At 42.4% G+C, this 72089-nt stretch overlaps 2 protein-coding genes across 4 annotated transcripts; one reads left to right on the top strand and one right to left on the bottom strand.

Moving 5' to 3' along the window:
- Nucleotides 1-1064: 1064 nt before the first annotated feature.
- Nucleotides 1065-9846, bottom strand: LOC118358889 (prostaglandin G/H synthase 2-like). Its single transcript, XM_035736874.2, has 10 exons — nt 9714-9846; nt 9257-9373; nt 9015-9158; nt 8616-8759; nt 8003-8184; nt 5910-5993; nt 5555-5801; nt 3270-3556; nt 2840-2987; nt 1065-1993 (listed from the first exon to the last, which is right to left on the bottom strand). The coding sequence occupies exons 1-10, from the start codon at nt 9775-9777 to the stop codon at nt 1581-1583; spliced, it is 1830 nt and encodes a 609-aa protein (XP_035592767.2). The 5' UTR covers nt 9778-9846; the 3' UTR covers nt 1065-1580.
- A 10438-nt stretch (nt 9847-20284) lies between these two features.
- LOC118358888 (cytosolic phospholipase A2-like) lies at nt 20285-68134 on the top strand. 3 transcript variants are annotated; one of them, XM_035736872.2, is made up of 18 exons: nt 20285-20503; nt 39340-39468; nt 40385-40466; nt 40748-40896; nt 41031-41147; nt 41630-41667; nt 42876-43020; nt 43935-44071; nt 44278-44500; nt 44640-44754; nt 47667-47804; nt 47974-48063; nt 48845-48910; nt 53048-53293; nt 63071-63255; nt 65550-65739; nt 67044-67201; nt 67767-68134. In XM_035736872.2, exons 2-18 carry the CDS (start codon nt 39436-39438, stop codon nt 67893-67895), a joined length of 2241 nt encoding a protein of 746 aa, XP_035592765.1. In that variant the 5' UTR covers nt 20285-20503; nt 39340-39435; the 3' UTR covers nt 67896-68134. The 3 variants fall into 3 exon arrangements, with proteins under 3 accessions (XP_035592765.1, XP_035592764.1, XP_035592766.1); XM_035736871.2 differs by having other exon boundaries at nt 20286-20622; XM_035736873.2 differs by lacking the exon at nt 20285-20503 and adding an exon at nt 32944-33125.
- Nucleotides 68135-72089: the final 3955 nt, after the last annotated feature.

Raw genomic sequence — 72089 nt, 5'->3', positions numbered from 1 at the left:
AAAATATATATATATATTGCTTTATAGAACTGCATAAGTGTTGCTCACCACTTTCTGGAGGACCGAGTTTTGAAATCAGTGGAATTAGAGTATGATAGCTAAGGAGCTAAGGAGAAAATGCCTGTCTCCGGATTCCATTTTCAAACCAAGGGCAACCATGACAGGGAGAGTGTCCAACCATGATGTATATGGACTAGCTACATTTTCAGATGTTACTTGTTTCTAATTTTGACAAAGTCGTTTTCATTTCAAGTTAAAGTGTACTGTTAGCTAGCAAGCGAGCGTGCGCTGGCTGGCTCACTAGACAACAGTACGTGTATGATCTTATTATTCATTTCTCAGAGCCATTTGCTAGGCTAGTTATAACCTAATGTTAGCTAGCTAACATTGAACCTGGTTGGTTAGGTACCTGCAGGTTTATGCAGGGGAGTAATGTCATGAGTTGGGGTTCATTGTTTAGCTAGCTAGCTACATGCCTTAACAAAAGACTCCACGATGCAAGTGTCCTTTAGAATAGAATGTCACTGCGACAACTGTAAGCCAGTTAGATTGGGTGCTTAACTGTGCTTGTTAGGACAGAATACTTTGATCAACCCTTAAAGAGATTGGTGGAGCTAAAGCTTAAGAGAGTGAAAGATGCTGAATGGGTGTAGATAAGAGCTCTCCAGTAGGTACCAAAGCAGTCAAGGCCATTTTCTCAAAAGTGAGGTTATAAGTTTATCAACTTTGATAGCAGAATTAATTTCCCAATGTTCCTCAAATGTAGTGCATGATATACCATTTTGTCTCTGCTTTTATTCAATGTAAAAAACAAATTTAGCTACATAAGACCGAGTCAAGGCGGTCGGTCACATATGGAGGACAGAAAAGGGGAGAGAGGGAGAGGGAGGTTTGGCAGCACTGAGACAAGAACCTCTTTAACTACATTTTTTATTTTTGCACAAAGTGCCCTCTTAAACAAAAAGACATGAATGAGGATATCACAGTGATGGAGTAAGACGACTGAATAGCAACCTCTGCTGCAGTGTCATTTAGCAAATGTGAAAAGATAATGGAGTCATGTATTTCATTATAGACAGTGTTTTATTAGAACAATAAGGAGTCAGCTCAAGATTAAAAATACACAAAGAAAATACTTTAAGGGTTAGAGTATCAAAGTACAATGGACTTTACATACCTAACTAGCTTTTCCCTTGTACAATAAGTGGAGAAGCAGCTCTAAGTTAGGTGGAATGTAACATTGTAACATGCAGTTAAGACGGAATGTTAGTCATGTTGTCAACTAAACGTGTTGAATTCAAGTATCAGTTGTTAAACAAAGTAAAATGACAAACATAAACAATATTGCTTGTGCTATTTCTGAGGTCAATAAAATAACAGAATACATTAAATTAGCTCTTAGAATAAATATAACCCAAACGTAAGGATTGGTTTTATTTAAACTTACAAAAGTCATGTCAAAACAATGAGACATTACAAAAAATGTTCTCAACAACCCTTCCAGCATACAATAAATTAAATAAATATTAACATAAATAAATACATTAAATGCTTATACATTTAAATGCTGAATTGTCTTATCAGAGCTCAGTGGTCCTTTCTCTTAGAAGTACTGTGGGGTTGCGATCGTTACTTCTCGAATGTGCCGTACTGGAATTATTGACATTGGATCCATTGTCTTTTACGTCGGGCACATGAAAGGATGCCAAAGGGCAGGGGCCCTTGATGTTGTTGCACACCAGCCTCTGTAAGGACGCTGTGTTGATGATGTTAAAGCCAATGCTCCCACCGAAGGTGCTGGGCTTCCAGTACTCTGGCGAACAAATGGGGTTTCCCATCAGGCCTTTCAGGGAGTAGGGGGCACCCATCTCCACCATGGTCTCCCCAAAGATGGCATTGGTTCTTGGCTTCTCCACCAGCAGGCCTGGGTAGAGCTCCACAGCATCCACATGCCCATACATCTCCTCCAGCTCTGCAGCCATCTCCTTCTCCCCTGAAAAACAGAGAGAGAGAGGGGGAAATGTTATATTACTTTGTCTGGCTTCTGAGAGAAAGGGTTATGTTAGGTACTCTACTCAACCTGGATTATCTCAGTCTGACTAAGCTGATGTGGACATTATGATGACGACACACTGATGTAATGTATCTACATCTGACCTCGTGTCTCGTGTCTTGTTTTGTCTACAGAACAAGTGTTAGTGAAAACGATACCAGTTTGAGAGCTGTTTCATAAGCATTTAGAGATTGAGTTTGCATACTTGATGCAATACAATACACATAGAAAGTCATTCAAACTCATTCAACATTTCTCCCTCACTCTTACTCCCTCTGTGTGAAAAAGAGCGAGAGACACAACACTTTGTTTATTCTCACACTGTCATTAAAGAAAAGCTTCTTCTTTCTGAGAGGAATGCAGCAGGCCTGTGTGAGGCAGTGCAGTTTGTCAACCTCCCAGACGCCCCTCTGCCTCTGCCTGTTTACACCCGGCTCTCTGACATCACTAACTGCTTACACTATCTTTAACTAAAGTACACATCTGTTTGCCTTTGCTCCCTTAAAAGGAGATCAGTATTGCTCCAATATAACTTACAGCAGCAGGCTCAAATCTGCCCAGGCTAGTTTTATTACCATTTTAATGACCTTCCATCCATTCCCTTTACAGGCCTTAATTGGAAGCAGTATACCACAGGATGTCACACCTTCTACTGTTAATTCTACTCTAAAAAGTGAATTACACTAAATGATCACTGTATTACAATCGTATCACTATATACTTAATCCCAATGCTTAGGATGATAAGTGTTTATGTAATAGCTGTGATGCTAATGGTGGTTCTCACCTGTGAGGTCTTCGAAGGAGATGTATGGCTTCATGGAGAAACGTTTCCTGTAGGCATTAAGGGACTGGTAGCGCATCTGTCTGCTGTTCTCTATGGACTTCAGAGCCACCATTAGCACTGCAGGGGGGACATTACGACCTCCAGCAACCTAAGGTGGAACGAGATGTAAGTCGACCGGCCTTCAATAACGAGTTTCTCTTTATTTTGAATGACTGACAGTCCCTCAGGGTAAGCAATACAGTAAAATATCTAATAATAAGTCTCTTTAAAACTAACATAATAACATGCAACAATACCATTATCATTCACCCACATTTCAACCTTGGTTCACCAGGCCCCATTTACATTCCTAATTCTGAACCACACCTTAAGCAGCCACCCAGAGCCCACAGTGTACAACCTAAATCCCACACAGAAAGTGCCTCTTTACCCGTCCAGCAATCTGCTTGGTGAAGGACTCCACCAGGTTGGTGATTCCATGTGTGGTGACCACAGAGGTGTTGAAGACAAACTGTGGGTAGGAGTAGACCTGCTCCTGGATGTGGAAGGCGTCGGGCATCAGTGGGTGCCAGTGGTACAGGGTGTTAAACTCTGATGCGATGCGGTTCTGATACTGGAAACGCTCTTTGAAGAGAAGCTCTGGGTCGAACTTCAGCTTGAAGTGGTAGCCGCTCAGGTGCTGCACGTAGTCCTCGATCACAATTTTGATGGTCTCACCTACAGCAAGGAGCAAGGAGAGGGGCAATTAGTTATCACCTTTGTTGTTTCTTTATATATGGATGCATCTACTCTTTACTTCAGGTTGTCCCACTGGAACAAAATCCCTTTTTTCAAGAGAGGGAAGTTATTAAAAATCTCCATAAAGTCAATTTTGACATAATATCACAGAGTGATATCAACTCTCAAGTGTTGTTTTGGCGCCATTAAACTGCTGTCATGTTAGGCTTATTTACACAGTGACCGATCGACAACTTTTGTTAACTGACATTAACACATTTTACAGTTTCATTTTAGTCATTTAGCAGAGCTCTTATCCAGAGCGACTTACAGGAGCAATTAGGGTTAAGTGCCTTGCTCACTCAATCTCAATCACACTCCAATGCTGTTCATTGACTACAGCTCAGCGTTCAACACCTTAGTACCCACGAAGATCATCACTAAGCTAATAACTTTGGGGCTAAACACCTCCCTCTGCAACTGGATCCTGGACTTCCTGATGGGCCGCCCCCAGGTGGTAAGAGTAGGCAACAACACATCTGCCACGCTAATCCTTAACACTGGGGCCCATCAGGGGTGTGTACTTAGTCCCCTCCTGTATTCCCTGAACACCCACGACTGCGTGGCCAAACACAACTCCAACGTCATCATTAAGTTTGCTGACGACACAACAATGGTAGGCCTGATCACCGACAAAGATGAGACAGCCTATAGGGAGGTCAGAGAACTGGCAGTGTGGTGCCAGGACAACAACCTCTCACTCAATGTGAGCAAGACTAAGGAGCTGATCGTGGACTACAGGAAAAGGCGAGCCATACAGGCCCCCATTAACATTGATAGGGCTGTAGTGGAGTGGGTCGAGAGATTCAAGTTCCTTGGTGTCCACATCATTGTCCAAACATACCGAGACAGCCGTGAAGAGGGCACGACAAAACCTTTTCCCCCTCAGGAGACTGAAAAGATTTGGCATGGGTCCTCAGATCCTCAAAAGGTTCTACAGCTGCACCATCGAGAGCATCCTGACCGGTTGCATCACTGCCTGGTATGGCAACTGCTCGGCATCTGACCGTAAGGCGCTACAGAGGGTAGTGCGAACGGTCCAGCACATCACTGGGGCCAAGCTTCCAGCCATCCAGGACTTATATAATAGGCTGTGTCAGAGAAAAGCCCATAAAATTGTCAGAGACTCCAGTAACCCAAGTTAGACTGTTTTCTCTGTTACCGCACTGTTTTCTCTGGTACCGGAGCGCCATGTCTAGGACCAAAAGGCTCAACAGCTTCTACCCCCAAGCCATAAGACTGCTGAACAATTCATAAAATCGACAATAATATCAACAATTTATGTTGACACCCCTCCCTTTGGTACACTGCTGCTACTCGCTGTTTGTTTGTTACTTATGCATAGTCACTTCGCCCCCACCTACATGTACAGATTACCTCAACTAGCCTGTACCCCCACACATTGACTCGGTACCGGTGCCCCCTGTATATAGCCTCGTTATTGTGTTACTTTTTATTATTACTTTCTATTTTAGTGTACTTGGTAAATATTTTCTTTTTCTTGAACTGCACTGTTGGTTAAGGGCTTGTAAAGTAAGCATTTCACGGTAAAGTCTACATTTCTTGTATTTGGCGCATGTGACAAATAAAGTTTGATTTGATTTATTATCAAGGACTTCATGTAAAAGGAGAAGGCCACTTCCAGGGGTCAGACCTATAGAGAGGAAGTGAAAACAATGAGCACTGCTGTAAATATGGGTCCACACTTTGGTTCATTAAGTCGAAATACAATAGAATTTTGGGTCTGGATAGAATTTTGTAGAATATTGGGTCTGCATACAATATAATAGCTGATTGCAAATAAATGCAATATTTGATGGGCACAAGCTACAATAGACAATGTAAGATCTGCAGGATCTGACCACATGGCTTCCTTGTGATAATAAGCAGCAAGTCCTATACATCTCTCTTCACATACTGCTCGATTAGACTGCTTACCAATGAGAATGAGGCGAGATGTCTGGAAGAGCCTATCATCATCCCAGTCCGGATGTACCTCCTTCAGGACATCACAGACTCGGTTGTGTTCTCTCAGCCAGATGGTAGCATACATCATAAGACCAGGCACCAGGCCGAATGCCTCATGGCCCACAGCGAAGCGGTGAGACTCAGGGACATGGGGAGGGTAGTGCATATCCACCCCTACCTCCTTCACTGTAGGTGGGTACACCTCTCCCTCCAAGACCTATAGAGAGTAAAGGTAAGAGAAGAGACAGTCAGCTGGGAATATGACAAACAGAATCTGTTCAGTGATGTTCAAAGTTATTTATAGTTGACAAGATCTGTCCAGTACCTGAAACTTCAGCTTGCCATCCTTGAAGAGCCGCAGATTGTGTTGCCTCTCAAGGTTATCACCGTAAATGTGACCCAGGTCCACCTGGAAATCAAGCATATACAGACGTAGGATCTTAAATTTGAGTAAGTTTGCTACAGCAGGAAAATAATCCTGCAGCAACAGGAAAAGTGAATTATTATGTGGATTATAATTAATGGATATTTTTGTAAGGGTTGATACATTTTTAGTAAGGGAAAATAAAGTCTGAGTTTTCAAAATGGAAATTAAACTTCAGAAGCTTTTTTAAACCTCAAATATACTAAAGTTTACATTTCCTACATTGCAGGAAAGCTCTCCTGCAACAGGGTGATCAATTTAAGATCCGACACACAGTGTATTCTGAAAGTATTCAGACCCCTTGACTTTTTCCACATTTTGTTATGTTACAGCCTTCTAAAATTGATTTTAAAATAATTATTCCCTCAATCTACCCACGATACACCATAAAGACAAAGCAAAAACGGGTTTTTAGAAATGTTTGCAAATGAATTACAAAATTAAATATCAGTACTCAGTACTTTGGTGAAGCACCTTTGGCAGCAATTATAGCCTTCGAGTCTTGTGTGTAACGCTACAAACTTGGCACGCCAGTATTTAGGGAGTTTCTCCCATTCTTCTCTACAGATCCTCTCAAGCTCTGTCAGGTTGGATGGGGACTGTCGCTGCACAGCTATTTCCAGGTCTCTCCAGAGATTTTCGATTGGATTCAAGTCCTGGCTTTAGCTGGACCACTCAAGGACATTCAGAGACTTGCTCCGAAGCCACTCCTGCATTGTCTTGACTGTGTGCTTAGGGTCATTGTCCTGTTGGAAGGTGAACCTTCACCCCAGTCTGAGGTCCTGAGCACTCTGGAGCAGGTTTTCATCAAGGTTCTCTCTGTACTTAACTCCATTCATCTTTCCCCTCTGCTGACTAGTCTCACAGTCCCTGCTGTTGAAAAACCTCCCGACGGCATGAAGCTGCCACAACAATGCTTCACCATATGGATGATGCTAGGTTTCCTCCAGGTCAAAGAGTTCCATCTTGCTTTCATCAGACCAGGGAATCTTGTTTCTCATGGTCTGAGTCCTTTAGGTGCCTTTTGGCCATCTCCAAACGGGCTGTCATATGCCTTTTACTGAGGAGTGGCTTCCGTCTGGCCATTTTACCATAAAGGCCTGATTTGTGGAGTGCTGCAGAGATTGTTGTCCTTCTGGAAGGTTCTCCCATCTCCACAGAGGAACTCTGGAGCTCTGTCAGAGTGATCATCAGGTTCTTGGTCACTTCCTTGACCAATGCCCTTCTCTCACGATTGCTCAGTTTGGTTGGGTGACCAGCTCTAGGAAGAGTCTTGGTGGTTCCAAACTTTTTCAATTTAAGAATGATGGAGGCCATTGTGTTCTTGGAGACCTTCAATGCTGCAGAAATGGTACCCTTCCCTCGATCTTTGCCATGACAAAATCCTGACTCGGAGCTCTACGGACAATTCCTTTGACCTCATGGCTTGGTTTTTAATCTGACATTTACTGTCAACTGTTGGACCTTATATTCACAGGTGTGTGCCTTTCCAAATCATGTCCAATCAATTTAAATTTACCACAGGTGGACTCCAAGTTGTAGTAACATCTCAAAGATGATCAATGGAAGCAGGACGCACCTGAGCTCAATTTCGAGTCTCCTAGAATGTCTCCTATCTGAATACTTACGTAAATAAGGTATTTCTGTTTTGTTGATATACATTTTCAAACATTTCATTTCATTTTGCTTTGTCATTATGGGGTATTGTGTGTAGATTGATGATAAAAATAAATAATGTAATCAATTTTATAATAACGCTGTAATGTAACAAAAAGTCAAGGGGTCTGAATACTTTCCAAATGCACAGTACGTAGACCTACATACATAAGAGATGTCTTCTTTCAGTTAACTCAATCTCTATGGTGAGACCAGGGTTGCCAAGACCCCACTAGCCCCCCTGTCATTTGATCCCTGGGCAAAACCATGTAGTAATGTTCAGTGCTGGTCTATTATGTGCTGTTATTGTGCTGGTGCTGTCCAGCATTGGTACTCACGCCGTGGCCCTTGGCTTTAGTGAAGGCCGGCCCCATCTTCTGGTCGGATTTGAAGAACTGGTGGGTGAAGTGTTGGGCAAAGAAGGCAAACATCAGACTGGAGCCCTGAGGGTCTGGGATAAACTTCCTCCTGATCAGGAGCTTCTTTGCCAGCATCTCCGCATTAGGCAGCTCCTTCTTACCTGGATGGAGGAAAGCAGAGAGATTGGTTTAATTTAGAGGTTTGCTTTTTTAAATGTTGTAGTTTTATCAGATACACAGGAGATTGTGCTTGTTTTTATCATTAAATGAAATATATTGCCAATACAATAGAAAAACCTGATCCTATATCCACCAAACCAAAAGCATGCATGGGAATGCCACACGGATTTTAGTGTGGCTCAGTGAGTATGACTTTCCTTCACAGTAAACCTCAGGCAAGCAGCCAGCTCTACTCTACAGGGACTGTCAGGCATGTGCATGACGTAATGAAGCTATGGAGGTGAGGTATCGTTCAAAATCTGAGAGAACAGGTTCGGATAGAGAGAGAGAGAGAGAGAGAGAGAGAGAGAGAGAGAGAGAGAGAGAGAGAGAGAGAGAGAGAGAGAGAGAGAGAGAGAGAGAGTTTGATTACCTACGACTCCCATAGGAGTTGGGCAATCCTTGGGCAGAGGAGGGAGCGTGCGTGTGTAGTAGGAGAGATTTGAGTAGGCTTCCCAGCTTTTATAATCATAGTCTGTATTGAAAGTCGGGGGGCTGTCAATCAGATGAGAGCGAGCTGGAGACAGAGAGAGCTCAAGTCATGAACATGAATTCAAAATAAACTGTTATTGAATGGCCTAGTTTTGACTGAGCAAAATCATCATGTCAAAACATCACTAGTTTTGACTAAGCAAAATCATCATGTCAAAACATCACTCGTTTTGACTAAGCAAAATCATCATGTCAAAACATCACTAGTTTTGACATGATCAAATGGCAGGAGAGAAAACCTCATCAAGACCACTGTAAGATGCTATTGAACTCAACTCACATGTCAGAACATATCTCATGATAGCATCCCTGAGGAATGCTATGCTGTTGATGATGGTCCAGAGCCCCTTGTAGTGGGTGAGGAGGTAATGCACTGTGTTCGGGGTTGGCTTCAGAGACACTTTAATCCACGTGAATAACGTAGCTATTAACAAGAAAAAACATATTAATAAGGTGTCTAGGGAGAACAAACATAAAGGATTTTTTTTAAATGTTGATTAGTTTATATAGGATATAACTTACGTTGTGTGCAGTTGTGGCCATAAAATCCCGTGCGTGTGCAATCGCACTCATAATCGTCGGCGCCCATGGCCGTACAAACGGCACGGTTCTGGCATGGCTGTGAGCAGCAAGGGTTGCCTGCATACAAATATTTTTGGTTAAATTAGACTAAGTGTAATAAATTATGATCACATAAACATGGAATTATCTGATTGTTTCGATGTACATATAGGCCTACAAATCAAATAATTCACATAGATTGGATATATAAACAAATATAGCAAAGGCTATCAATTTATATAGCCCTAAAGAAAACGCTCATAATGTTCGATAGCTGATAGAAAAGTAATTAGATGAACTGAAATAAAATATAAAAAGAGTGAAACATTTTGTTAACACATTGCAAATACGATGATAGAAAACAAACACATTTAGACAGCACCAAAGCTTCATAATTACTCTCCCATCATGTTTTTACCTCCTTCGCAGACAAATATTATGCCTAGAGACAGAAATAAAAGCGACGATATGATTCTGTTCATTCCAATGCCTTTTGCCAATAGCGCGCCTCTGTTTTTCTTTCCAGTTTAAGGCTGTGAATGAAGCTTGTCTGCAGCGAGGACACGTTTTATAGTAGGCCTACTGGGTGTGGGCTTGAGCGTGAGAACCTAAATTATTCGCTCACCAAGTGGTGTCGTCGACCCATCGAAGCGTTATGCTTATCGATAAGATTAAAATGGATTGACCAGTGGAAATACTTGTGATGATGACTTTGATCACAATGAGCCATCTCAATCTAGCGAATATTAATTAAGATATAGGAAACACACTATTTTTTAAATGTTATCCAGGTTTCAAGAAGATATAGGATAGGCTATAGATATTGCAGTAATGTGACTGCTGAATTTGCTATTAATTCATTTAACAAATCTATATTATGTTGCTAATGTTAATCTTACTTGATAATGACTGAATCTCAATCAATTTAATAGTACTGGTCAACGAATAATGTCCACATTGAACGTGTATTATATTACATTGCCAGACTTTTCAAATCCTATTTGGTATGGTTGCTTGGTGGAAATGTAATTCATAGCTTGTATTATAGGCCACAAATAAGGGAGTTTTTTAAATGTTTTAAAAAATCCACCTCAGTTTTTTCAAACCACCAGCCACAAAATCTCGCAAATGTCCAGTCTGAGAATCAACAAACAACCTAGTCTCTGCGCGCCCTCGAGTGGAGACATTTTACACACACCAATCACAGAGCATAATGGGAAATGGATTAAAGATTACACAAATACTGGTACTTGGAAAGCTATTGTGTATTTAACATAATACACTTTTAATAACATATAAAAAATCTATGTTATTGGAATTATTGGAGTCTAAGAATTTACATCTAATCTCTTGTGCTGGGCAACTGGTGTAATACAGAGACAGGTGACTCCTTAGTCCACCCACTCCATTCACAGCAATGCAATTAATTGTAGGCTATATAAAATATATATTGGGCATACTACATGTCTCAGCTAGAGGGGGTGGAAATTATTCAGTAAGGTCTCTGCTAACCAAATATGTTTTATTTTTGAGGGGAACTGTGTCGTAAATATCCAGCAGCACTTTGCACTTTCTTTTCCATTGCCACCAATGCTATACACAGTTTATGAAATACATACTGCATTATAGAGAAACAGGTAAAATAGGTAAAAGTGGGGTTGGAAGTACTTAGTAGGGTCTGTAGAATCTATATCTGTCATTTCATGGGGGACTAGGGAATGCGGAGTGTTGTGGGTTTTTATTTTGAAGGTTTCTTCATTACCATACATAAATAACGTCATCGTTTGTGCTGCTGGAAGAACCAAGATGGAAGCAGGGCGGCACTTTTGGAAATGGGCGTACCTAAACATGTAGCGTCCCTACTGCATATGCATATAGCCTTCCAAAGGAATTGAAATATCTGCTGGTTACTTTTCTCTGGGGTTTATCTGCAATTTATCTCGCCTACTGTGACCAGTGGTGGAAAAAGTACCCAATTGTCATACTTGAGTAAAAGTAAAGATACCTTAATAGAAAATGACTCAAGTAAAAGTGGAAGTCAACCAGTAAAAGTCTAAAAGTATTTGGTTTTAAATATACTTAAGTATCAAAAGTAAATGTAATTGCTAAAATATACTGAGTTATCAAACGTAAAAGTTAAAGAATGAATAATTTCAAATATGGCACCAATTTATATATATTTTTAAATTTACTGAAAGCCAGGGGCATGCTGCAACCCTCAGACATAATTTACAAACTAAGCATGTATTTAGTGAGTGCGCAAGATCAGAGGCAGGGGATGACCAGCGATGTACTCTTGATAATTGTGTGAATTAGACCATTTTCCTGTCCTGATAAGCATTCAAAATATAACGAGTACTTTTGAGTGTCAGGGAAAATGTATGGAGAAAAAAGTAAATTTTTTACTTTAGTAATGTAGTAAAGTATAAAGTTGTCAATAAAAGATATAAAAGGTAAAGTACAAATACCCCAAAAAACTACTTAAGTAGTACTTTACATCACTGACTCTCATGGGACGCCTTTGAGGTCAGATAGGTAAGCTACCGTAAAACAATATCTCTAAAACAACCCATGCTCCACATTTCAGGTTTCGATTTATCCACCCAAAAGTTCTGACTTCCTACACTATCAAAGCTAGTAGTTGAATTGCACTACACGGGTGCGTAGTTTTTGAGAGACCGTGTTTAGCACCTCCTGCTCATAGTACACAATGGAATCATACTTCTGCATATGATTACATATGTTCTAGGATTTATGAGCTGATACTGTTCTCAAGGTAAGTGGGAAAATAACAGGCATTCTTCTATGTTACATGTTTGTTACAATACAAACACCTTAGGCCTATTATGTAGGACATAGCCTATTTAACCATTTTGACATACTGCCCTTGCGAGATTGCTGTGTGCAGTGGTGTGTCAAGTGTATTGACTTCCTGATCTTGATGGATTTGGCAAGTCAAACATAATATATTGGCCTTATTAGACCACTATTTAATTCCATTGTTAGCCAATTCTATCATAACTTGAAATATCTTACATTTTCTACAACTCAGCAAGGAATGATACATCCTCCTTTGAATGACCTTTATGCGATTCATAAAATGATCAACCACTGAAGATATTTGGCAAATAGTGATATCTGATCGATCTGGGATTGATTATGCTCAGCATCCTTAACTGGATGATTCCAATCGAGCAGATTAGGCTAACATGACTAACCTAGCGATGAGTAGGCTACTAGTGATGGGAAGTTAGGCTCTTTTTACAGTCTCGGCTCTTTTCAACTCGTTCAGTCAAAAGCACAAATCTTTCGACTCATTTTCTTAATTTATGCAGAGGTAAAAGTGGGGTTGAAAGTACTTAGTATGGTCTTTGGAATCTACATTGGCAAGAAAAGTTGTGTGAACCCTTTGGAATGATCTGGATTTCTGCATAAACTGGTCATCAAATTTGATCTGATCTTCATCTAAGTCACAACAATAGACAAACAGTGTGCTTCAACTAATAACACAAAAAAATATTGTATTTTTCATTTAACATTCACAGTGTAGGTTGGAAAAAGTATGTGAACCCCTAGGCTAATGACTACTCCAAAAGCTAATTGGAGTCAGGAGTCAGCTAACCTGGAGTCCAATCAATGAGATGAGATTGGAGATGTTGGTTAGCGCTGCCTTGCCCTATAAAAGACACTCACAAAATGTGAGTTTGCTATTCACAAGAAGAATTGATCAATGTGAACCAAATACCTTGAACAAAAGAGATCTCAGAAGACCTATGATTAAGATTTGTTGACTTGCATAAAGCTGGAAAGGGTTACAAAAAGTATCTCTAAAAGCCGTGATGTTCATCAGTTCAGCACTGTTGCTATTCTCCTTAGTAGTGGCCGTCCTCCAAAGATGACTGCAAGAGCACAGTGCAGAATGCTCAATGAGGTTAAGAAGAATCCTAGTGTCAGCTAAGGAATTACAGAAATCTCTGGAACATGCTAACATCTTTGTTGACAAGTTTACAATATGTACAGTGGGGAGAACAAGTATTTGATACACTGCTGATTTTGCAGGTTTTTCTACTTACAAAGCATGTAGAAGTCTGTAATTTGTATCATAAGTACACTTCAACTGTGAGACAGAATCAAAAACAAAAATCAGAAAATCACATTGTATGATTTGTAAGTAATTAATTTGCATTTTATTGCATGACATAAGTATTTGATACATCAGAAAAGCAGAACTTAATATTTGGTACAGAAACCTTTGTTTACAATTACAGAGATCATAAGTTTCCTGTAGTTCTTGACCAGGTTTGCACACACTGCAGCAGGGATTTTGGCCCACTCCTACATACAGACCTTCTCCAGATCCTTCAGGTTTCTGGGCTGTCACTGGGAAATAAGGACTTTCAGCTCCATTCAAAGATTTTCTATTGGGTTCAAGTCTGGACCTTGAGATGCTTCTTGCGGAGCCACTCCTTAGTTGCCCTGGCTGTGTGTTTCGGATCGTTGTCATGCTGGAAGACCCAGCCACGACCCATCTTCAATGCTCTTACTGAGGGAAGGAGGTTGTTGGCCAAGATCTCGAGATACATGGCCCCATCCATCCTCCCCTCAATACGGTGCAGTCGTCCTGTCTCCTTTGCAGGAAAGCATCCCCAAAGAATCATGTTTCCACCTCCATGCTTCACGGTTGGGGTGGTGTTCTTGGTGTTGTAGTCATCCTTCTTCTTCCTCCAAACACAGCGAGTGGAGTTTAGACCAAAAAACTATATTTTTGTTACATCAGACCACACGACCTTCTCCCATTCCTCCTCTGGATCATCCAGATGGTCATTGGCAAACTTCAGATGGGCCTGAACATGCGCTGGCTTAAGCAGGGGGACCTTGCGAGCGCTGAAGGATTTTAATCCATGATGGCGTAGTGTGTTACTAATGGTTTTCTTTGAGACTGTGGTCCCAGCTATCTTCAGGTCTTTGATCAGGACCTGCCATGTAGTTCTGGGCTGATCCCTCACCTTCCTCATGATCATTGATGCCCCACGAGGTGAGATCTTGCATGGATACCCAGGCCGAGGGTGATTGACCGTCATCCTGAACTTCTTCCATTTTCTAATAATTGCGCCAACAGTTGTTGCCTTCTCACCAAGCTGCTTGCCTATTGTCCTGTTGCCCATCCCAGCCTTGTGCAGGTCTACAATTTTATCCCTGATGTCCTTACACAGCTCTCTGGGCTTGGCCATTGTGGAGAGGTTGGAGTCTGTTTGATTGAGTGTGTGGACAGGTGTCTTTTATACAGGTAACGAGTTCAAACAGGTGCAGTTAATACAGGTAATGAGTGGAGAACAGGAGGGCTTCTTAAAGAAAAACTAACAGGTCTGTGAGAGCCGGAATTCTTACTGGTTGGTAGGTGATCAAATACTTATGTCATGCAATAAAATGCTAATTAATTACTTAAAAATCATACAATGTGATTTTCTGGATATCTGTTTTAGATTCCGTCTCTCACAGTTGAAGTGTACCTATGATAAACATTACAGACCTCTACATGCTTTGTAAGTAGGAAAACCTGCAAAATCGGCAGTGTATCAAATACTTGTTCTCCTCACTGTAAAACACTAAACAAGAATGGTGTTCATGTGAGGACACCACTGAAGAAGTCACCGCTGTCCAAAAAAACATCTGAAGTTTGCAAAAGTGCACCTGGATGTTCCACAGCGCTACTGGCAAAATATTCTGTGGACAGATGAAACTACAGTTGAGTTGTTTGGAAGGAACACACAACACTGTGTGTGAAGAAAAAAAGGCACAGCACACCAACATCAAAACCTCATCCCAACTGTAAATTATGGTGGAGGGATCATCATGGTTTGGGGCTGCTTTGCTGCCTCAGGGCCTAGACAGCATTCTATCATCGACGGAAAAAATAATTCCCAGGTTTATCAAGACATTTTGTATGAGAACGTTAGGCTATCTGTCCGCCAAATGAAGCTCAATGACCCAAAACATAGAAGTAAATCAACAACAGAATGGCTTCAACAGAAGAAAATAGAGCTAGCCCATGTTAGGCCCATCTCCCGGCTAGCTGAAGAGTTCCATCAGCCACTCCTGGGCTACTATACCTATTTTGGCAATTGGCCTGGACCCATTTTACTGTCGGTGCGGATCCCCGCTGGTCCTTCACGACTAGACTACCAACGTAATCTGCCTGAGGGGGTTATTCAACTGGCCCCTCCGTTGCGACATGCCCATCTGCTAGCCTGCTAACCACGGACCGCTGGCTGTCTAGAGCATATCGGCTGTTAGCTGAATAGGTCCATCGGACAATTTCTTGGGCCACTATACCTATTCTGGCAATTGGACTGGTCCCCTTTACCACATGGAACCCTACTAATTCATCACGACTGGTCTACCAAAGTAAACGCACGAGGAGGCTATAAACAGACTTCCCCATCGCGACGTCCCTCTGAGGACCTTCTGCTAGCTCGCTAGCCCCGGCCCGCTAGCTGTCTGAATTGCCGTGTCTCCAACCAGCCTCACTACTCACTGGACCCTTATGATCACTCGGCTACGCATGCCTCTCCTTAATGTCAGTATGCCTTGTCCATTGCTGTTCTGGTTAGTGATTATTGTCTTATTTCACAGTAGAGCCTCTAGCCCTGCTCAATATACCGTAGTCAACCCTTCAGTTCCACCTACTACGCATGTGATGACATCACCTGGTTTAAATGGTGTTTCTAAAGACAACATCTCTCTCATCATCAGTCAATGCCTAGGCGTACCTCCATTGTATTCACATCCTACCATAACTTTGTCTTTACATTATGCCTTGAATCTATTCTATCGCGCCCAGAAACTTGCTCCTTTTAATCTCTGTTCCGAACGTACTAGACGACCAGTTATTATAGCCTTTAGCCATACCCTTATCCTACTTCTGTTCCTCTGGTGATGTAGAGGTTAATCCAGGCCCTGCAGTGCCAAGCTCCACTCCTATTCCCCAGGTGCTCTCATTTGTTGACTTCTGTAACCGTAAAAGCCTTGGTTTCATGCATGTTAACATTAGAAGCCTCCTCCCTAAGTTTGTTTTATTCACTGCTTTAGCACACTCTGCCAACCCTGATTTCCTAGCCGTGTCTGAATCCTGGCTCAGGAAGACCACCAAAAACCCTGAAATTTCCATCCCTAACTATAACATGTTCTGACAAGATATATCTGCCAAAGGGGTGAAGTTGCAATCTACTGCAGAGATAGTTTGACAACTCTGAAGGCTATCCAGGTCTGTGCCCAAACAGCTTGAGCTTCTACTCTTAAAAATCCACCTTTACAGAAACAAGTGTCTCACTATTGCCGCTTGCTATAGACCACCCTCTGCCCCCAGCTGTGCTCTGGACACCATAAGTGAACTGATTGCCCCCCATCTATCTTCAGAACTTGTGCTGCTAGGTGACCTAAACTGGGACATGCTTAACACCCTGGCCATCCTACAATCTAAGCTTGATACCCTTAATCTCACACAAATTATCAATGAACCTACCAGGTACAACCCCAAAGCTGTAAACACGGACACCTTCATAGATATCATCCTCACCAACTTGCCCTCCAAATACACCTCTGCTGTTTTCAACCAAGATCTCAGTGATCACTGCCTCCATGCCTGCATCCGCAATGTGTCTGCGGTCAAACGACCACCCCTCATCACTGTCAAACCTGTCCTATAACACTTCAGGGAGCAGGCCTTTCTTATCGACCTGGCCCGGGTATCCTGCAAGGAATTTGACCTCATCCCGTCAGTAGAGGATGCCTGGTTATTCTTTGAAAGTGCCTTCCTCACCATCTTAAATAAGCATGCCCCATTCAAAAAATGTAGAACCAGGAACAGATATAGCCCTTGGTTCTCTTCAGACCTTGACCAGCACAAAAACATCCTGTGGCGTTCTGTATTAGCATCAAATAGCCCAAATATGCAACTTTTCAGGGAAGTTAGGAACCAATATACACAGGCAGTTAGGAAATCTAAGGCTAGCTTTATCAAGCAGAAATGTGCATAATGTAGCACAAACTCAAAAAGGTTCTTGGACACTAAAGTCCACGGAGAATAAGAGCCACTCCTCTCAGCTGCCCACTGCACTGAGGCTAGGAAACACTGTCACCACCGATAAATCCAATATAATTGAGAATTTCAATAAGCATTTTTCTACTGCTGGCCATGCTTTCCACCTGGCTACCCGCCCAAGCCTCCCCCATTTCTCCCTCACCCAAATCCAGATAGCTGATGATCTGAAAGAGCTGCAAAATCTGGACCCATACAAATCAGCCGGGCTAGACAATCTGGACCCTCTCTTTCTAAAATGATCTGCAGAAATTGTTGCAACAACCTATTACTAGCCTGATCAACCTCTCTTTCATAATGTCTGAGATTCCCAAAGATTGGAAAGCTGCCGCAGTCATTCCCCTCTTCAAAGGGGGAGACACTCTAAATCCAAACTGCTACAGAGCTATATCTATCATACCCTGCCTTTCTAAGTATTTGAAAGCCAAGTTAACAAACAGATCACAGACCATTTCGAATCACACTGTACCTTCTCTGCTCTGCAATCTGGTTTCAGAGCTGGTTATGGGTGCACCTCAGCCATGCTCAAGGTCCTAAACGATATCATAACCCCCATCGATAAGAGACAATACTGTGCAGCCGTCTTCATCGACCAGGCCAAGACTTTCGACTCTGTCAATCACCACATTCTTATCGGGAGACTCAACAGCCTTGGTCTCTCAAATGATTGCCTCGCCTGGTTCACCAACTACTTCTCTGATTAAGTTTAGTGTATCAAATCAGAGGGCCTGTTGTCCGGACCTCTGGCAGTCTCTATGGGGGTGCCACAGGGTTCAATTCTCAGGCCGACTCTCTTCTCTGTATACATCAATGATGTCACTCTTGCTGCTGGTGATTCTCTGATACACCTCTACTCAGACGACACCATTCGGTATACTTCTGGCCCTTCCTTGGACACTGTGTTAACAAATCTCCAGACAAGCTTCAATGCCATACAACTCTCCTTCCGTGGCCTCCAACTGCTCTTAAATGCAAGTAAAACTAAATGCATGCTCTTCAACCTATCGCTGCCCGCACCTGCCCGCACGTCCACCATCACTACTCTGGACGGTTCTGACTTAGAATATGTGGACAACTACAAATACCTAGGTGTCCGGTTAGACTGTAAACTCTCCTTCCAGACTCACATTTAGCATCTCCAGTCCAAAATTAAATCTAGAATTGGCTTCCTATTTCGCAACAAAGCATCCTTCACTCATATCACAGTGCCATCCATTTTGTCACCAAAGCCCCATAACCTACCCACCACTGCAACCTGTACGCTCTCGTTGGCTGGCCATCGCTTCATGACCCACTGGCTCCAGGTCATCTACAAGTCTTTGCTAGGTAAAGCCCCACCTTATCTCAGCTCACTGGTCACCCCCAAAGCCAATTCCTCCTTTGGCCACCTTTCCTTCCAGTTCTCTGCTGCCAATGACTGGAACAAACTGCAAATATCATTGAAGCTGGAGACACATATCTCCCTCACTACCTTTAAGCATCAGCTGTCAGAGCAGCTCACAGATCACTGCACCTGTACATAGCCCAACCAACTACCTCATCCCCATACTGTATTTATTTATTTATCTTTCTCTTTTGCACCCCAGTATCTCTACTTGCACATACATCTTCTGCACATCTACTATTCCAGTGTTTAATTGCTATATTGGAATTACTTCGCCACCATGTCCTATTTATTTCCTTACCTCCCATATCTTATCTCATTTTCACACACTGTATATAGACTTTTTTCTATTGTATTATTGACTGTATGTTTGTTTATTCCATGTCTAACTCTGTGTTGTTGTATGTGTCTACCTGCTTTGCTTTATCTTGGCCAGGTCGCAGTTGTAAATGAGATTTTGTTCTCAACTAGCCTACCTGGTTAAATAAAGGTTAAATAAAAAATAACATAAATAAAAAACGATTGAGATGCTGTGGCATGACCTCAAGAAAGCAGTTCATAACAGACATCCCAAAAACATTGCTGAACTGAAACAGTTTTGTAAAGAGGAATGGTCCAAAATTCTTCCTGACCGTTGTTCAGGTCTGATCCGCACTACAGACAATGTTTGGTTGAGGTTATTGCTGCCAAAGGAGGGTCAACCAGTTATCAAATAACACTTTTTGTTGTGTTACAGACTGAATTCAAAAGGGATTACATGTTCTCTCTCACCCATCTAAACACAATACCCCATAATGACAAAGTGAACAAAATGTTTTTAGAAACCTTTGCAAATGTATTGAACATGAAATTCAGAAATATCTCATTTATATACAGTAAGTATTCACACCCCTGAGTCAATACTTTGTAGAAGCACCTTTGGCTGCAATTACAGGGATTTTACCATGAGGCCAATGGTGACTTTAAAACAGTTTTTAAAAGTACATTACATTTACATTTAAGTCATTTAGCAGACGCTCTTATCCAGAGCGACTTACAAATTGGTGCATTCACCTTATGACATCCAGTGGAACAGCCACTTTACAATAGTGCATCTAAATCTTTTAAGGGGGGGGAAGGATTACTTTATCCTATCCTAGGTATTCCTTAAAGAGGTGGGGTTTCAGGTGTCTCCGGAAGGTGGTGATTGACTCCGCTGTCCTGGCGTACCCAATTGATTTTTAAAATTAAAATGTCTCGTTGTTTTCATAAATTCCTTCTTGCGGAATAAGCACAATAAAAAGGCCATTGATTAAAATGTAATATATTTTGAATTAGTTATCGACATTGTCATTTTTAAATGCAGGCTTTTATTTGAAAGGTTTCACCGTTACCATACAGAGTGACTTTGTCGTTTGCGCTGCTGGTGGAACCAATATGGAAGCAGGGGCGCTCTTTTGGAAATTATTGCGTAACCTACGCTTGTAGCGGCGTAGCCTACGGATGTAGCGGCGTACCAAGGTTACCAAAGGAATTTAAATATCTGCAGGTTACTTCTCTATCGGGGTTTCTCTGTAATTTATGTCACATTTTGTGGTCACATTTGTGGTCAGATAAATAATGTTAGGCTAGCCTATAACAATTTCTCTAATACAACCCATGCGCCACATTTCAGGTTTCGATTTGTCCCCCCAAAAGTTCTGACTTCCTTAATTATTACAGCTGGAAGTTGAGTTGCGCTACAGGGGTGAGTACGTTTTTCGTGAGTCAGTGTTTAGCACCTCCTGCTCCTCGTATACAGTAGAACAGTACTTCTGCATAGGATGACATATTTTCCTGGATTTATGAGCTGATACTGTTCTTAAGGTAAGTGGAAAAATAACTGGCATTCTTCAATGTTGCATGTTTTTTTACAATACAAACACATTAGGCCTATTATGTAGGACATAGCCTATTTTTGAATTACCTTTATGCGATTCATAAAATGATCAACCACTGAAGATATTTGGCAAATAGTGATGTCTGATCTATCTGGGATTGATTATGCACAGCAACCTTAACCGGATGATTCCAATCTAGCAGATTCTGCTAACATGACTAACCTAGCGATGAGTAGGCTACTAGTGATGAGAAGTTAGGCTCTTTTTACTGTCTCGGATCTTTTCGACTCGTTCAGTAAAAATAACAATTCGTTCGACTCATTTCGTTCATTTGTGTCTGTAATGCCCAGAGCATGCAGTACCTCTACCCGCGAACGATGAACTGAAAACTCTCTAAAGAGTCATGATTCTACAAGCATCTCGTTCACATGTCGTTCATCACAAGGGCTTATTGTAGCTGTCATTTGTGAATGAGACTTTTAACAGTGTGCTGTAAAAACAGTACATTGGTTGATTGCTAGGCATACAAATACTACTATTTCTTGATACATTTGAAACGAGGTCTAGTTGTGACCGCAACCTGACTAGATTGTAAACAAGTATTGGCGGAATGCATTGCTTGAATGCTCTGAACAGGGCCTGGTTAAGAAATCATAGGCCGTGAGGGGGGGTTTTCCGTGCAAATTATAATTTCATGTAAACAAATCCGTGCACCACGATGCAATTCGATGTGTGGTACATTTACTATTGAAGAAAAATCCCTTTAATAATAAAGGCATAATAACTTTTGCAATGTGGCATAGACTCCACTTGAGCAGAATCATTTTTACGATTTCCACATATGGGGAACATTTGTTAATTGCCTTTCAAAAACGCATTTCATCAAATGTTATATTATATACATGATAGAAGACATCAGCTGAATGTTTTTCAATAGCACACAAATGACTGAAATAGTGACTACTTTGACAAACTGAGATCAATCTGGTCTTGAATTAGAAAAAATAGCCCAGTCCAATGAAGCGACACACAGATTGTACCATATTAGGAGGCTATATCAATCTGTGTGTCGCTTCATTGTATAAAAAATAACGACAGAAATTTCACATTTACGTAAGTAATCAGACCCTTTACTTAATACTTTGTTGCAGCACATTTGGCAGCGATTACAGCCTCAAGTCTTCTTGGGTATGACTACAAGCTTGGCACACCTGTATTTGGGGTTTGTCCCATTCTTCTCTGCAGATCCTCTCAAGCTCTGTCAGGTTGGATGGAGAGCGTCGCTGCACAGCTATTTTCAGATCTCTCCAGAGATGTTCGATTGGGTTCAAGTCCAGGCTCTGGCTGGGTCACTTAAGGACATTCAGAGACTTGTCCCGAAGCCACTCCTGCGTTGCCTTGGCTGTGTGCTTAGGGTCGTTGTCCTTTTGGAAGGTGAACCTTTGACCCAGTCTGAGGTCCTGAGCGCTTTGGAGCAGGTTTTCATCAAGGATCTGTTCATCTTTCCCTCGATCCTGACTAGTCTCCCAGTCCCTGCCGCATGATGCTGCCACCACCATTGCTGCATCACACTTCCTTGACAACAAACATGGAGAACTTTGACAAAAGTTCACAAATCAAAAGCATATTTTTGATACCTCGTAGGGATTTCCAAGACACAAAAATGTTTTTGAACTCCTGGAAAGAGATCGGGGAGGTAAACGGAATAGATGCGATTGGTGCACATGGATTGGCGCACATTCAACAAATCTGTCCAAATAAGTGGATATTTGTCAAATCCATTATGATTGATTCATTGTAACAGGCCCACAAAGTGGAAAATCTGATTTCCACATATTTGGCTTTTTTCACTAGGTAACATTTAGAAGACACTTTTTAGGAAAACTGCTAAATGCTAACTGCCATTCGTATACGCTTGTAACATAGATAGCATACAGAAATTGGTGGTGGTAGTCCAAGCAGTTTTTAACTGTAATGCAATTGATTAATGACATGAACATGTATTGGGGTTGACATCTATACAAGCATTATAATCACGTTTTTACCTCAACATAGTGTGGTGTGGTTAAAAAAATATGATTTTGCTGGGGGGGCAATGGTGGGCTGCCCCGGTCAACTGTAAGTGCTGTTATTGTGAAGTGGAAACGTCTAGGAGCAACAACGGCTCAGCCGCGAAGTGGAAGGTCACACAAGCTCACAGAACAAGACAGCAGAAGCGTGTCGCTCGTAAAAATCATCTGTCCTCGGTTGAAATGTCAGCACACAAACTATTTGTCAGGAGCTTCATGAAATGGGTTTCCATGGCCGAGCAGCCACACACAACCCTAAGATCACCATGCGCAATGCCAAACGTCGGCTGGAGTGGTGTAAAGCTCACCTCCATTAGACTCTGGAGCAGTGGAAACGCGTTCTCTGGAGTGATGAATCACGCTTCACCATCTGGCAGTCCGACAGACAAATCTTGTGTCTGGCGGATGCCAGGCAAACGCTATCTGCCCGAATGCATAGTGCCAACTGTAAAGTTTGATAGAGGAGGAATAATGGTCTGGGGCTGTTTTTCATTGTTCGGGATAGGCCCTTTAGTTCCAATGAAGGGACATCTTAACAATACAGCATACAATGACATTCTAGACAATTCTGTGCTTCCAACTATGAGGCAAGAGTTTGTGGTAGGCGCTTTCCTGTTTCAGCATGACAATGCCCCTGTGCACAAGCCGAGGTCCATACAGAAATAGATTTGTCAAGATCAATGTGGAAGAGCTTGACTGGCCTGTACAGAGCCGTGACCTCAATCACATCGAACATCTTTGGGATGAATTTTGGTAATGTAGTGTATTCTCTGTGTCAACCCCTTGTCAGTTGAATTATGATGTATGTACGTTTTGTTCCTGTACCTTAGATGTCAGTTCATTTTTAAGTTGAGAATTTATAGGACAGTCTGTTTTTTTCATTTCAGTTCAGTTATCCATTTTGTCTATTTTAAAGCACGTTTTGGTTTATTTCCTCTTGTAATTATTTGTATTTTTGAAAATTGAGAATAAAACCCCTACTTGTTTGCACCCTATCTCAGTGTTTCTCATTGCCTCCATGGTCATCCCTAATACAGTGTTATTCAATTCAAAATGTATTGGCTAGATATTTCACCTGTGTACATGGCATGCGTGAATGTCTGACTGAAAGTTTTTTGAGCCTGCTTTGAGCCATAACTCATCCTTTATTAGGTTGACTGCGTGGTATTGAGAATCCTCACGGCCAAGTGAAGAATCTTGTAGTGTGTGACCCCGTCCCGGCCACACAATTCAGTGTGCGCACCCCTACGTTGGCAAGACAAAAAAACCACAGGAGTTGTTTAATGTGAGAGGCTCAACAATGTTAGGATTTTGAAAGTCGTATAGCCTGGCTTTACAAAATTAAAATCTTGATTTCAACCTGGCCTTATTGTACAATTTACTTCAGTTTGTCGACACATTCTGCAATTGGCTTGCGAGGCTACGTCAGCCGATCTAGGCTATGTCAGCTGCAGCATTGTGTTTGATCTGCACATGTGCCAGCACCAGCATCCCTCTTACAATATGCAGGTGTGAAGTGAATTTGGAAAAGTATATATTTTAGAAATAGTTTCGCATACAAACTAAGTCCAAACTAAGAATCAAATAGGATTCCCAAAACGAACAAGGTCGCATTGGTAGAATGTTCATTTTGATTGACATTTTTATTCCTTTATCAAAAATCCATCAGGTAGCCTAATTTCAGAAATGACATGTAAACAGGATTATTAGGAAATCATCTGGTTTAAATCAAACCATTATGTTAATCTGACTGCATAATCAGTGCCGGCCGTGTTCCTATTGGTCATTCACTGGGATCGGCTCATAATACCTGCCACACTACATGATAAAGGCTACATTTTTGACACTGACAGAAATTTGTTGGAGCCTATGACCACACCTAGTGGTACTTAAGTGGCAGACCTAGACCTTGTCACACTGAACAAGCCAAAGACCAGGGCCGGACTGGGACAAGAATTCGTCCCTTCCATTTTATCCACACAAGCCTACATCACTGCACGTGGCGCCTTCTTCACCATACTGTCTGTGTGGTGGACCATCTCAGTTTGTCAGTGATGTGTATGCAAAGGAACTTCTCCACTGCTGTCCCGTCAATGTGGATAGGGGGGTGCTCCCTCTGCTGTTTCCTGAATTCCACAATCAGCTCCTTTGTTTTGTTGACTTTGGATGAGAGGTTATTTTCCTGGCACCACACTCCCAGGGCCCTCACCTCCTGTAGGCTGTCTTCATCATTGTTGGTAATCAGGCCTACTGCTGTTGTGTCATCTGCAAACTTGATGATTTTGTTGGAGGCGTGTGTGGCCACGCAGTCATGGGTGAACAGGGAGTACAAGCGGGGGCTGAGCACGCATCTTCGTGGGGCCCCTGTGTTGAGTATCAAGGTAAGGTAGAGGTGATATGATCCTTGACTAGTCTCTCAAATCACTTCATGATGACAGAAGTGAGTGCTACGGTTCAGTTACCTTTGCTTTCTTGGGTACAGGAACAATAGTGGACATCTTGATGAATGGGGGGACAGTAGACTGGGATAGGGAGAGATTGAATATGTCTGTAAACACTCCAGCCAGCTGGTCTGCGCATGCTCTGAGGATGCGGCTCGGGATGCCGTCTGGGCCGGCAGCCTTGCGAGGGTTAACACACTTAATTGTCTTACTCACGTTGGCCACAGAGAAGGAGAGCCCACAGTCCTTGGTAGCGGTCCCTCGTCTTTGGCACTGTGTTATCCTCAAAAAGGGTGAAGAAGGTGTTTAACTTGCCCGGAAGCAAGACGTCGGTTTCCGTGACGTGGTTGGTTTTCCTTTTGTAGACCGTAATTGTCTGTAGACCCTGCCACTGACTGGCGAGACATGGTCCGTCTCATATTTTTTAACCACCTCATGTTTAAAACAAATACAATTTGAGTTGATTTATTTTATTATTATAGTGTCACGCATCATTAGATGGCCATCTCACATGGCCTATAAGATACTATATTTGTTGTAGCAAAATAAAAGGCACACATACATATACTGAACAAAATATAAACTCAACATGCAACAATTTTACTGAGTTACAGTTCATATAACGAAATCAGTCTATTGAAATAAATTCATTAGGCCCAACTATGTGTCACGGATTCCCAGCTACGTCACTGGCCTCTAGGCGTGTGTAATGAAACAGTTCAGTGACATCAGGTTTCCATTCCCCCTGTTAAGTAATTGTATGTATGTGTCCTCTGTTCACCATTGTCTTGTCGGTTATTGTTCCCATGTCCGTTGGTCTTGTGAGTACCTGTGCTTTGTTATTTTGGCTTTCGTGCTGAGTGTATTAATTAGAGATTTAACCTCCGTTTTTGTTTGGGTTACATCCCTGTGTTTATGTGTTTGTTTTGGGCTTCGGCCCCGAGCCTTTCATGGCATGTTGTAATTTTGGGTGGAGTATTAAACCCCCCCTCCCCCCCTTTACGTATTCCTGTGCCTGTCAACAATCATTCATACAACGTGACACTATGGGCTTCACATGATTCGGTCTATTGTAGCAAAAGTTGAAATTGTGTTTTTTACATTGGATAAAAGTAGAGACTCCGAGCTAGAAAATGGTACACTGCTCAAAAAAATAAAGGGAACACTTAAACAACACAATGTAACTCCAAGTCAATCACACTTCTGTGAAATCAAACTGTCCACTTAGGAAGCAACACTGATTGACAATAAATTGCACATGCTTTTGTGCAAATGGAATAGACAACAGGTGGAAATTATAGGCAATTAGCAAGACACCCCCAATAAAGGAGTGGTTCTTCAGGTGGGGAACACAGACCACTTCTCAGTTCCTATGCTTCCTGGCTGATGTTTTGGTCACTTTTGAATGCTGGCTGTGCTTTCACTCTAGTGGTAGCATGAGACGGAGTCCACAACCCACACAAGTGGCTCAGGTAGTGCAGCTCACCCAGGATGGCACATCAATGCGAGCTGTGGCAAGAAGGTTTGCTGTGTCTGTCAGCGTCCAGAGCATGGAGGCGCTACCAGGAGACAGGCCAGTACATCAGGAGATGTGGAGGCGGCCGTAGGAGGGCAACAACCCAGCAGCAGGACCACTACCTGCGCCTTTGTGCAAGCAGGAGCACTACCAGAGCCCTGCAAAATGACCTCCAGCAGGCCACAAATGTGCATGTGTCTGCTCAAACGGTCAGAAACAGACTCCATGAGGGTGGTATAAGGGCCTGACGTCCACAGGTGGGGGTTGTGCTTACAGCCCAACACCATGCAGGACGTTTGGCATTTGCCAGAGAACACCAAGATTGGCAAATTCGCCACTGGCGCCCTGTGCTCTTCACAGATGAAAGCATGTGACAGACGTGACAGAGTCTGGAGACGCCGTGGAGAATGTTCTGCTGCCTGCAACATCCTCCAGCATGACCGGTTTGGCGGTGGGTCAGTCATGGTGTGGGGTGGCATTTCTTTGGGGGGCCGCACAGCCCTCCATGTGTTCGCCAGAGGTAGCCTGACTGCCATTAGGTACCGAGATGAGATCCTCAGACCCCTTGTGAGATGCTGGTGCGGTTGGCCCTGGGTTCCTCCTAATGCAAGACAATACTAGACCTCATGTGGCTGGAGTGTGTCAGCAGTTCCTGCAAGAGGAAGACATTGATGCTATGGACTGGCCCGCCCGTTCCCCAGACCTGAATCCAATTGAGCACATCTGGGACATCATGTCTCGCTCCATCCACCAACGCCACGTTGCACCACAGACTGTCCAGGAGTTGGCGGATGCTTTAGTCCAGGTCTGGGAGGAGATCCCTCAGGAGACCATCCGCCACCTCATCAGGAGCATGCCCAGGCATTGTTGGGAGGTCATACAGGCACGTGGAGGCCACACACAGTACTGAGACTAATTTTGACTTGTTTTAAGGACATTACATCAAAGTTGGATCAGCCTGTAGTGTGGTTTTCCACTTTAATTTTGAGTGTGACTCCAAATCCAGACCTCAATGGGTTGATACATTTGATTTCCATTGATACTTTTTGTGTGATTTTGTTGTCAGCACATTCAACTATGTAAAGAAAAAAGTAGATAATAAGAATATTTCATTCAGATCTAGCAGGTGTTATTTTAGTGTTCCCTTTATTTTTTTGAGCAGTGTATATCATACACTACAGTTGAGGAACAATGGGAAAGTAAGTTGATAAACGTTTAACCTCACTTTTGAGCAAATGGACCTTGAATGTTTTGATACCTACTGGAGAGCTCTTCTTTGTCTACACCCATTCAGCATCGTTTACACCATTTTAAGTTTTAGCTCCACCGATCTCTTTCAGGATTCACACGATGCTATGTACTAAACAACCAAAGATTTCAAGACTGAAGGTTGGCTTATACTACAGGTGTGTTTTGTAAATTTCATCTGGAGTGCCAGAGTGTTGTCTGGATGTTTGTAAACTCAGAGCGTTGTCAGATTGTCCATTTGTAAATTCAGAGTGTTTCGCTCTTGGAGTGTTGTTAGGTCAGAACACTCGGAACAACCTTAACTTTCCGGCCAGAGCGTCCAGTGTGCGCTCTGGCTGAAAAGTAAGGTTGATCCGAGTGTTCTGATCTAACAGCAGCAGTCAAATGCCCAAGCTAACTGGTTAACGTTTGCTAGCTACCATTTTACTCGCCCTAGCAGAGCTGGTTAAGCTGTTTTTATGTTATCCAGAGCATTGGTGACTGCAACTGTGCTGCTGGAAACAATTTAATTAAAACATTTTTGCCAATGTTTACTGACACCGGCCATATTCAAAAGGTGTTGAGAGTTTGTAAATTCATCAGTTATTCTGTGCTCTGGCACACTCAGATGAGAGTGCTCTGAAATTGGAATAGATAGCCAGAGTGAATTTACCAGCTATGTCTATCGACAGTTGTCGCAGTGACATCATAAACCTTGTGTTGAAATAGTGACTTGCATAGCATAGTCTTTTGTTTAGACATGTAGCTAGCTAGCTAAACAATGAACCACTATCCCAACTCATAACATTTACTACCCTGCATGTATCTGCAGGTAGCTAACCAACCATGTTCAATTTTAGCTAGCTAACATTAGGCTCTAACTAGCAATGCAAAGGCTTCTAAGATACAAATAATATTGCCACACAGATCATACACGTGGCGTTAGCTAGCTAGCCAGCCAGCTAACGTTAGCTAGCTAGCTAACAACAGTACACTTCAACTTGAAATTAAAATTACTTTCTAACAAAATTAGAAACGTATAATATCTGAAAATTTAGCTAGCTAGTCTCTTACATGGATGGGCGCTTCTCCCTTACTGTCACGGTTGCCATGGTTGCCCTTAGTTTGAAGATGTAATCCAGAGGCAGGTGTTTTACAATGGCCTTCTGTGTGTTTTCTTTTTGATTCAGTCTGCATATTTGCAATCAAACGCCAGAATTTTCTCCATCTCCTTAGCTATCATACTCGAATTCCACTGATTTCAAAACTTGGTCCTCCAGAAAGTGGAGAGCAATACTTAAGCACTTCTACTAGGTGATATCTTTCAAAAAGCCGTGTTAAAAAGGATTACCTACACATACTGACCAGCTCATAATATAGACAGAAGCGTGCTACATGGCAGACCAATCCGACCTCATCTCTCAGCATGTCCAGCCCACTCATTATCTTAGCCAATCATGGCTAGAGGGAAGGTTGCTGCCTTTCTGTGGCAAAACCAACTAGGCTGGTAATTTAAAATGGTATTCGTATTTACAGATGGCATACAAGTTTTTTATTAAGGCACATAAAAGTTCACATGTTCCAGAAGGCATTTTTGCCCAAAATCGCATTTTGATTAAAAAAAAAACTTTGTTCAAATGTCTCTCCTGTGAAGAAGTGACACGCGACATACGTCTAGCTTCCTGAAACGAGTTACATGGGCATCTGTTGGTCACAGATACCTTAACAAGAACATCCCGAACATTCTCAATGCATGACATGTCTGGTGAGTATGCAGGTCATGGAAGAACTGGGACATTTTCAGCTTCCAGGCATTGTGTACACAATGCCTGGAAGCTGAAAATGTCCCAGTTCTTCCATGACCTGCATACTCATCCTTGCGACACGGGCCCGTGCATTACCATGCTGAAACATGAGGTGATGGCGGCGGATGAAGGGCATGACAATGGGCCTCAGGATCTCGTCAATGGACTCTGTGCATTCAAATTGCAATGCAATTGTGTTCGTTGTCTGTAGTTTATGCCTGCCCATACCATAAGCACCATGGAACACTCTGTTCACAACATTGACATGTATGGCGTCGCCCACACAACGCCATACACGTGGTCTGCGGTTGTGAGGCTGGTTGGAGGTACTGCCAAATTCTCTAAAATGACGCTGAGAAATTAACATTAACATTAAATTCTCTGGCAACAGCTTTGGTAGAGCTGTTTCCTGCAGTCAGCCTTTTTCACCCTCCCTCAAAACTTGAGCCATCTGTGGCATTTTGTTTTATGAAGAAACTGCACATTTTAGTGGCCTTTTATTGTCCCCAGCCAAGGTGCACCTGTGTAATGATCATGCTGTTTAATCAGCTTCTTGATAAGCCACACCTGTCAGGTGGATTTATTATCTTGGCAAAGGAGAAATGCTCACTAACAGGGATGTAAATGTGCATAACATTTGAAAGAAATATATATTTTTGTGCATATGGATCATTTCTAGGATCCTCTATTTCAGCTCATGAAACATGGGACCAGCACTTAACATGTTGTGTTTATATTTTTGTACAGTTTATATATAAACATATGTTCATACTGCAAGTGAAAAATAATTGAAAAAGCAATTCAAGATGACAGCTTATCTTGTCACATTTACAATTATTTCAAAACACCACAGGAGTTACAACACACCATTATAACTATAGCTCTAGCCATTTTGTTTGCCTTCACTCTGTGCTTATTCTTGTATGCTTCCTGTAGGCTTAAAGTGGAACTGACAGCGTTTTAGCAACCAGAAATATCATTGAAATCTGTTCATATACACCCCCAGGAAGAATATGACACCTTTTTTCTTGTTTTTCTGACAAGCGAGCACTTAGATATGGTCATTTTCACATGACCATAAATTCATAGAATGTTTTGGAAAGATTTATGCTAATGCATTTGTGGAAATTCTATAACAATACTGTAGAGTGGGAAAACGGTCGTGTGTTTGGACAATTAATAGACACTGACGTAAATAAAACCTAATAAAAACATCTCTTGTCCAGGACCGGTGTCTACGAAGACCGGTGGGCCATAGCCAATCAGAGCTACAGTAGGCCCATATGCAAATAAGACATTTACTACCACAGGGGCCTGCCATCATTCACTTTGAACTGGGCTGTGTTTACAGGCAGTAGCACCACCATGACTTTAGATAATTGGAACGCGTTCGCCAAAAGCCTCAAAATACACCTGAATGGATTTCTGCAAATATGTAAATACCACTGGAGTCCTCTTTCATTTAGGAAATTCAGACCTATTGATCAAACAACCATGAAAAGGTAGGCTCTCTCCGTTTCATATGCACATCCACAAGATCAACAACTAATGCATTTAAGCTGGCAACACTTTTTATCACAAACATTTTACACAAACATGGTCCTTACAAAGTTATGTCCAGAATGTGACCAGTTTATTTTTGAATGCAATGTTCAGACATTCACAGAAGTAGCTACAGCATAACACAATCATCCAAACTGGGAAATGTAGGCTACATTTATCCTAGCACTAACTGAAGAAAGATTGAAGTAACACAAGCGGTCATATGTTTGTTTATAACTCTCGGCTGACAGAAACTACAATATGAATTAGCTGTTTGTTGACCTGTTAACTGTCCTGTTGTGTAATAATCACATTTTGGAACAGTGAGTGCATTCTGACATCTCGTGCACTAAACAACTCTTGCTGGGGCGACTGAGATATTTGGAACTTGAAAGGTTAATGCGTTTGATGCGTCAGTTGTGTCGTGACAAGCTAGGGTTGGTATACAGAAGACAGCCCTATTTAGTAAAATACCAAATCCATATTATGGCAAGAACGGCTCAAATAAGCAAAGAGATCCGACAGTCCGTCATTAGTTTAACTACACCTAAGCCAGGCAGAGTTCAGCTGACAGACACATCTCAACATCAACTGTTCAGAGGAGACTGTATGAATCAGGCCTTCATGGTTGAATTGCTGCAGAGTAACCACTACTAAAGGACACCAATAATAAGAAGAGACTTGCTTGGGCCAAGAAATACGAGCAATGAACATTAGACCGGTGGACATCTGTCCTTTTTGATCTGATGAGTCCAAATATGAGATTTTTTGTTCCAACCACTGTGTCTTTGTGAGAGGCTGAGTAGGTGAACGGATGATCTCCGCATGTGTGGCTCCCACCGTGAATCATGGAGGAGGAGGTGTTATGGTGTGGGTGCTTTGCTGGTGACACTATGGGTAATTTATTTAGAAGTCAATGTACACTTAACCAGCATGGCTACCTCAGCATTCTGCAGCGATACGCCATTCCATCAGGTTTGCGCTTAGTAGGACAATCATTTGTTTTTCAATAGGACAATGACTCAAAACACGCCTCTAGGCTGTGCAAGGGCTATTTGACCAAGAAGGAGAGTTATGGAGTGCTGCATCAGATGACCTGGCCACCACAATCACCTGACCACAACCCGGTTGTGATGAGTTGGACTGCAGAACAAAAGAAAAGCAGCCAACAAGTGCTCAGCATATGTGGGAACTTCTTCAAGACTGTTGGAAAAGCATTCCAGGTGAAGCTGGTTGAGAGAATGAAAAGAGTGTGCAAAGGGTGGCTGCTTTGAAGAATCTCAAGTCTAAAATATATTTTTATTTGTTTAACACTTTTTTTGGTTACTACATGAGTACATATATGGTATTTCATATGTTTTATGTATTCACTATTATTCTATAATGTAGAAAATAGTTGTTTTTTTTATAATTAAACTTCAATGAGTAGGCATGTCCAAACCTTTGACTGGTACTTTATATAAACAAGATGTTTTTGTGGGTGTTAATTTTTACCAGCCCACCCAACATAAATGGTCCAATCTGCCCCTGGCCAAGACGTCCAAAGATTGTTTCCAACTTTAGAATTTGCCAACAACGTGGACATTTTAAAATCACTTCTAAAATCACACAGTCCATGCGGGCCTTAAGCGGATTAAAAAAGGGGGAGAGGCTGTTTTTTTAGGTTGTGAGGAATCTATATGAGCTACCTGAACACTGCGAGTTTGGCATTACAAAGGACTAACAAATAAGGGACAGGATTGTGAATGGCATTATGGACAGTGATATTTCACAAAAGCTACAACTGGAGCCTGACACTGGAGAAGGCGATTGAAATTGCATGCCAGTCAGAGCAAATAAAGAAGCAACACACAGACATGTGCGCCGGAGCCCATAGTGAAGTTGACGAGGTGAGACTCAAACCACAGCGTTACAAACATTCTAAAAATAATACAGGCGGCAAACAGTTCAAGCAAAGAGTAAAAATAGAGAAATTGCTCACGTTGTAAACGCAGCCATGACGACAGTAAAAATTGTCCGGCGCGCAATAAAAGATGCTGGTAGTGTAACATAATGGGGCACTGTGAGATTGCATGCGAAACAAAAATGGTCAATGAAATAACTGAAGAAAATGAAGAAGAAAAGCAAATGACATTATTTTAGGGTCAATTACAAGGCCGTCCGATTCTGAGGAAGAGTCACGTTGAGCTCCCACTGAATGGCACACGTAAAGTTGACACAGATATTACAGTGATGTCTTCGAGCAAGTAATAGAGCTTGCCGCAGTGCCCTCAGCTGGTCAACACTGAACAAGGCTTCTGCAGCCCAGGTGGCAGATTGACTGCGTGAGAAAATTCCAAACCACAACCGAGCAAAACATAATAAAAGTTCAAATTCTGGATCTTTGTGACCATATACAAGCAGAACTGTTGCATGCCAGATGGGTTTGATCCTCAGAGGAGACGAGATCAATGCAGATGTGTTACTGAACTGTGAACCAGTTAAGATTGAGTTAGGCCGGATGCAGTCCCCTATTCTCTGACTTCGCCACTCAGAATTCCTTTTCCACTCGTTCCAAAAGCAGTGGAAGAATTGGACAGAGTAGAAAGAAATGACATCATTGAGGAAGTCACCGAGCATTTGTCAACGTATTGTCACAAGGGATCTACGTGGAAAATACATTGGATTTGAAAAAGTAATCCATGTAGACTGTTGTTTTGACGGTGAACTTTCAACCACAGGAATATGTCATCACTGTAACCAATTTTAAAAATGTCTTTATTTAATTTTTATTTAACCAGGTAGGCCAGTTGAGAACAAGTTCTCATTTACAACTGCGACCTGGCCAGCATAAGCAAACAATGCGACAAAAACAACAGAGTTACACATGGGATAAACAAACATACGGTCAATAACACAATAGAAACATCTATGTACAGTGTGTGCAAATGTAGTAAGATAAGGGAGGTAAAGGCAATAAATAGGCCATAGTGGTGAAATAATTACAATTTAGCATTAACACTGGAGTGATAGATGTGCAGATGATGATGTGCAAGTGGAGATACTGGGGTGCAAAAAATAAATATCAATATGGGGATGCGGTATTAGGGTGTGCTATTTACAGATGGGCTGTGTACAAGTACAGTGATCGGTAGGCTGCTCTGACAGCTGATGCTTAAAGTTAGTGAGGGAGATATTTGCAATTCGTTCCAGTCATTGGCAGCAGAGAACTGGAAGAAAAGGCGACCAAAGCAGGTGTTGGCTTTGGGGATGACCAGTGAAATATACCTGCTGGAGCGAGTGCTACCTGTGGGTGTTGCTATGGTGACCAGTGAGCTGAGATAAGGTGGGGCTTTACCTAACAAAGACTTATAGATGACCTGGAGCCAGTGGGTTTGGCAACAAATAAGTAGCGAGGGCCAGCCAACGAGAGCATACAGGTCGCAGTGGTGGGTAGTATATGGGGCTTTGGTGACAAAATGGATGGCACTGTGATAGACTACATCTAATTTGCTGAGTAGAGTGTTGGAGACAATTTTGTAAATGACATTGCCGAAGTCAAGGATCGGTAGGATAGCCAGTTTTACGAGGGTATGTTTGGCAGCATGAGTGAAGGAGGTTTTGTTGCGAAATAGGAAGCCGATTCTAGATATATAATTTTGGATTTGGGGGGGGGGGCAAGTTGCTGCGGGGTGCAGGGCTGTTGGCCGGGGTAGCCAGGTGGAAAGCATGGCCTGCTGTAGAAAATGCTTATTGAAATTCTCAATTATCGTAAATTTATCGGTGGTGACAGTGTTTCCTAGCCTCAGTGCAGTGGGAAGCTGGGATGAGATGCTCTTATTCTCCATGGACTTTACGGTGTTCCAAAACCTTTTGGAATTAGTGCTACAGGATGCACATTTCTGCTTGAAAAAGCTAGCCTTAGCTTTCCTAACTGTATATTGGTTCCTGACTTCCCTGAAAAGTTGCAAATCGCGGGGGCTATTTGATGCTAATGCAGTACGCCATAGGATGTTTTTGTGCTGGTCAAGGGCAGTCAAGTCTGGAGTGAACCAAGGACTATATCTGTTCTGCTAATATCTGCAATGCTAAGCATATCCCAGGTTAGGTCACCGAACAGTACGAACTCTGAAGATAGATGGTGAGCCATCAATTCACATATGGTGTCCAGGGCACAGCTAGGGGCTGAGGGGGGTCTACAACAAGCGGCAACCGTGAGAGACTTATTTCTGGAAAAGTGGATTTTTAAGAGTAGAAGCTCAAGCTGTTTGGGCACAGACCTGGATAGCCTTCAGAGTTCTGTCAAACTATCTCTGCAGTAGATTGCAACTCCGCCCCCCTTGGCAGTTCTATCTTGATGGAAGATGTTGTAGTTTGGGATGGAAATTTCCGAATTTTTGGTGGCCTTCCTAAGCCAGGATTCAGACATGGCTAGGACATCAGGGTTGGCAGATTGTGCTAAAGCAGTGAATAAAACACATTTAGGGAGGAGGCTTCTGATGTTAATATGCATGAAGCCAAGGCTTTTACGGTTATAGTAGTCAATAAATGAGAGCGCCTGGGGAATAGGTGCTCCAGGACCTGGGTTAACCTCTACATCACCGTAGAAAGAGTAGAATAAGGGTACGGCTAAAGGCTATACGAACTGGTCGTCTAGTCTGTTGGGAACAGAGAATAAAAGGAGCAGAATTCTGGGCGTGGTAGAATAGTTTCAAGGAATAATGTACAGACAAGGGTATGGTAGGATGTGAGTACACTGGGGGTAAACCTAGTCATTGAGTGACGATGAGAGAGCTTGCCTCTCTGGAGACACCAGCTAAGCCAGGTGAGGTCTCCCCATGTGTGGGGTGTGTGACAAAAGAGCTATCTAAGGCATGTGTACCTGGACTAGGGGCTCTACAGTGAAATAAAACAATAATAACTAACCGAAACAGCAGTAGACAAGGCATGTTGATATTAGAGAGAGGCATGTGGAGCCGAGTGAACATCGGGTCCAATGAGCAGCAATAGGTGAGTCAGGCTGTCGTTCGGTCGTCGCTATTATGCTAGGTGAGCGGGAGGCACAGCGTTCAGAGAGCTAGCGAGCCGGTGCTAGAAGATTGGTCTTCAGCGACAGCGTAATGGAAAAGCCTGTTGAAACCACATCGGACGATTACGTCAGCAGACCAGTCATGATGGATTGGCAGGGCTCTGTGTCGGCAATAAAGGGTCCAGGCCAATTGGCAAAAGAGGTATTGTAGCCCACGAATTAGCGGGTATACCTCTTCGGCTAGCCGGCAGATGGGCCTAGCTCAAGGCTAGCCCACTTTTTCAGTGGGTGAATAATCTCGTTGATCAACGTCTCGTCCAAATATAAACAAAATGTCCACTTTGAAATTACGTGGTGTGCCCAGTTGGACATGGCTAACCTAGCAATGAGTGCTAGAAGACAGAAGCTCTGTGGACTGCATGTTAAGTTCAGGGCCGTAACCAGAGGTCCAGAAAACTCCTCAGAAATTATTTGAAAGTTGAAGCTCAATATCTAAATATTATTTCAGAGCTAGTTAGCTGTACCTCCACCAAAACTCCAGCACTTTTCCTTCCTAGCTTGTTGTCCATCTTCTTTTTACATAGGGAAGCAATTTGTTTTCAGCTCTTATTTCCATGACTGATCCAAACTCTCTCTTTTCCCTCTGTAGCAGACATATGGTGAGCAATAGGTTTGGAACATCGAATCGCAATAAATATAGAATCGGGAGAATCGCAATACATATCATATCGGCAGTAAAGTATCGTGATAATATCGTAACTTGATGTCCCTGGTAATTCTCTGCCCTACTGGCCATGTAAAATGTTATTATTTTTATCTGCAATTTTGTCATTGACTTTCCTTTGGATCAAAGTCAGGGCATTTGGGTTAGTTAAATGCTATTGTGTCCCGCCACTCTCTATGAGCAGAGTGATACCTTAACATAATAACACAAGTGTTCCAACATGGCATATTACTGCATGTTAGTTACTGGTATGTCTGTGAAAGGAGTTTGGAATATGATGTTAAAATAGAGAGAAATATAATCTACATTCTCTGACCATGGCTTTGTGCTTAGGAACATAAAAATGCAGTCATGATATTCCCATTTAAATGTGATCAGCCATTATTGTTATTCCATTCCAATAATGATGCCAGTAGTTATTAAGCACATTGGCACTTTCTGTAATGTCCCTGGCTGCTAAAGAACCAGATGACCACTCAGTAGTGGCAGAGCGTCAGGCCCTCCTGTGTCTGTGTTCCTGTCCAATCTACTCAGCTCTTATTGCTTTGTGGATCATTCAGAAATATGGTGCATATGCAGGTCACCACGTCGCAGACTGAACGAGCTCATTCAAAACTTGGACCATCCATTGAAACTACGTGACCAGCACTGCGAACACACACACCCACAATACGTGCATGAACTGCTCACAGAAATGCTACGCTTTATTGAACAAGTAAGTGAGAACTGAGGAAAGCCTTTTAGCCACACTGGGCTTGTGAGACACACACGCGAGGTAACATACACACACAACATGATTAAACTGTGATGGCATCTTTTACTTTGTTGCGTCACATAGGCCTCTCACACACACACACACACACACACACACACACACACACACACACACACACAGAGGCCTATCTCAGTCCTGTGGCTTTAGCACACTTCCTCTCTCCCCGGTCCTACATTCACTACAGTAGTTGCTAACCAGTTACACAGTTATTTCAAGGCATTATTTTAGTATTTGCATCATCACCGTTGTAGTAAACCTGACCAGCTCCAGAGTAGCGCAGCAGTCTAAGGCATTGCATCTCAGTGCTAGAGGCGCATCGTGAGGCCCCACAACCGGCTGTGATTGGGAGTCCCATAGGGCCGTGCACAATTGGCCCAGCTTTGGCCGGTGTAGGCCGTCATTGTAAATAAGAATTTGTTCTTAACTGACTTTTTTTTTTCTTTACAAAAATGTATGAGAATAGGATGTCGTTTCTCTTTGCTTATTTGAGCTGTTCTTGCCATTGTATGGACTTGGTCTTTTACCAAATAGTGCTCTCTTCTGTACACCACCCATACCTTGTCATAACACAACTGATTGGCTCAAAGGCACATCTCTTAATTGAATTGCATTCCAGCCGACTACCTCATTAAGCTGGATGAGAGAAAGGATGGCTAATTTCAAGATCCACATTTTTTTTTTGGTTACTACATGATTCCGTATGTGTTATTTCATAGTTTTGATGTCTTCACTATTATTCTATAATGTAGTTCAAAATAAAGAAAATCCCTGGAATGAGTAGGAATGAGTGTCCAAACCTTTGACTGGTACTGTACCTGAGGCCATCAACGAGATGCTGACAAAAATGGGGATAGATCTGAAGTCAGTGGTCTCCATCACCACAGATGGAGCTCCAGCCATGATTTGAAGAGGGAGGGGACTGGTTGCACGTTTGAAAGAGGACAACCCTGACCTGACATCATATCACTACATAATCCGTCAATCTGTCCTGTGTGCCAGTCTGGGACAATAGTATTCTGAGGTCATGACAACAATAATCAAACTGAGCAACAACACCGCCTACTACGAGGCATTCTGACAAAGGCCAATACCAGTTTTGGTGACTTACTACTGCACACCAATGTCAGAGGACTCAGCAAAGGCAGGGTTTTGGAATGCTTTTGGGCCGTTTAGGAGGATCAGAGTTTTTGGAAGATGGGGAGAAGATGGAAACAGTTGCATTTTTGACAGACATTACATCACACCTTAATCAACTGAATGTTAAGCGGCAAGGACGGGACAACACAGTGTGTGATTATCATAACAGCAGTCCGGACTTTACAAAAGAAATTGGATGTTGCACATGTTTACATTTGAAATAAGTTCTAATTTATTCAAATTCTTAGTCTCATTTAATGTATTTAATGTACATTTTAGATGGCAACATGTTTCCTAAGTCGTAGATGACTATGTTTATTACTCTATCCTGTACCACTGCACCAATAAAGGACGATATCCATCCGGAACTTTGCCACGTAGTAAATATGTGTCACTGGACCTTCTCAAATAGTAGTTGAGTACCCCTGCCTTACATTATGATGCTCTGTGTGTCCCCAGAGTCTGTAGATGGTACCCAGTATCACTGGAGGATCTTCCTGAGTTCAAGGACACTGGAGACTGGACAAGAGGATAACTAACACCAACCAGCCAACAATGTCTTCCATTGACCCCTACCAGTACATTATTGTAAGTACACACATGTCCACTTGCATTCAAAGTCTATGGCAGGGGGAACCCACTGCATTGGCTTGTGTGTAAGCTCAGACCCTGTTGAGGAAATAAACAGCAGTATAACTTCAGTTGAAAACCTCTTATCTGTTTTCTGTCTCACTCTATCAGCACATTATTGAGCAGCACTGCATGTTTCTCGTCATTGAAGCTCTAGGCATACTATATATCATGGTAGGATAAAGAAGACACCCTGCTGGTGCTGGAGTCTGGTCTAGTGGTAGTGCTGCTGACTCAAGACCACACATTGTCCCTTGTGGGGCATGGGTTCAAACCCTGCTTCCACCTTCATTTATGTATTACTCTACCTAGCTGTCTGCTCTTCTCATTTGTGACCTTTCTATTTCAATATAGAGAACACAAATAAAAACCATTTTTATATGAAGAAGGCGCCCAACTGGCTTGACTAGGAGATATGCCACTTTTCTGTAGCCCCACCATGGCAGTCTAGTTCCCAGTGAAAGTCTGTGCCTGCTGTTCACTCCTCACTCATCACTGTTACACTGTAGTGAAGACTAGCAGATCTACAGATTCACTACAAGAGGAATGGTGATAAGACAAAATGACGTCATCATGCCTTATGACTGCAAAACAATAGCAAGGTAACAAAAAAGACCAGCGGCTGCCCCTTAGTTGGGGTAAGGGAGCTCTGATAATCTTAAAGAAAAGGGATAGGACTCACACCTCACATTGACACCTCTTGTATCACATGGTTGTATCTAAGCCTAGGTTTAGACAAAAAGCACAGTTAATATCGTACACACGGTCCCTAAGTAGTTCTAGGCAGTTGGAGTTCAAGTGTGATAGATCTGTGCATGTCTGGTGAGTGTGTCCTTTGCTCACAGGCTATGTTTCTGTTGATGTTTGTGTGCAGGTGGAGCAGCAGTTCTCTCACAAGTTCAGAGTAACAGTGGTGCGAGCTAAGAATGTCACTAAGGGAGCACTGGGTGACCTGTGTGAGTCTGACAACACCTGTTATTCCACATGCTCCTAGTTCACATGTTAGCAATCACAAATTCTCCAACATAAAAACATTTCACAGGGAGTTGTCATTTATATATGTAAAATTAAAATTATTATTATTATTATTCCAAATACTCAAGACCTGGCAGAATATTCAAACACTTCATATTAACTTGCTCTTGTAGCTATGTAATAACAATATATTCTATGTTTAGCTTGTATGTAAATGTGTGTACTGTATGTAACGCATGCATTTGTGTGTTTGTGTCTGCAGTGGACACTCCTGACCCCTATGTGGAGCTGTTCATTCCCACCACCCCTGAGAGCAGGAAACGAACGAGGCACATAGACAACGATATCCACCCAGAATGGAATGAGACCTTTGACTTCATACTGGACCCAAACCAGGACAATGTTCTAGAGGTGAGCGATGGAACCGTGTCAGTTCAACTCAGATCAGCACAGTTTAATTTAAGTCAAATCAACTGAACTCTCAGTCAGGTCAAGATGTGGAAGCTGAAGCCTTAAGCTTGTTGGTTGGTGCTGTACTCAATCAGATAACATTAATGGACGCCAATTACGTGATGGACGAGAAGCTTGGGTCTGCATCGTACAACATCTCCAAGATGTTGAAAACTGGCCACACAGAGACGGTGCCTTTCCTCATCGGCAAAGTAAGACCTCTGTACTTTCACTGTCTGTCTGTAGAGTATTCTGAAGGAAAGCTTGTGCCTGAACGACATTAGCTCACACAAATATAATTGTCTGTTGAGTGATGTTGACTCATCTATGGCAGTGAGGTCTTCCTCTCTTCTCCTCCTACCTCTTACTGAATATCCCTCTCCTTTCTCTTCTCTCACCCTCTTATCTATCCCTCTTCATCCACTCTTCCTCTTCCTTTACTGTAGCTTACCCATCTGCATCTCTCTCCTCAAATGACCCCCTCAAATGACCCCCTCAAATGACCCCCTCAAATGACCCTCATCCTCCTACAGTGTTTCTCATCCCCTCTCCTTGTGAATGTTGTACTGTATCCCAGGGTGTTTTGCTGTTGGCAGATTGCTTTTTTGTTCTGTTTTATCGCCGGCTGTTGACAGATGAATCAATGTTCTCTCTTCTACAATAACCACGGAGTCTTTTGTGTTGTTTTTGACAGGCAACCAATGTGTACTTAGAGATGGCCCTGGAGGTCTGGTACGTGCACTTCCATTAACACTCCCCTCCTCATCTGTCTGTTTATTTATTTTGAACCCCATTTAGCTTTTGCAGAAGCAGCAGCTACTCTTACTGTGGTCAGCTTAAACAAAGCACCACTTTGTTCAGGGCAATGGGAGCCACCATATTTCTTTCTATTCCTTTTTTAACAACTGTAACTGTTTTCAGTAAACACATGGCTAAGATGTCCTGGACTGTTGAGAAAAAAATATATATATTTATATATATTTTATTTTCATATACACTGGAATGTGTTGTTTTACAGGGTCAGTGATAGTAGTGCATCGCCCCTGGAAAAACAAATTGGGGTTAAATGCCTTGATCAAGGGCCCATAGACAGATTTTTCCACCTTGTCTGCACGGGTATTCAAACCAGCGACCATTCGGTTACCGGCCCAGTGCTCTAACCAGACTGTTATTTTAGGTGAAGGGGAGGACATGCTTGGCATGATTGTAGTCTCAGTAATGCGGAGGTGGGAGGTCGGAGGTCTTGGGTGTGTTTGTCTCTGGAGGTCTATCTCAGACCAGACCAACTTGGAGCCGGATCTAATCACATCTGAAGCCTAAAGTTAACTTCAGTCATGGCTGGCTAACCTACAGAACATAAAATCAATCATCATGGCTGACTAAAGAGAATACAGAGATGTCTGTCTCCATATGGGAAAACGTGATGTTTTTAAAGCAGTTGTCGAAATGTAATGACATAAGTGTGAATGTGTTTTGTCTGCTTTCGTTTATGCTTATTATTGTAGGTCTTCTAAACTAATCTTACTTCATTTCACTCAACAACACACATCCTAAACTCCCTGACCCCACAAACAGACTTTTGCTAGTGGGACACATTCAACTGAGCACTCTAACAATCTAAATTGATAGTAAATTATTACATTGGTCCAATATGACAGATATTTATTGGTAACACTTTATTTGGATAGTCTGTAGATGCTCTACATACTATCAGTAACATTTCAACTATCTACAAACTCTAACCCTAGTTATGGTTAGGGGTATTCTTAACCTAACCGTAACCTTAGCAAGCAGTTGCTTATCAACAAATAGTTTATTCGTAGTATGAAAATCCGGACTATCCAAATAAAGTAGGAGCTATTTATTTGATGAACATTTTGTCTTGCTTATGATGGCCATATGCAGGGTTATAACCTTATCTTGTCTCTGTCCCCATGCAGTGCGAACCTGGATCTGCGGTTCAGCCTGACCCTGTGTGACAAGGAGAAACTATTCAGACGGGCCCGCAGAGAGAGGGTGATGCTGGGCATCAAGAAGCTGCTGGACATGGAAAAGCCCCGCTTCCTCCCCAGCACCCCTCAGGAGGTGTGCATACCTGAGTACTGTGGGCCCAGGATTGCAAAGCGGCCTACTGCCAACCACAGTGTTCTTTTTTAAATCAGTTTTTGACTTACAGTCAAATGCAGTGTTTTACATGTGAAACCTCATGTATTAGGATGCATTGCAGGGTAACCATTTCAAAATGAACGGGCAATAAAATAGACATTAGCTAAATAACGCATTTTTTGCCATTGAAGGGGGCTTACTCTGCAGCATTACTGAGCATAGTGGTCAAGTTCATAGACGAGACAATATTAGACAATATTAGCCAACGGCACCACTTTTTACATGCAAGAACACGTACACCACATCCACAGGTCTCTTAGAATTCAAACATGATCATTTTATATACCCTAACGTCCTCTCACACCGAATGCTCTGAAGGCTGGTTCAGAGGCAGCTGACATTTGGCCCTGTCCTCCTGGTTGTAGCCTCTATCCGACACCTCTCACTGCCTGCCTGTGTTCTCGGATGATCCGGAAACTACCAGCCATAATGAGATAATAATCCACCACATAAAAGTGTTGTTGCAAAACTTCTGAGCTGCCACGCCGCATTCCCATTGAGGCTAGTAAATACTAAACATTTCACAACTCGGTGAAGTGCAGTTGTTGTGTCAGAGTGGGTTATAATATTTTTTTGGAAAATGACTGTGGTTCTAGTTCAAAGAAGTCGGTGCAGAGGCGGAAAGAGACCCAGGAACATCAGCAAGTAGAGTGAGGCAACAACAGTCATCTACTGGAGACTGACTGACTGACTGACTGACTGACTGACTGACGAACGTAACATCAGGAAGTAGGGCTTACTAACAGTTGAGCTGCTATGAATCTCAAGGAGTCAGGCATCCGAATCCTTTCCAATCTCTTCCTGTCTGTGGCTGTCATGGTCTGTCTGTGCAGGTGCCGGTGATCGCAATAGTGGGTTCAGGGGGAGGCTTCAGGGCCATGGTGGGCTTCTCTGGGGTTATGAAGGGCCTGTATGAGTCTGGGGTCCTGGACTGTGCCACCTACATTGCTGGCCTCTCTGGATCCACCTGGTCAGTCAACTAATCATCTGTTTATACCATGCTCTCTCCCTCTCTCCCTCCCTCCCACTCCTCTTTTCTCCTACAGTATCTACCCATCTACCTCTGCACCACAATTTAACGTTTTTAGTTGGGAGGACTGTGTGTTCTCATGCCTCCCTTCCTCCCTCACTATCTCTTTCCCTCTCCCTCCCTCCTTATCTCCGTCCCTCCCGCAGGTACATGTCGACCCTGTTCTCTCACCCAGAGTTCCCCTCGAAGGGTCCTAAGGAGATCAACGCGGAGCTGATGAAAAGAGTGAGCAGTAACCCCTTGAGACTGCTGCTGCCCCAGCACATCACCAACTACATCCAGTCTCTGTGGAGCAAGAAGGCCAACGGACAGCCCGTCACCTTCACTGACATCTTCGGCATGCTCATCGGAGAGACACTCATCCCTGCTGTGAGAGGAGAACCGCGCACACCTGTTTTTGTTGTTACTGCATTATTTGACCCATCTTTCGCTCTCTCTCTCTGTCTCTCTCTGTCTTCAAGAGGATGAAACTAAACTGACTATAACCCAATCTCTCTGATTTCATCAGAGGATGGACACCAAGCTGAGTGAGTTGCAGGAGAAGGTGAACGAGGGCCAGTGTCCTCTCCCTCTGTTCACCTGTCTGCACGTCAAACCAGACGTGTCCGAGCTCATGTTCGCAGGTCAGTGAGCGTGTGTGTGTGTGTGTGTGTGTGTGTGTGTGTGTGTGTGTGTGTGTGTGTGTGTGTGTGTGTGTGTGTGTGTGTGTGTGTGTGTGTGTGTGTGTGTGTTTGTTCACACCAATGGTTACGCAACAATCACTGTTGTCAGTTTGAGTAGACCTGCGTAAGAGGGGGAGGAGAGAGTGATGAGCCCCTGTTATTGCCTTTACCTCACTGATTTACATTCATAATGGTGTGTTAACATTTATTTGTGTGTGTGTGTGTGTGTGTGTGTGGGTCTCTGTGTATTGCTGTAGATCACAAGGTCAGTGTGGCTCTGAGGCTCTCCTCCCTTCTCAGTTTTTCAATGAAGCGTATCATTTCAGTAGGCGTTCATGTACCACAGGAGGCTGGTGAGAGGAAGACTGCTCATAATAATGGCTGGGATGGAGTGAATGGAAAAGTATCAAACTCAAACTCTTTGATGTATTTGATACCATTCCAATTATTCAGTTCTAGCAATTACAATGAGCCCGTCCTCCCCAATTAACATACCACCAGCCGCCTGTGTCATGCACGTAGTGTGAGTGTGTCCGCAGTATTGGGCATGTAGTTGGAATGGACGATTCAAGTTCTGAAGTGTGTGTGTGTGTGTGTGTGTGTGTGTGTGTGTGTGTGTGTGTGTGTGTGTGTGTGTGTGTGTGTGTGTGTGTGTGTGTGTCTTTGGATCTCTAGTACAATGAATATGTGTATGCCTTTTGCATTATGAGCAATCAGAGATGGTCAGATAATCTCTCCCGCATGCAAATTTCCATTCTCTACATTTGCTTGGAGCACTCCTTTCACACATACTGATGTGTCATGGTTGGCTAATATTCAAATGTTGCTTTGAGAGAGTCATCCATGAACGCACTGCAGATAGCCACTGTGCATATGGCCAGCGCTGGTGAAGTTTGTCCCATTCATTTTAAACAAATTAATAGTGACACGGGTCTGAACAATTTGCAGATCTGAAACAGTCTCTGTTACTGAAGGTAAGGAGGAACTGACAAACCAAGGATTACGCAAACAATGTTATTCCAATACAATGAATGAAGCTATCAACATATTGACCCCAGGCATTCTTGTCGTTATAGTGCTGTAGTGTGAGAAGGAACATCAACAATGTGTTAGTGCTGGGAATTGCCAGGGACCTCACGATATTATCAAGATACTGATTCTCACAATTCTATATGTATTGCGATTCGATACTGTGATTTTATTAGCGATTCGACGTTCCAAACATATGGCTCCCCATATGTCTGCTGCAGAGGGAAAAGAGAGAGCCGTGAGAAAACGCGTTTTGATTAGTCATGGAAATAAATGTGCTGAAAACAAATTGACTGCCTATTTAAAAAGGAGATGGAGAACAAGCTATGAAGCAAATGGGGGCAGGTACAGCCAACTAGCTCAAAAATAATAGTGATATTGTCAAAATGACATCGTCAAAAATAAAATCCTGATATGTAACTATATAGATCCCCCCCCTCCCCATCACTAGTAGGTGTAGTAAGTAGTACAATGTGGAAGGGTAATGTTATGTAGGTGTAGTACAATGTGGAAGGGTAATGTTATGTAGGTGTAGTACAATGTGGAAGGGTAATGTTATGTAGGTGTAGTACAATGTGGAAGGGTAATGTTATGTAGGTGTAGTACAATGTGGAAGGGTAATGTTATGTAGGTGTAGTACAATGTGGAAGGGCAATGTTATGTAGGTGTAGTACAATATGGAAGGGTAATGTTATGTAGGTGTAGTACAATGTGGAAGGGTAATGTTATGTAGGTGTAGTGTAATGTTATGTAGGTGTAGTAAAATGTGGAAGGGTAATGTTATGTAGGTGTAGTACAATGTGGAAGGGTAATGTTATGTAGGTGTAGTACAATGTGGAAGGGTAATGTTATGTAGGTGTAGTACAATGTGGAAGGGTAATGTTATGTAGGTGTAGTACAATGTGGAAGGGTAATGTTATGTAGGTGTAGTACAATGTGGAAGGGTAATGTTATGTAGGTGTAGTACAATGTGGAAGGGTAATGTTATGTAGGTGTAGTACAATGTGGAAGGGTAATGTTATGTAGGTGTAGTACAATGTGGAAGGGTAATGTTATGTAGGTGTCAGTGGTAGTGGTACGCCCCTAGTCCTGATCTAGGATCTTTCTCAAATTTGAACTTGACTCATAATGGCACGACATGTAAAACGGACCTCAAAACAGTCCATAGGGGAAACCAATCCCGTGTTAGGTTGACTGAGTCCATTACTGTAGGCTGAGTCATTGGTACTGTGACCAACATATTTGTAATAATATTCATGCAAATTAATGTTGGTGTTCCAGTGTATTTTACAGATTAGCTGGAATAGAATATTAAATCGGTCAGTCATTTACTTTTTTGTTTTACTGTAAATCCCCCACCTTTTATCTCTGATGTGACAAGGTAACGCTGTCACAACTACTCCAGAGAAAGGCAAAAAATAACACCACATAACTTACAATACGGTAGTAACATTATACTCCTTAATCCAGGACCAATGATAGGCTAAAAGGTGATAGTGTATTGTCATTCTGAGGAACTCTTGTCAGACTTATCGTGTGTGAACAGTGTGTTGTGTTGTGCCTTACAATTATATGTGTGGGTGTTGTTGTGTCACTAGAGTCAGGTAGGGCATATACCCCCTGTCACCTGGTTCCAGTAATGGAGGTCATAATGACAGTTGCTTCTGGCATGCACCGTTACTGTAAACCTGAGCTACCCTTTTTCCATAACAAAAACATACACATTTTCCCAATTACATTGCACTTACAGTGTGCTCCCCTAATTAAAGAGTTAGTTAGTTACATACACGGATTGGTTTTTATCAATGGATGTTGTTATTTTATTTAACCATTTCTTTTGACAGACTGGGTGGAGTTCAGCCCGTATGAGATTGGAATGGCAAAGTACGGAACATTCATGACCCCTGATCTTTTTGGAAGCAAGTTCTTCATGGGAATCACTGTGAAGCAGTATGAAGAGAACCCACTACATTTCCTTATGGGTAAGAAACCCCACACATAGACACACACATACATACACAAACAACAGAATATTGCTGGCACTTCTGCATAGGACTTCCTGAAGAGATTCTTCACATGATAAGCTATCATCAAACATGATATTCATAAGTCATCACATGATGTTGATCTAGTGGGTTTATCGCTCTCCAGGGGTTTGGGGGAGTGCCTTCTCCATCCTCTTCAACAGAGTGCTGGGTGTCAAAGACACTGTCGGGGGGAGCACCATGGAGGAAGAGCTCGGTAAGAAACCACACACGCTTGTCTTATAACCCCAATCCTAACCCTGACCTCTGGTCTGATCTCTGACTCAAATGAAGTGATGCACCCTGTACAGATAAAGTACCACATCATGGTCTCCTCTACAGTTAGTACAGCACACACACTTGTCTTGTATCTACTCACAGTGAATCTCATACATTGCAGCATATAGACCTGAAGACAATGACTGCGCTTAGCCCAAAGGCTTAGTTCCTATGTGTTGTGTTAGCCCATAGTCCCAATCCAATGTGTTGGATCTGCTCTGCACAACACAAGCCAACTGCACCTCCCATTGTAGTCTGTTTTATTTTGATTACGTACGGTACGCCTGACTCTTTGTGAACGCAGATAGATGAATGTGATGCCAGCTCACAGATGTGAGTGTGATTCCCTTTTGGTCCAAACAAAGATAATGTTCAGCTTCCTGTCATTATTTAGAACTGCTTTTTTAAGTTTGTTTTATGGGCTGTGGGCGTTTGATTTGACCTTTGCGCGTGTGTTGCACATGTTGCACTCGCTGCATCTGCAAGCAGGTACACCTACACCCATTCCAGTAAATGCCAATTGTTTTGTGTTTGCTATGTAAGCCATTGTTGCAAATGAGTTTATAAAAAGGTAGGGCCTAAACAATTGAAAGTTAATTGGACAGCCTAATGTAAGCGATACATGTCATGCTATGATAACCTCTGTTTGAGATGGAGTGAAGACTTGGATATTGAGTGAAAGTGTGATTTAAAGAAGATGTCCTTGTCTTTTCCTGCAGAACAGTTAAAGCCTCAACACATTGTGGGGGAGGACGGACTAGATAATGACGAGAGGCCTCGGAAAGGTGAGAAGTGCAATATCAATGGTGCATAATGATTCATACGAAATGCACAGAAACCTGAATAATTGTGTGGTCTACATTATTTTAACACATTCAAACTGTCCAGGGGAAGTCGCAGCCTTAACGCTGCAGTGACTGTCTGATGAGGAACAGGCTCTCTCAACATAGTGAGCTAGGTTAATGGGCTACACCATGGGCTGGATAGAAGCAGTCGATCATCTTCAGAACTGGATAATAATAGCTTTATTTGCCTCGTAAAAATAATAGAAAATAAATCACATCGTTTGTTCTATCTCTCATAAAGCTGTGATTGAGAATAGCATATGCCTAGGCTGAGGCTATAGACTTTCATTCTTGTTTTTTTTTTTAATATCACGACATGCTCGAGTACCTGGCGTTTTTAAGGCTATTCGAATAACCTTTTGAAGATGGAACACTGTTCTATTTCTTGTTTGATTGGGAGAAAGACATGTATGTGTAGCCTTCAGTCATATTCATAGCCTATCGAAGGGAATATAGGCTACATTACTTTAAACGGCTTGACACTAGATAGTTAAAGGAGTGTCCATTATAAAACAAAATTGGGTTTAGGCTATTGCCTAATGCCCATGCATCTGACAGAGAGAGAAACAATAGGCTATTTTCTGACTGGACATTGTGCTTCTTTGGTGGAATTCTCTGCTCTGTCTGGCCTATAGTCCTCTCTTGCATTCCTCTCTTTCTATATTCCTCTCGTTCTGTATAGTTGGCTATATAGTTAAAATAGGCTAAACCATTATCTGTCACATCACAATGTTGTCAGCGACGGCAGTCAATTATCGTCGATAGACGATGCTATGGTAGTATCGCCCAACCCTAGTCGTGCATGTAGGGAAGAACTGGGACGAAAGTAACACTATTTGTTTTTTCCATGTGCAAGTACGGAAAAACCGGGACGAAAGTAACACTTCTTTTTTTTTTCCCTAATCACTCAAAGATCGATAGAACTAGAGAGACCATCTTTCATGACAAACAACTTATATACACTGAGTGTTAAAAACATTAAGGACACCTTCCTAATATCGAGTTGCACCCCTCCCCCTTTGTGCCCTCAGAACAGCCTCAATTCATCAAAGCAAGATGTCAAAAGCATTCCACAGGGATGCTGGCCCAATGCTTCCCACAGTTGTGTCAATTTGGCTGGATGTCCTTGGCATATTCTTGATACACATGGGAAACTGTTGAGTGTGAAAAACCCAGTAGCATTGCAGTTCTTGACACAAACCGGTGCGCCTGGCACCTACTACCATACCCCATTCAAAGCCACTTAAATATTTTGTATTGCCCATTCACCCTCTCAATGGTAAACATACCCAAACCATGTCTCAATTGCCTCATGGCTTAAAAATCCTTATTTAATCTATCTCCTCCCCTTCATCTACAGTCATTGAAGTGGATTTAATGGTCAACTGTAGGGGGAAGGTATATGGTGGGTGCAATTAAGCTTAGAATGTAGTGAGTGTTGGGAAAACGATCATACGTGGCAGGCATTGATAAGGGAAGAGAGTCATGTATTAGTGATGAAGGGTGCCAAGGTCGGGTCACGTTAAGGGAGAAGGAAAACGTTATTGCCCGTATCACTTAGTTTCCTGCCTAGCAATAAAGATACAATGTTTAGCGAGAAGGAGGAGACCACCCAAAGTGGGATACATATACCACCGCTATTGGAAACATTTTGTCGGTTCAGCTGTTCGATTCCTTGGGAAGAATAAACTTGGTTTAAGCTTTCATAGTGTCCGTCAAATTCTTACTCTGATAATTACAACCTAACACAGTCAAAGGTTTGGACACACCTACTCATTCAAGGCTTTTTCTTTATTTTCAATATGTTCTACATTGTAAAATAATAGTGAAGACATAAACTATGAAATACCACATATGGAATCATGTAGTAACCAAACAAAATGGTTAAACAAATCTAAATATATTTTATATTTAAAATTCTTCAAAGTAGCCACCCTTTGCCTTGATGACAGCTTTGCACACTCTTGTTATTTACCAGCTCACCTGGAATGATCATCGGACAGTCTTGAAGGAGTTCCCACATATGCTGAGCACTTGTTGGCTTCTTTTCCTTTACTCTGCGGTCCAGCTCATCCTAAATCAGGTTGGGTGATTGTGGAGGCCAGGTCATCTGTTGCATCATTGTCACTCTCCTTCTTGGTCAAATAGCCCTTGCACAGCCTGGAGGTGTGTTTTGGATAATTGTCCTGTTGAAAAACAAATGATAGTCCCACTAAGCGCAAACCAGATGGTATGGCATATATTGCTGCAGAATGCTCACACCCACGTGAGCACACATTACGACAAAAGAATGTAACGCCCCTGTTTCCACGAGTGCTTAAATAGCACTTGTGACAAAATGTACATTTAGTCAAGAAAATGCAGGGACGGGAGTCCCCACTTTGAAATGGCTTCTACTCTATAGACCAGAGAGCTTGGAGCTGTAGCTACATGTTGAAATGGTTGGCAATTTAAATAGAGACCAAGCAGGCGGATGGTGTGAACCTGAAGTCATGAATGGTTAAGAAATCTACAAAACTAAAGACTACACATTCACAGTCTGCAACTGTATATGTAAAATAGTCTAGGAAACTCGACCGAAGAAGAGCGAGAAGAACAATCTCCTTTCACCATGATAGATAACTCTAAAGTATCTATTCTAGTAACCTTGACCAATAACCACCAGGTGGTACTTGTGAAAGATCCATTCTAAAGTACATTTCCTTATCAAACGACCAAGATATTACCGTTGTTAATGTCCCGTTGGTAGGATAGTCTTGACCATATATCATCCATTTAGTTTTCCAATGATTGCACAATGGTCAATAGAGCGGATGGTAGTGGAAGTTTAGTCACGCGCCTACGAATTCTCAGAATGAAGCCTGACCGCCGCCCCCTTTTTCTCTGTCTTTTTTTCCGACAATGGCAGGGAGGTGGGCCCATTCCCGAGAAAGCAGTATATCCTTCACGTTGGACTCGTTAAAATAAAAAATCTTTGTCCAGTTCGAGGTGAATAATCGCTGTTCTGATGTACAGAAGTTATTTTTGGTCATAAGAGACGACAGCAGCAACATGATGTACCAAATAAGTGAAAAAATGTGTTACAAACAACATGCCATTAACTCCCCTCCGGTGCTATTAACTCACTTAACTAATCAGGCCTTTGCGGTAGAATGGCCAGACCTTAGCAACTCTTCAGTAAAAGGCACATGACAGTTTGCCAAAAGGCATCTAAAGGACTCTCAGACCATGAGAAACAAGATTCTCTGGTCTGATGAAACAAAGATCGAACCCTTTGGCCTGAATACCAAGCATCACGGCTGGGGAAAACATGGCACCATCCCTACAGTGAAGCATGGTGGTGGCAGCATCATGCTGTGGGGATATTCTTCAGCGCAAGGGACTGGGTGTTTTAGTCAGGATCGAGGGAAAGTTTAACTGAGTAAAGTACAGAGAGATCCTTGATGAAAACCTGCTCCAGAGCGCTCAGGACCTGAGACTTGGGAGAAGGTTCACCTTCCAACAGAACAACGATCCTAAGCACACAGCCAAGACAACGCAGAAGTTGCTTCGAGACAGGTTTCTGATTGTCCTTGTGTGGCCTAGCCAGACTTGAACTGGATCGAACATCTCTGGAGAGACCTGAGAATAGCTATGCAACGACGCTCCCCATCCAACCTGACAGAGCTTGAGAGGATGTGCAGAAAAGAATGGGAGAAACTCCCCAAATCCAGGTGTGCCAAGCTTGTAGCGTCATACCCAAGAGGCTGTGCTTCAACAAAGTCATGAGTAAAGGGTCTGAATACTTTTGTAAATGTGATATGTAACAAAAATCTGGAAAAAGTCAAGGGGTCTGATACTTTCCGAATGCACTGTATATAATGTTTTTATACCTGGGCGTGTAGACGAAACGATTGATCAATTAAACTGTGACCCTCGAGGAACTGTGCATTTAAGATCAAACCCTATCAAGCACCTCTAGCCACCAAATGCATTCTGCAATCCTACTGTACATCCCATGTGGCCTCTCTTTATCAACATTGTCCCCTTCTCTCTCCCTTGCCTCCCTTCTTTTTCCTCCATCTCTCCCCTCTCCAGGAGGCAAGGAGAACCCAGGGGCGGAAGATGAGTACGGAACCGCCCAGAACAGCTGGGTCCAGCGAATGATCACCTCCCTCTTCAGCGGCGACTCCTTGCTCAACACGCGAGAGGGGCGGGCGGGGAAGGTCCATAACTTCATGCTAGGCCTCAACCTCAACACCAACATGCCCTTCTCTACCTTCGGAGACTTTATGCACCAGAACTCCTGCGCTTCCTTCGAGGATGAGGTTGACGCCGTCACAGGTCAGATGTCAAATCTGCAGATCTAGGAGTTCTAGATGTAACACATTCTAGGTACCAGATTCCAGATATATGTCAGGTCTATGACCGTTGTTAGATTCTAGTTAAAGCAAATCAAAGTTTATTTGTCAGGTGCACAGTACAGTGAAATGCTTACTTGCTAACTCTCCTCAACAATGCATTACATGATCAATCCATCAAGAATCAAATGCCAAAAGCAAAAAAATAACAAGTAGTAATAGAAAGTCAGATCCTCTGATGTGCACGCCGAGGAACTTGAAGCTTTTGACCCTCTCCACTGCAGCATAGGTTCCCAAACTTTTTCACTCGGGGAACATCCCGTGCACGTGCCACATCTATTTCTATGGGCACAAGCACTGTTCATAACAAAAACTGTTCACACCCCTCTTGTTGGTGGAGACAATTTTTGCAGGTTTAAAGCCTATTTCCTGCAATTCTGCACATTTTGTCATAGTGTTGTGCGGTTCTAATTCTCAGAGCAAAAAACTCAGACACTATGGAAGCTTAACCAAGTTTATTCTTCCCAGAGGATCAATACAGCTGCATCAGACAAAACATGTTTCCATCAACACAAGTATATATACTCCAATTTAGATGCTCTCCAACCCTGACATCTGTTATGGTTCGACAGGAAGACAAAGTGATGGGGTAATAAAGTGTTCCTCCTCCCTTAAGGTGACCTGACCTCAACCCCCATGATGCCTAATCCAAAGCTCTCCACCCTTATCACCTATAGCCCTCCCTTAACTGCCTCACCTCTACCCGGCACATCACAAAGCCATCTGGCTCCTACAGATAACCGTTTAACTTCTGATGTAAAAACCAGTCTCGATCACTCCTCAGATACTATAGTATTACTCCTGATGTATCATGTCTCTAGGGAAACAATGTACCAAGTTTAACCAGAATCTAAAAGTCCCCCGTTTTGGGGGGACTTTTACATTACATAAACTTTGAAATGACTTATAAATCATTCCCTCCTCTAGAACAAATATCACTCTTATGTTCCACGAAACCTAAAAACATATTGACTCAAAAAGGAAAAATAAAAATGGACTTGTTTAATAATATCACACCACCCTTGATGGGACTAAAACTGGAGAAAGAACCGTCCATCCTTTACGTTCTATACCCATGTTATGCTGGTCTCCATGCCCTCTCCTTCATTTTCATTCTTGGGTTTTATCGCAAAACACAGACTATGAGCCTTGTATGCAATTAATTGTACAGTATCATCCAGCAATCTCTATGTATCGATGCGATTTAACATAAAAATTCTGATTGACATGGTAAAACAAAAGAGAGCAAACAAAACCTTCATGGTTGACCCAAGCTATCATTCAATGAGTTCACTTATATCCTCCCTGTCGGAGGATACTGGAATAAGGATTCTAGAGCCTCTCTAGGGCTCATACATTTGAGCAGTGCCCCCACCCCTCCGTTTCATAGCAACTCTCTCTCGCTGTATCCGAATCATAAATACAACATTTTATAAATGATCCAACCCAAATTTAGAATGACAGTCCTTAGTGTGTACGTTGTGTCTATGACTCGAATTCAAGCCTCTCAACCTAGACACATCATCCCGGTTAGAATGTACTGTAGCGGTATTTATTAGAGAGGGGTAAAGAAAGATTTTGTTCGGGCGCCAGGCAGGTATTAACCATGCCGAAAGGAAAATAGTAGAATAGAGAGAGTACCACTACCAGAGCCACACACATCACAGAAGAGACTGCCTAGAGTGTAGCCTGTTTACCAGATAGCCAGTTGAGAGAAAAGAGAATACACACCATATAAAACCACATCACAGCACAGGGGTAACCCCAAACAAGAATACCTCATACAATAATAATAATAATAATAATGGCAGAGCAATTTAACAGCAACTTCATACAAGAAAGAACCCAGTCATCTACAGAGGATTTGCAATAATCTGCATTACCTTCCAGTGGAGGAGTGCAGAGGGTGTGAATGTGGGGGGTGTTCATAGACACAACAAAGGCCTTAAAAATGTCCACAATCTTCTCGGCCACATGTCTTTAGTACACCTCACCTCAATACAGTTCACATAATACACAACTTGCAAGCAACCTCCCTTTTAACTAAAATGTCCACCCAATTACTTCTGGCAGGGCAATAATAGTCCAGCTCTAATGAACATCAATGGGAAGTGCATTTGAAAAATAGAGGGTCTGTTGCAGGGTAAAGCACTGGAAAGATAGAGGAAAGAGAACAAGAGAGATCTTAGCTGTGGTCTTCAGGCGTGCAGGTGTACTGTCTGACCGTCCGATGGTTTGTATGTTAAAGCTTTGCAACAAGGTTGCTACTAATCCATGCGATCCATAATGGGCGCGGTCCCAAACGAAAACAACCACGACCTAGAGCGATCACACTGATGATTGAGGCAAATACTTTATAAACTACACGCGCTGAAAACAAACAAAACTTCTGCAGCACAGCACACACAATCAAACTGTCGCGCCACCCAAGAGCCCCTCCCCAAAGAGGTGAACGAGCTCTCTTTATTTCCTCCTTCCTTACTGCTCATGCGCTCTTAAAGTGGCAGCGCACGGTGAAGGCTCCGTGCAGGATTTCGCCACAGTACATTTATGATCATGTACACTTATCATTCTAGCTCGTCTTCTTCAGATATCGTTTACAGTTCATCTTCCCAACGGCACGTGCAACTCCTGCCTGTCACATTAGATTGGCCCTTGATAATGTCCCGATTTCAATATCCTAATATACATCCGTTTCTCCAACATACACAAGTCTCTCACCTGAGCCGTTCTCTCTCCACGCTCACTCCACATGGGCTCTCAGCCCTCCTGCTGTCCTTACTCCGGTTTGGCTCGGACTCAGATTGGAGTGTTAAAATTCACTGTCGCATGAATGCTTTTGTCGCTCTTTCTTCAGCCATTCAGGGAGGGGTTTTGAGGTTCACACACAGGTTCACTGTTTGTGGTCAAATTATTCCTACCATGCATTAATACACGATCTGACGGCACCTTCCATGATAACCTCAAAAAAAGACAGATCAGAACAACAGTTTAGTTCAATTCATATCTGTTTCAGGAAATCCAGACAAGCATTGACTATATGACAAATTATTACATTAACCTTAATATATACATATTTTTTATGATTATTTTTTTGAATTGCTCGCCCTCCAATTTCAACCGGAACGCCTAGCCCTAAAGAAGTTTTTAATAACATTATCTCTACGACAAATGTCAAAGAGCATAGCAACATACTGTTACTGTTAAAACCATTTTCAAGTTAGTTCATACTCCCTTATTTTACTGGCAACCTCTCGGAAGAGTTACCAGATCAGGAAGTTAGCACCCTAACCCATTGGGGAATCCCACACTCCATAAGTCCCAATCTGGTGAAATTTGTATCGAAACAAAGACAAAACGGAAATCGGCAATACACATATCACAATCCATTTGGAGTAACTGTCATCCCTATTTAACATAGTTTTCCTTCTATATGCAGATTGAACAAAGTGCATTTGTATATTTACCCAAGTACCAGGACCCCAGGGAACTGGTAATTTTCCCTTTGAACACGATTCACATCGTGGTTCAAAAATCAAATAAAAAATAAACACATTTGAATAACTAATCAACTTAGAATTACAACTCTTGATAACCCCATAAGGAAATAATAGTATCTCATGAAGTAATGGTAAAATAGAGTAGAAACTGCTGTTTCTCATTCATTTTATAATTCAAGCCCACCTGTTTCTATCATTTCTAGTGAGTTTGATCAGGGCTCACCGGAAAGTCAGGACACAAGGCATTTGACACAATTAAATATTTCCCCTCCCTTTTCTTTCCCTGTCCTTCAGAAACCATTTCAAAACCTTCCAAACATTTCCATCCTTCTATATACCCAATTTAAAACTGAATTGAAAAGACCCCATCCAAAATAAATCCCACAGTATCAACACCACTAACACATATTCATAACCTGTAAGTTGTGTGTGCGTGCTGGTGTGTGTGTGTGGTAAACCATAGGTCAAAAACACACATGAACAGGCCTCAGTTATCTGGAACTCTGTTTATGGCCTACTCCATAATTTATTTATCTTTTATTTAGCATGTACTATTTATTCTCCATAACCACCGCACCACAATGTTCATGAACTAACTAAAAAATAAATAAAAACATTTCAACCCTTTTGCTAATTCCTCGTTACCCCACCACCCTTTCGTACATTCTAGAAATCAATTTCATAATAGAAGCACATAAAATGTCTCATGAGATCAAAAAAAAACTAGGCTTTCTGAGTATTTGGCCAGATAATTTAAATTTGTTACCTCTAGAATCCATTCCCCTGGCATTCTGCCTAGATTCTTCAACCCAAAATACTTTTTCCTGTGGCAAATTTAGCCAATTTCTCATAAGGAGTCCGTGATATTTGATCCTGGCATCTATTAAAAAGTTGGGTACGACTTGATCTCATATGTCTTCCTTCACATAAACTGCATGAACCACTATAGATCGAACCGAAAAAAAACACTTGCATAGCGGCATTCCCTCCGAATGCAGCAGGTTCCATTCCTACACTAATTCTTCCAGTCTGATAGCTTCCTGTTTTAGATGAGGGACTATCTCCTTATGCTTTGATGTTTTTTTCGCTATGTTTCTTTGACTTACTTTGGCCATTGAAGCCGCTGTTAGTGACTTACACTGTGGCCGTATTAATTCCTCGCACGTCTGAGAAGTGAGCGGCGTTATGATTCCACTCTCAAAGCATCTCGCTCGATTTCATCCACAACCCCCCGCAATTGCCGTTTTGATCACAGGTTTCAAACCTGCCATCAAAGCCAAAGTACAAATTCTATGAATGAACTCGCGTACCCAGTCGTTTTGTAGCGAAGTACATCTATTAATTCCCCATATTTGAGCCGAATTGGTAGAATGCTCGTGTGCTTCTTTCAACGCCTCCATGGCTTTATTAATAACCAGTTATGCATTAAGGGGCGCTATTAACATTTTTGGATGAAAAACGTTCCCGTTTTAAACAAGATATTTTGTCACGAAAAGATGCTTTGACTATGCATATAATTGACAGCTTTGGAAAGAAACACTCTGACGTTTCCAAATCTGCAAAGATATTATCTGTGAGTGCCACAGAACTGATGCTACAGGCGAAACCAAGATTACATTTCAAACAGGAAATGCCCCAGATTTTGGAGGCGCTTTGTTCCAATGTCTCCTTATATGGCTGTGAATGCGCAAGGAATGGGCCTACACTTTCTGTCGTTTCCCCAAGGTGTCTGCAGCATTGTGATGTATTTGTAGGCATATCATTGGAAGATTGACCATAAGAGACTACATTTACCAGGTGTCCGCTCTGTGTCCTCCGTCAAAACTATTGCGTAAATCTCCAGGTGCGTGCATGTTTCCATTTTGAAGAGAGGAGAAACTAAACTGCCACGAGTGACTTATCATCAAATAGATATGTGAAAAACACCTTGAGGATTGATTCTAAACAACGTTTGCCATGTTTCTGTCGATATTATGGAGTTAATTTGGAAAAAAGTTTGCGTTTTAATGACTGAATTTTCGGGGGGTTTTCTCAGCCAAACGTGATGAACAAAACGGAGCGATTTCTCCTACACAAATAATATTTTTGGAAAAACTGAACATTTGCTATCTAACTGAGAGTCTCCTCATTGAAAACATCCGAAGTTCTTCAAAGGTAAATTATTTTATTTGAAAGCTTTTCTTGTTTTTGTGAAAATGTTGCCTGTTGAATGCTAGGCTTAATGATATGCTAGCTATCAATACTCTTACACAAATGCTTGTTTTGCTATGGTTGAAAAGCATATTTTGAAAATCTGAGATGACAGTGTTGTTAACAAAAGGCTAAGCTTGAGAGCCAATATATTTATTTCATTTCATTTGCGATTTTCATGAATAGTTAACGTTGCGTTACGCTAATGAGCTTGAGGCTATACTTAAGATCCCGGATACGGGATTGCTCGTCGCAACAGGTTAAACTCCTCTAGCTCCGCTTGGAGAATCGGGGCCATCTGTCACCATATCAATAGTTATTATTCCCCAACCTCTCCCATTTGTGTTTAGGGTGTTTTCAATTTCTTAACTCCCATCTATAATACACACAAATTAACTATTTTCCACGGTAGCGCAACCCACTTCCCTGGAGAATAGTTATGGTTTTTGTACCTAATTAATTGGTCATGGCACTTAATACCTTATATTAGTACCAATACTATAGCGTCTGCAAATGTATTACTGGAGAATACAGATTCCAATATTGCACCACAAAAATCAATGTTGTTGATAACATACGTTACCAAAATTATTCATCCTTGTCTTCCTAATTTCCAAATAAACTTTCATGGTTCCCCCTCCTCATAGGGCATAAACCAACCTTTCTTTGTATTGCTACTGCATGTAACTCAAACAGTGTCTGAATATCTTGTTTTTTGTTTAAAAAATTTACTCACTAGCTTCTAGAACTCTCATCTTCTAAAACTCACTAGTTGCTAGAACTCTCGTCTTACAAAAACTCACTGCAGCTGGGACTTTTGTCCCTTTTACAGATCTCGCAGGGGAATAGCCCCACTGGGGACCTATCCTAATACGGAGCCTACCCATTTACATTACATTTAAGTCATTTAGCAGACGCTCTTATCCAGAGCGACTTACTATTGTCACTCCTAGGTCTTGCAGAGGAAAACCTCCACTCGGAACCTATCCTTATGGATCCTGCCCTAAACCTGATTTGTACCTGGATCTTGCAGAGGAAAACCTCCACCCAGGACCTATCCTTAAGGAACCTACCCTCCACCAGATATTTACAACCGGTTGTTACACAATGGGCCTACCGAATAAACTCAGGCTCTCTAGGTCCATATCCTATAATTGTTCAGCCTACGTTTTCTCATCTCCCCAAGATGTCAAAATGAGTGGATAACCGGTGTGGGAACTGTGCGTACGTTGTTTGTTGCCAGCTCCTGCTCCACTGATCTGGACTCTCTGGTTTGACTACAAATCGTGGTGAACCCTGCTCTCAGCGCCAACTGTTAGGTTCTAATTCTTTTAGTTAGCTGACATGGGCTAGTTGATCAGGACATTTCTGACAAATTATAAATAGCTCTCTAAGGTGTCTAACACCATAGTACCCTCCAAGCTCGTCATCAAGCTCAAGACCCTGGGTCTCGACCCCGCCCTGTGCAACTGGGTACTGGACTTCCTGACGGGCCGCCCCCAGGTGGTGAGGGTAGGCAACAACATCTCCTCCCCGCTGATCCTCAACACTGGGGCCCCACAAGGGTGCGTTCTGAGCCCTCTCCTGTACTCCCTGTTCACCCACGACTGCGTGGCCACGCACGCCTCCAACTCAATCATCAAGTTTGCGGACGACACAACAGTGGTAGGCTTGATTACCAACAACGACGAGACGGCCTACAGGGAGGAGGTGAGGGCCCTCGGAGTGTGGTGTCAGGAAAATAACCTCACACTCAACGTCAACAAAACTAAGGAGATGATTGTGAACTTCAGGAAACAGCAGAGGGAACACCCCCCTATCCACATCGATGGAACAGTAGTGGAGAGGGTAGCAAGTTTTAAGTTCCTCGGCATACACATCACAGACAAACTGAATTGGTCCACTCACACAGACAGCATCGTGAAGAAGGCGCAGCAGCGCCTCTTCAACCTCAGGAGGCTGAAGAAATTCGGCTTGTCACCTAAAGCACTCACAAACTTCTACAGATGCACAATCGAGAGCATCCTGGCGGGCTGTATCACCGCCTGGTACGGCAACTGCTCCGCCCTCAACCTCCAGAGGGTTGAGAGGTCTGCACAACGCATCACCGGGGGCAAACTACCTGCCCTCCAGGACACCTACACCACCCGATGTTACAGGAAGGCCATAAAGATCATCAAGGACATCAACCACCCGAGGCACTGCCTGTTCACCCCGCTATCATCCAGAAGACGAGGTCAGTACAGGTGCATCAAAGCTGGGACCGAGAGACTGAAAAACAGCTTCTATCTCAAGGCCATCAGACTGTTAAACAGCCACCACTAACATTGAGTGGCTGCTGCCAACACACTGACACTGACTCAACTCCAGCCACTTTAATAATGGGAATTGATGGGAAATGATGTAAATATATCACTAGCCACTTTAAACAATGCTACCTTCTATAATGTTACTTACCCTACATTATTCATCTCATATGCATACGTATATACTGTATTCTATATCATCGACTGCATCCTTATGTAATACATGTATCATTAGCCACTTTAACTATGCCACTTTGTTTACGTACTCATCTCATATGTATATATTGTACTCGATACCATCTACTGTATTTTGCCTATGCTGCTCTGTACCATCACTCATTCATATATCCTTATGTACATATTCTTTATCCCCTTACACTGTGTATTAGACAGTAGTTTTGGAATTGTTAGTTAGATTACTTGTTGGTTATTACTGCATTGTCGGAACTAGAAGCACAAGCATTTCGCTACACTCGCATTAACATCTGCTAACCATGTGTATGTGACAAATAAAATTTGATAAGGTGTGCAAAGACGAATGTGCCTTGAGGAGCTGATGATGCACTACTCAATTTCGAAATGTCAGCTTGTACATTCTACTATTACTACTTTAAAGAGTAAGTATAAAGCCAGACTGGGTTCCTTTAAAAAATAAATTGTAGTGTGCGCCCCCTCCTGCCCACCCCTTGCGCGCCCCACAGTTTGGGAACAACAGTACTAGAGGTCTTCACTTGTCCAAAAAGTTGGAACTGATATGCATGAAATAGAGAACGGTTCCGAGGACAACTAGATCTGTTCTGTATTGACCTGGTTGGATCCAGTCTTGGTCCAAACCGGGTGAGGGAAGCACTAGAAAAGTCATTTTTTAAAGCTACTTTATTAAGCATAGCTGATAAAGCGTGAGAGGAGGGAGAGAGAGGTTGAGGTGCCGCTCTAGCAGACGTGGGAGGGGCCATACTGTGAGCGTGGGAAACAGGCAAGCAGGAGGGAGGGAGACATAAGAGACAGCAACCAACCAACCAAGCCGACTTGCGCTTTAGTAGTCTAATAGCTGCCATAGCTAGGTTAACTTATCAAATATGATTACGTAGTATCGGTCTCGACTGCATAAAACTGAGAGACACTTGTCAAGCAAGCTGTTGGCTCTTGATAGTTGTAGCCTATCCTTCCCCTTTAACTTTTAATTCCGTAATTTTAATTCCATCTTCCATTGATTAGACATCTAACATTTGCCACACACAGAGGCTCTATGACTGTAACCTATTGCCGCAATGATGACTTATGATTGGCCAGCACAACAAGCTACACACGCCACGTCCACTCGAGTGAAAAGCAAGCGCAGCGGCAAAAATTATAGAATTTCTCTCTCTACTGCAACAGTGGCGTTCGGATCTGTATGGGCCCTTCCAGACAAGTCGGTTAAAATTACACATACCCGAGACCCTTGACAATCATATCATATGACATCCAACCCAAACCCCTGACATTATTTAGAATTTTGTATCCGGACCCTCTCGGGTCTCGGACCGGATCTCGGGTATTTGGGTACAGGTGGATCCATGACGACATCTACTGTGTATATATGGAAACAGTTATAACATGACCATCACACACACACCCAATCAACACACACATCCGTTCCCTTACGCATTTCTACTATAACACCTGTTATTTATTCTGCATTGTATTCCATAACATTCTCAGACCCAGATGAGTTTGCTGGTATCTACGAGCCACTGGACGTGAAGAGTAAGAAGATCCACGTAGTGGACAGTGGTCTGACCTATAACCTCCCGTACCCCCTCATCCTGCGCCCGCAGCGTGGCGTCGACCTCATCATCTCCTTCGACTTCTCAGCCCGCCCCAGTGACTCCAGTCCACCCTTCAAGGTCAGTAGATTGTGCAGGACAGTCCCACAATTTGGACCTTTGTCCTGAGTCCCGAAACCAATCATGTCCCACATTTTATCAACAAATTCAAACATCACTAATTGTTGTTTTGTTCCATATTTCAGTCCGACATTTCAACGTTCCGGTCACGTTGTGCTTATGAAAACATATATATCATAATGATGTGGTACTGGTGATGTCAAACACTTCTCCAATCGTTGTTGAGATCTGATATTCTGCGCAACGCATATGCCTATTGTCAATCAATCATATTTCTCAAATCTTTTCGGGTTAAATTCCAGCTAAAACTGGAAATGACAGTTAGGCAGTCCCTCCAGGATTCTGCGATCGCGTAATTCAATGCAAAATCAACTAATCAGCGCATATTATGTGAGAGCTCCCAATTTTGAACAATTCCCGCACTTTTAGCGCATTAAAGGGTCCAATCAAAAGCGGGTTCGTAATTTTGACTAATTACTGCACTGTTACCATGGAAAATGGCCCAATCCAACCACACGTCAATGAAGTTTTTTTTCCCCCTGGCCTGTCAGCGTATTCACGTGCGAAGATGATGGGTGATTGATTTCTGTTCATTGCACCAGCCATCAACAATCTCATTTGCAAACAAAAATAACAGCTAACAACCGTGCAAGACAATTTCAAAATTAACATGAAAAAAACATCGCAAAATGTTTCGCAGAATTTCTGAAAATCTGCTGCAAAATCAAGCATTTTTGTCCGCAGAAATCACAATCCTGGAGGGACTGGTTAGGCCTAACAACTTGTAAAAAGTGTTCTTCTGATGAGGAGCTACAAATTTAAGTAAATAGATGTATTAAACTCAAACATATAAGGTAATTTTATCAAACTTGAGGCTCTCCATGCTCATTAGTTTCTTATTCAACATATTTGCTGCTACTTCACTCAATCCTGTTTTAAGTATCCCTTCTTAACTGTGTTACATTCCCTTTGCTCGCTCAGTGCAGCGGGAGCAGGTGTGGCCGGAGCATTGTGAAGTTAGATCAAAAGCTGAATCAATGTCTAGGAAGATCACATAATGAATAATTAGTACTCTACATAACAGAACCAAATATAATCACATGATATAACGTTACTGTTATACCAAAAACACCACCTAATTTGTTATGAGAGTTTAGGATGGTCAGCTGAATAGTAAAAAAAATTATAATAATGAGCCCAAAACTCAAAAGCGTGCAAAATGATACAGGAAGGCTATGTGCCTTGCAAAAGTATTCATCCCCCTTGGCATTTTCCCTATTTTGTACAACCTGTAATTTAAATGGATTTTTATTTGGATTTCATGTCATGGACGTACACAAAATGGTCCAAATTGGTGAAGTGAAATGAAAAATATAACATGTTTCCAAAAGTTGTGAAGTACAAATCAGGGTTGGGTTAAAAAAATACATATCAAAAACTTTGAACATCCCACAGAGCACCATTAAATCATCATAAAAAAAAATTGAAAGGATATGGCACCACAACAAACCTGCCAAGAGAGGGCCGCCCACCAAAACTCACAGACCAGGCAAGGAGGGCATGAATCAGAGGCAACAAAGAGACCAAAGATAACCCTGAAGGAGCTGCAGAGCTCCACAGCGGAGATTGGAACATCAGTCCATAGGACCACTTTAAGCCATACACTCCACAGAACTGGGCTTTATGGAAGAGTGGCCAGAAAAAAAGCCATTGCTTTAAGAAAAAAATAAGCAAACACATTTGGTATTCGCCAAAAGGCATGTGGAAGAAGGTGCTCTGGTCAGATGTGACACGCTATATCTGGCACAAACCCAACACCTCTCATCACCCCGAGAACACTATCCATCTAGCATCATGCTCTGGGGATGTTTTTCATCGGTAGGGACTGGGAAACTGGTCAGAATTGAAGGAATGATGGATGGTGCTAAATACAGGGAAATTCTTGAGGGATACCTGTTTCAGTCTTCCAGAGATTTGAGACTGGGACGGAGGTTCACCTTCCAGCAGGACAATGACCCTAAGCATACTGCTAAAGCGACACTCGAGTGGTTTAAGGGGAAACATTTAAATGTCTTGGAATGGCCTAGTCAAAATGTGGTCACCCTTCAGGTTAGATCATTGTACTGCCAAGCTCTGCCTGCCAGTACTTTGCTTTAAAATGTTTATTTCATTTGATCATCGAAGATTATTTTGTGTGATGATTAAGTAGTTATGAGTTAGGATAAAAGTTACAATCATTTTATTATTCCGTAGTAATCGAGATGTGAACTTTTTGACTTGTCTTTGGTGTATAGGAGCTGCTGCTGGCTGAGAAGTGGGCCCGGATGAACAAGCTGCCATTCCCTAAGATCGACCCCAAGGTGTTTGACCGCGAGGGCCTGAAAGAGTGCTACATCTTCAAGCCAATAAAGGGGGAACGGAACTGCCCCACTGTCATCCATTTTGTCCTGGTCAACATCAACTTCAGGATGTTCAAAGCCCCTGGTAAAGTACTGTATATGTACAGTGTATGCCATATGTATGTCTGTACATGTTGTTTGTGTACATGTGAAATATGTGAGCCCTGTTTTGAAAGTGATTTCCTCTTCAATTAAGCTATGTTTAGCTATAATTAATGTTATTTTAGTGACTGGTCTCCCCTATCTTGGTTTTGGTTCCTTGATCAATTCCAGTGTATTCCGATCAAGTCTGGTCTGTTCCGATGTATCCCATACATAATAGTAGGCACCTTACTGACTGTTTATCCATAGGGAATATGCCCCTACGGAAGTTGAGTGTTTATAGTGGAGAACTGGGCCATGTGTGGGATTGGTATTTTACAAGTTGCCTAGTGGGGTGACTTATGAACCCATAAGGAGCAGATCTGTGACCAGGTGCTATGGGGGGAATCTCTCACTATGCTGGGAGAGCAGTGTGTGTAAACAGGGTAAACATCATCAGCCATAGGAACACATATATACACTGGCCTGGCCTCTGCGCTGCCTCACACACTGAATTATAGTGTTTAGGGCCTCATGACGAGGGCCACTCACATGTTGTCATACACTGATATATTTATGTCTGTGTAGGAGAGAGAGTAGGTTATATCACTGGTCTGTTAATCCCCTGTATAGTCAAAGACAAGTGTACCCTCATTTAGGATGCCTTAAGCTACATTCCTAGGGTGCCTTGAGCTACATGCCTTAAGCTAAGGTGTACAACCCCCGTTGAATATGGCCGGTATCATGAGTGAAATTGTTGCCTGCAGAGCTGGTAAGGCTGTTTTCATGTTATCCAGAGGTAAACAAATCATTGGCCAGAGAGTGAAACTAGATGGGTACAGCTAAAGCTTAAGAGGGTGTGAACGATGCTGAATGGGTGTAAACAAAGAAGAACTCTACACTAGATACCAAAACATTCAAAGGCCATTTTCGCTAAAGTGAGTTTACAAGTTTATCAACGTTCAAAGCAGAATGACTATCCCATTGTTACTCAAAAATGCAGTGTATAATATGCCATTTTGTAGCTCTGAGTCTCTACTTGTATTCCATGTCAAAAACATGATTTCAAATTTTGCTACAGAAGACCGAATCCAGGTGGTGAGGCACAGATGACTAAACATCACGTGACTTCGCCATTGTTAAAATGGATTGACAGTGCGTAATCCACTGGAGTTGGGGCTGAAACAACCGTAGTTCTGAATTAGTCATATGATATAGGCTATTATTAGCTGTATATGACCATTTATTAGTTAGTCATAGTCACTATCATCCTGAAATAAATATCATCCCTTTGCTGTGTGTTTGAAGGAGTACCTCGTGAAACAGAACAGGAGAAGAAGATGGCTGACTTTGACATCTTTGATGACCCCGAGACGCCGTACTCCACGTTTAACTTCCAGTACTCAAACCAGGCCTTCACACAACTCCACGACCTCATGGAGTTCAATACGCTCAACAACATCGAGGTATGTTCAGCCTTCAACAACATCGCCTACTGTACATCCGTCTCTAATATGTTAGGTCAGACAGTTTTTGAAACAATTAAGTGCTCTTTAATTAAAGAGCCAGGAATATGTTGATGTGGAGCCATACTAGTTTTGTCTGTGGTTGGTGCATTCGTGAAGTGCTTTTAACATCAAGATCAAATTGATTCTTAAGCACTTTGTGTGGGTGTGTAAAAAGATCCCACGAATCAAAAAGTCAGTTCAGTCGGTCAGAACTAAAATGCCAGTGGCTGAAGTGGTTTTCCAATATGACATTAGTACTGTATGTGGTAGATGGGAATGTGCATCCTGACTCCTGTTCAAACCACCCTCCACATAGTGGCGAGTTCGGTTAGCCAGAACTAATTATGGGTCCCCTGGACATCAAACACCTGTGTGTAGGCCTATGCTGATTTGTTTTTTTTAAATCTAACCTATAACCACATTTGAATTCATTATGATTGCTTGTTAACGGTCAATTGACTAACCACATGTGTAGGTTAATACTGTGTTTAACCCATTCCACATACTCCATCCACCTCTCTAGGTGATAAAAGAGGCAATTAAGGAGAGCATTATGTACAGGAAGGAGAATCCCTCACGCTGCTCTGTGTCCCTCTCACTCAACGAGATCCAGAACAAAATGTTCCTGAAGCGGGAGAAAGCCCGGAAGTGAGAGCCGGAATGCTGGCAGAAGCAACGTCAAGCTATCAGACAAGACTTTGCGAAATGACATACAGAACCAGTCAAATGTTATTTCTACATTTTTATTTACTAAATAACACATGGAATCATGTAGCAACCAATAAAAAGTGTTAAACAAATGAAGATATATCTAAGATTCTTCAAAGTAGCCACCCTTTGCCTTGATGACAGCTTGGCAGACATGCTCTCGACATAAAGTATTTATTTCAAGTTAAAGTGTACTGTTTTTATTTTTTATTTCACCTTCATTTAACCAGGTAGGCTAGTTGAGAACAAGTTCTCATTTGCAACTGCGACCTGGCCAAGATAAAGCATAGCAGTGTGAACAGAGAACAGAGTTACACATGGAGTAAACAATTAACAAGTCAATAACACAGTAGAAAAAATGAGTCTATATACATTGTGTGCAAAAGGCATGAGGAGGTAGGCGAATAATTACAATTTTGCAGATTAACACTGGAGTGATAAATGATCAGATGGTCATGTACAGGTAGAGATATTGGTGTGCAAAAGAGCAGAAAAGTAAATAAATAAAAACAGTATGGGGATGAGGTAGGTAAATTGGGTGGGCTATTTACCAATGGACTATGTACAGCTGCAGCGATCGGTTAGCTGCTCAGATAGCAGATGTTTAAAGTTGGTGAGGGAGATAAGTCTCCAACTTAAGCGATTTTTGCAATTAGTTCCAGTCACAGGCAGCACTCCGATTTGACGCACTGAACTCTGTCTGCAAAGTAGTTGTTGAACCAGGCAAGGCAGTCATCAGAAAAACCGAGGCTACTGAGTCTGCCGATAAGAATATGGTGATTGACAGAGTCGAAAGCCTTGGCAAGGTCGATGAAGACGGCTGCACAGTACTGTCTTTTATCGATGGCGGTTATGATATCGTTTAGTACCTTGAGCGTGGCTGAGGTGCACCACGTGACCGGCTCGGAAACCAGATTGCACAGCGGAGAAGGTACGGTGGGATTCGAGATGGTCAGTGACCTGTTTGTTGACTTGGCTTTCGAAGACCTTAGATAGGCAGGGCAGGATGGATATAGGTCTGTAACAGTTTGAAGAGGGGGATGACTGGCAGCTTTCCAATCCTTCGGGATCTCAGACGATATGAAAGAGAGGTTGAACAGGCTGGTGATAGGGGTTGCGACAATGGCGGCGGATAGTTTCAGAAATAGAGGGTCCAGATTGTCAAGCCCAGCTGATTTGTACAGGTCCAGGATTTGCAGCTCTTTCAGAACATCTGCTATCTGGATTTGGGTAAAGGAGAACTTGGAGAGGCTTGGGCGAGTAGTTGCGGGGGGGTGGAGCTGGCCGAGGTTGGAGTAGCCAGGAGGAAGGCATGGTCAGCCGTTGAGAAATGCTTGTTGAAGTTTTCGATAATCATGGATTTATCGGTGGTGACCGTGTTACCTAGCCTCAGTGCAGTGGGCAGCTGGGAGGAGGTGCTCTTGTTCTCCATGGACTTTACAGTGTCCCAGAACTTTTTGGAGTTAGATCTACAGGATGCAGGGGGCAGCGGTAGATGGGACAGGGAAGCTAGACTGGCGAGTATTATCCAAGCAAAAAAAACTGGCTGGCTGTGTAGAAGGTAAAAGCCGCTAGCAGTGACTAACAATGACGAAATAGCTTGTAGCTGGTTAGCTTCTGGAAGTTCTTGAGTGTGTTCTAAAAATTGAAAATAATAGCGATCCCATATCATATTGGGTGAGGCAGGTTAGCGGAAGGTATAATCAAATTAAAAATCGAAAAGAGATTGAAAATAAATATGGGTCCAGTGAGTGGTTGGGCTGGCTGGGGACACGGCCATTCAGACAGTTAGCAGGCCTGTGCTAACAAGCTAGCAGTTATTAGGCCGGGGCTAAACAAGCTTGCAGTTAGCAGACCGGGGCTAAACAAGCTAGCAGTTAGACTGGGGCAGGCTAGCAGTTCGCAGGTCGAATTAGCACGCAAGCAGATAGCAAGGGCTATAAAGTTAGCCTTTGGGGGACGTCACGATGGGGTTAAGTCTGTTTATGCCTCTTCATGCGGTGACATCGATAGAGCGGTCGTGGGTCCGGATATTGTAGCCCAGGAGTATGCTTCGGTGGTAACACAGGAGCTCTGGCTGGGCTAGCTTCAAGCTAAGTGGATGGAAACGCTAGCCAGAAGTAGTCATTCGGGGTTGCGGTTAGCTAGTTAGCTAGTTGTGAAGATCCAGATGAAAATGTTCAGTTTGTGGTGGGAATCCGGGGATAAAAATAATAGGTCCATTATGCTCTGGTTAGAGTCGCATTGTTCGAACTGGCGAGAGCTTTCCGAGCTAAAGGTTAGCCGATGACCGCTAGCAATGGTTTGCTGACTGATAGCTGGTAGTTAGCTGGCTAGCTTCAGTTGAGGGGTTCCGGATCCGAAGTAAATATATATATACTTTAGGGGGAAAAAAGCAGATCCACGCTACATTGTGTGAGGCGGGTTGCAGGAGAGTATTTAGATGTTGAGGTTTAGTAAAATGTTTTAAAAGATATGCGAAGAAAAATATGTAACAAAACGATATATACAAGGGACACGACAAGACGTCTGACTGCTATGCCATTTTGGATAATTATTAGCTAACGTTAGCTGGCTGGCCCGTTAACTAACGTTACGTCATGCATTGGGATTCATAGTTTACCTTAACTCTTGTCTTAGTGTGCAGAATAACTGATTCATTTTTATGCTCAACACCCGTTGAATATGTCTGGTGTAAGTTAACGTCGGCAACAAAGCGTAATTCAATTGTTGCAAGCAGCAAAGTTAGTCACCAACGCTCTGGACAACATGAAAACAGCCTAACCAGCTCTGCTAGGGTGAGTAAAATGGTCAGAGTGGGGTGTTATCTCATTATTTGCCTGGAAGTAGCTAGCCAATGTCAGCCAGTTGGCTTGGGTGCTTGACTGTTGTTGTGAGGTCAGAGCTTTCGGATCAACCCTACTTATTGGCCAGAACATCCAGTGTGCGCTCTGAACACGAAACACTCTGAAATTACCAACAGACAATCTGACAGCACAGTTGTAGTCATCAGCGCTCTGTATAACTTAACAGCCTAACCAGCTTTGCTAGGGCAAGTAATGTTCAGTGACCTGTTCTCTCTCGATGTCTGGATGTAGCTGAAAAGTTAGTACAGAATGCTCCGATCAACCCTTAAAGATATGGGTGGGGCTAAGGCTGAATGGGTGTAGAAAATTGTAGTACTAAAACAGATGGTGTTCTGAAAGTGTATCAACTTTCAAAGCAGAATTACTTTCCCATTGTTTCCTCAAATGCAGTGTATGATATACCATTTTGTAGCTCTGAGCCTCTACTTTTATCCAATGTATATAAAAAAAACATAAAATAAAAATGTTGCTACATAAGACCGAATCCAGGTGGTGAGTCACGTACAGTTGAAGTCGGAAGTTTACATACACCTTAGCCAAATACATTTCAAATACATACCTTCCTGTGCGGTATGACAGCTGCGTAGTCTCATGGTGTTTGTACAGATGAACATGGTACCTTCAGGCGTTTGGAAATTGCTCCCTTGGGAAAACATTTCTGAGGTCTTGGCTGATTTCTTTGGATTTTCCCATGATGTCAAACAAAGAGGCACTGAGTTTGAAGGTAGGCCTTAAAATACATCCACAGGTACACCTCCAATTGACATAATTTATCAGAAGCTTCTAAAGCCAGGACATCATTTTCTAAGCGGTTTAAAGGTACAGTCAACTTAGTGTATGTAAACGTCTGACCCACTGGAATTGTGATATAGTGAATTATAAGTGAAATAATCTGTCTGTTAACAATTGTTGGAAAAATGACTTGTGTCATGCACAAAGTATATGTCCTAACCGACTTGACAAAGCTATAGTTTGTTAACCTCTTAACAAGCTATAGCTTTGTGCAATTTCTGCCTGAAGACATACCCAAATCTAACAGCCTGTAGCTCAGGCACAGAACCAAGGATATGCATATTCTTGGTACCATTTGAAAGAAAACACTCTGAAGTTTGTGTACATGTGAATTGAATGTCGGAGAATATAACACAATAGATCTGGTTTAGATAAAACAATGAAAAAACCATACGTATTTTATTTTTGTATCATCTTTGAAATGAACAAGACAAAACAAACATTCAGATAGGATGATGGGGACAATTTCAGTGACAAAT

This window comes from Oncorhynchus keta, chromosome 26, assembly GCF_023373465.1.
Source record: "Oncorhynchus keta strain PuntledgeMale-10-30-2019 chromosome 26, Oket_V2, whole genome shotgun sequence".
Lineage (NCBI taxonomy): Eukaryota > Metazoa > Chordata > Actinopteri > Salmoniformes > Salmonidae > Oncorhynchus > Oncorhynchus keta.
Note: the sequence above shows the minus strand (reverse complement) of the source record. Positions and strands in the feature narration are given on the sequence as shown.

What these genes read in the sequence shown, in the direction of transcription:
- LOC118358889 (XM_035736874.2), bottom strand. Translation starts at nt 9,777, where the DNA reads ATGAACAGAATCATATCGTCGCTTTTATTTCTGTCTCTAGGCATAATA. An exon ending in AATATTTGTCTGCGAAGGAG is followed by an intron (nt 9,374 to 9,713) that starts GTAAAAACATGA and finishes ATTTGTATGCAG; the next exon opens with GCAACCCTTGCTGCTCACAG. An exon ending in CTAAAGCCAAGGGCCACGGC is followed by an intron (nt 5,994 to 8,002) that starts GTGAGTACCAAT and finishes CTTGATTTCCAG; the next exon opens with GTGGACCTGGGTCACATTTA.
- LOC118358888 (XM_035736872.2), top strand. Translation starts at nt 39,436, where the DNA reads ATGTCTTCCATTGACCCCTACCAGTACATTATT. An exon ending in ACCAGGACAATGTTCTAGAG is followed by an intron (nt 40,897 to 41,030) that starts GTGAGCGATGGA and finishes GTACTCAATCAG; the next exon opens with ATAACATTAATGGACGCCAA. An exon ending in GGCCTCTCTGGATCCACCTG is followed by an intron (nt 44,072 to 44,277) that starts GTCAGTCAACTA and finishes TCCCTCCCGCAG; the next exon opens with GTACATGTCGACCCTGTTCT.